Below are 56,173 nucleotides of genomic sequence, written 5' to 3' on the forward strand. Positions count from 1 at the left end.
GCCAAACCACTGAAATGGATGAAGTCCCTGAACAGCAGAAACCATCAGAAACCAAAGCTGCCTTGAACTGCTCACCCTGCCGTGGCCAGCAGGCAGCTCTCCGTGAATGCAAAGAAATCCTCAGTTTCAATTCATTCTCATAATTGTACTCCACATACACTGTTAATCCACATTTTAACTAACTGGCATATAAAAGAAATTCCTGCTTTATGTGGAAGAATTACTGGGTGGTGATAAGATGTGCTAGTGCTAAAATCCTGCAGGATTAGAACCTACCACAAATAATCAGGAATACTTTATTTCATTAACAGGCCTAATCAAAACATGTTAGTCAACAATTTTTCCAGCATGTTAAATATATTGCTAACTAATTAAGAAAATTCAAAATAATTGCTTGGATTCAATTTTTCCATCCAAATGAAACTTACTGCAAGTTATGAACCAATGAGCAGGCATCTAGTAGGAACAGACAGACAACAGTTAGTGTCTCTTAATACATAAAAAACCATAAAATTTCAAGGGCCTTTATCAAAATTCCAGGCTGGCAATGGCTTTAAAACACACAGGTGTATTCAGAAAAAAGTCAACATGTTGCTGCTGGTGGTAGAAGTTGCCTATGCATGGTTCACCTCCACAAAACACATTCCAAGGACCTGAGAACTGTGGGAAGGGTGGAGATGCCAGAGAGCTCCTCAGGCAGGAGATGCCAGGAGCAGCTTGGGACAATGGCAGGGAGGGAGGGGCTGCTCACACACTCATAGGACTGGCTGGCTCACACCCTCCAGCAGGCTGTGGTCACTCACCTCCCTGTGGAAAAGGGCACATGAACAGCTCATGAACAACAGGCCACCCTTGATATGTTGCATCTGAGGGGGATGCAAAGCATGGCCAAACTGAGTTTCAAAGTGTTGCAGTTGTGTAAAAATATCTTAATTTGGTTACCAACAAACAGAGAGAGGGAAAAAAAAATCTGTCAGGGAGGGGTGAGCAGGAAAACATGGCCTGAAGCACAAAAACAAGGCAGAAATTGATTATTTGAATGAAGCTTTCCCAACTGCTGATCTAATCAGCAATTAAAGCAGCAATTCAAATCAATGTAGCCTGGTGTTATCTCACCCTCTAAAGTTTCATATCTTTTATTTACACATAATTAATAAACTTCCTATGACATGTCCTGGATTTTAGAGTACAGGAGAAGGTAGTGGATCGAAAGGAATGAAAATGCTGCACTCTGCTGCTTTTCCATTTGAGTGCAAATAATATCAACAGAACTCAGGCATTCACTCCAGTAATGGGGAAATGGCATCAGAAAAATGCCTCTCTGCTTATTCAAATCTTTAGCTGGGGGAGAGTCAGGAGCAGCATTAACATTTATTAGACTGCAAACCATACTATGCAGATCTCTGGCACCAAAGTGTGAAATCCTGAATTGGTACAAGCTTGTAAGACAGACCATTTTTACTGTTAGAGGGAGAACAGAGAAAAAGAACAAAAAAAAAAAAAAGAAGAGCAATTGTGGCTTTTCATCAAGTATATTTCATAATTGTCCATTAAAATACATACCTACATCACAAAACACTTTAAAAAAACCAAGTAGTTTTAATGTATGTACAATAATGCAAAAATATGCCTAAATATGTATCTAATGCAAAAAAATAAACCATTTAATAAAATCTCCCTTCAAATGTCCCCTTGCTCTTCAACATGTTAAAAAAAAGGACAGAGCTCAGTAAACAAACAGGAGTTAAAACACAAACTGACAGATGAGAGCAGTGCAAAGCAGAGACCTGAGAATGGGGAGGCATTTGATTCAGCTTCCCATTCCTCAGGATTACACCACAACTAAGGTGCAACTTGTCCTATGTCAGCAGAATTTTGATTTTAAAAAGTCAGGCTGCCTATGGCACTCATTTTCCATGTGAGCAAAAAAGTTAATAATAATCCAACTAAGCACCCTTTAAACACCCTTTAAACAGGGGTGAATTTCACCCTTGGCAAATATTTCATGTTCTGTGTACTCCTGCCAAGCACAAAGAGGTTCATCCAATGAACAGTTTGGACTAAAGTCTACCTTTACAACTGTGGTGGGACAGAGACTTCTGCTGTTTCATGGCTGCTTGTTTTGTCACCTCTTCTTTTTGCACTCTCTAGGAAACTGCAAAGAGGGCTCCAGTCTTAGAATTTCAGTAAGTCAAATATTTTGCATTTGTGGCATTGCAATGTCACTAGTAGTTGGGATTTTAAGTATTTCTGAAGACTAGGTCCGAAAGTCTGAGTTAAATGAGACCCTTCAGTTTCTAAAGCGAATGATTATCTGATTCCTACTTGGATGAGTTTAGGTGATTGATGTGTATCCTTTATCTTGCTAGAGTCACTGCCCTTAGAGCACAGCAGGCAGTATGTGACACACAGCTCTTGTCTGCAGAAGCAATCTGAGGAGGTTTCAGTATTGCTCCATACAGGGAAGGTGGCAGGAATTGAAGCACTATTTAAAAAACCTGCTCATAAGGCACTGATGCAGCAAGGTTTGTGACGAACATGGTTTAATCATTCCTATTGTCCAACTGTTTAAAAGTCAGTCTATTAAATCAACCATAAATAGCAATAAAAAGGCATTAAAAAAGTCCCAAACCAAAGAAATCAATTTAGTATTGAAACTTAATTTATGGCAGTCCCACTTCAGTGCACACACTAGCTCCTGCATGTTTTTTTAAACTCATTGTAGGCACATGCTCACTCTATATACAAAAGTCCCCCAACAAAGTCATGATGCTCTGCACATACCCTACAAACAAGAGATTTTCAGATGACCTCACATAATTACATGTTAAACTTACAGATGGTGGACAGGAACATACATTGGCTCACTCACTGTACATATGTACTCAAACCTTTAGCAGAATAAGAATATACACAATATATACATGTAATTCACACAGTAAAACAGTCCTCAACATCTGCTATTTTGTAGGGCTATGCATTTCTTCTATTAAAATTCCACACATGGAACCATCTCTGTGCCAGCTCCTCTTCATAAGCAATAGGATCACTTCAAGGTAAATTAGTTCTTCATGTATATGTAACAGAAACAGCAAAAGCTCAGCCTCTAGTCATCACTGTCACTCCCAGACTCACTCAACTGCAAGTCATTTCCTATGGAAAACAAAAACCAACAAAACACAACAAGTGAGTAGGCGTCAATTCACATTTCATGGCAATCAAACCAAAGAACAGTCACATTTACACTGCAAGATTTAAGTAAGAATAACACATGAAACGAATGCAAACATCATCTGTGATTTAATTAAACTGCCCAAGAACATCAAGAGCTGCATGGGGCTAATGGCTGGATTCAGGCCAAACCAAGCATCCTTGTCTCCAGAGCCACCAAAGGTGCTCCCTGGTGGGACAACAGCCCTCTCCATGCTAACAGCTGCAGAAAACATTCCACAGCCTCCACCCACCAAAGCTCCCATATGTGGCTCTGGGACAAGGCATTGGGGAATTCCTTGGCTTTCTTTACCCTTTAAAAACAGATTTTTTTTTGGTGTAAGGCCATTTGGGTAGCCAAGGCAAGGCCTCCACATGTCAATAAACCAAAAGGGCTGTTAAAGCCATCACAACTCAAGGCTGAACGAAGCCGACACGTGCTGTGAAGGTAAAGGCTGCCTTCCAAAGTGCAGAGATTGGATAAATGGCCAGGATATGGATCAAACCTACTGGCTCTGATCCTGTTTTGCAGAGCAGTCATGATTTGGTGAGATGGAGGGGATAAAAAGGGGCAAGAATCATGCTTGTGTTCTGATAATTGAACCTTACTCTTCCAGCATTTTCCCACTACCCTCCCCTCAAAACAGCTGCAGGGCATCTATTCAATAGACAGAGACAAGACACGGGAGACAAGGACTTGGGTTAGGGGTGATTCTCCTACAGCAAAAGTATTTCAAATCCAAAGGCAAAAGCACTGCATGAAGAGAGGAGCTACCCTGGTAGTTCACAGAGTCTCCTGCAGTCAGAGGCTTCAGATCATTAAACCCATGCAGTACTGTGGTCGAGGAGAAGCAGGGAGGAGGCTGCTCACAACCAGAAACAGGGAAATGGGCACAGTCCTAATGACTTTGTTGAACTTTCAATTTCACTTAGTCCTTCATTACTGGCAGCAAGACTGACAGGTCTCTAAGCTTTCCAGCAGGGCTTTTTGGTGGGGTCTCTACAATATACGTATCTTCTCAAAGCTGGAAACCTTACACATATCTATATTCAGACTCCACCAGTTCCCTATGAATGGGTGCCAAGAGATGTGTGCAAATATGCCTCAGGAGGAATTAAGAACAATTTATGGCAATTGCAAATTCAATATTCTAACTCCACCGAGTTGGAATGTACCTGATGTAGTGCAAGGAAAGAGCAACACAGAGGCACATCAGGTCTCCAGAGAGAGTCTCATGGGACAGAACTATGCTTTAAAAATGTTCCTGACACTTCTTAAAGGGTGAAGTGAGCTTGTACTGATTCAATGCTTGCAACACCATAGCTGCAATATTTTAACAAAATTTTCATTTAAATTTCCCTTCAAAACGTGGTATTTGTGAAAATGCAGCCGAGACCAACACAATAAATCTGCTGACAAAGCAATACTGAAGACCACAGAGACTGCACTTAGGAACCCAGGACAGCCTTGAGCCATTTACAGTTTTTTACAGACCTTTAACTAACAATGTGTCAACCCCACTATTTCCATTTAATCTGTGTATTCACATGAAAATAAATCCCATCCTCCAGTGCACCAGATCCTCCCACACCAGTGGCTACTTGGAGGCCTGAATCAAGACCCAACAGGGACAACAGGGACCACTGCACCGATGCCCACAGGCTCTCCAGACCTTCAGACAAGTCCCAGCCCCCTGTTCATACAATCTGCCCATGTATTTGAGCCAGTGCAGCTCCCTGGAACTACTATTTGGCAAAGGCATTTCATGAAGTTAGCCTATCATGCTAAGAAAATGAGTGGCCATAATCAGCTTTCACGGTGGTAAGACACCAGCATTTACTTACGGAGCGTGTTCATGAGCTGATTGCTTCCCTGTGGCCTGCTGGTGCCATTAGCAACAGCATTCCTGTTGTTGTACTGCTGGTGTGGTGGCTGGGAAGGGGAAACGTGTGCTGGCTCTTCCCCCTCGCTGCTGGAGCTTTCATCTTCACTCCCAGATGAGCTCTCTGAATCCGATGAGCTGCTTCCACTGCTGCTGCTCATCTGCTCAATAATTTCAACCTCTGCTCTCAGTTCTGAAATAAAAAGGAATTCATCTGGTTGATACCACAAATACAGGGCCCCATGGAATTTTGGAAAGAATGTGCAAATGCGATGGTTTTGTCAAGTATAGTTTATCACACCAAAATATCTCGCATGAAAGGAAAGGGAAACAAAAAAATCCTGAAAATGTTTTTACTTATTGCTATAGCTAAATTTTAAAAACCAACAGCATAGGTTACTATCATAAAACCTTCACTCCCACAATTATTCTTCATATACTTCACACTCCTGAAAGCACTTTCAGCTTCATTATTTCTGACAGGCCATGGTCTCCATACAAAGTAAGCACATCAGCTGATCACGGAAATCTAAATCTGAACTGTTAGATGCTGGTGATATTTAGGCTTTTGGAAAACACAAAAAATGGTGTGTTGGGGGGTGGGTACATGGACATGGGCAAATGATTACAACAGAAACTGCCCTGACTTCAGATAACGTATGAAACTGCTTCAGCACAGCCACACAGCCCATGTAAACAAACTTCAGAAGCAGATGGATGACATCAAATAACTTAGGACAGATGAGAATAGCTGAGAATTTTCACATATTGGGGAGTGGCAAAAATACCATAACCTGCTACAGAGCTTACAAGTAGCCAGGAAATAACGAAACTACTCTGAAACTAGGAAGGAATACAACTCAAGACACTGCCCACTTTAGGATTTCCAGTGCAAAGAAACACTGGAACACCAGGACAGCACCACAACAGCCTCATCAGCAACGGCTAGTGCTGGCTGAATGGCTGGTTACTAAAGAGATATTAAGGTATGTCACCCCAAATGATACAATATTGTTAAATGTGTCATAATTATAAGTGGCTTAAACACTAGTAGAGGACAACTCCTTTGTATCCACCCACAAGGCTGAGTATCTAATGACTCAGTTCATCTTGGCAGGTTTCCAGGAAAGAACAACATCCACAGATATAATAAGCATGGGATGTGAAACCCTCAAAATTCAGGCTTTTGTTGTGCTAGCAGCAGTACTATACCCACAGGGTTAGAACTCAGTGCTTGCCCTGGAAACTCACAGACCAAAGGGACAAGAATGAAAGAAGGGAGAGATGAGGTATTATCAACCCTACCTAACAAGTGGAGAACTGATGCCAGGAGTAATTCATGTTAGGTCAGATGTGTGTCACGAGTTCCTTTTTAATAAGACTCATTTTCCTTGGGCTAAAAAATAGCCCAATAAAAATAAAAGAGTAACAGTTAAAGTTTACTAAACTTTAAAGAACTTATGAAGTCTAAAATAAAGAGTAACAGCTAAGTTTTCGGCCTCCGCAATATTTGCTGGAGAGAATTCCTCTAGCTTAGCATGTATCAGTTTGAGAAACTGTGTTTTCTCTTGCCAGATTTAAAATCACTATTTTTCACTTTCAAGGTTTAGAGCTCAATTTCAAGTGCTTTGGTTACACTCCAGCTGGGTATTTCAGGATAGCAGCGCTGTTTCTCCAATTTATTTCCTACATCTAGATCCCTGCCTATACCATCTGTGCTCTCTGTAGTTTACCAGTATGCCAGGTAAACCCTACTCTTTCAGCTTGAAGACTTAGCATAAGAGACCATTCAAAGAGAAAGAAAATATGATTCAACAGAATCATATATTGATTCAACTGGCCAACAGCAGATAGCACTTTGTACTGTAATATCTTTCTACCTTATTGCCTCTCAACACAGTCTTGCAGGCTTTAAAAATACATTTCAGGCCTGGAGTCTGATACACAAACAAATGAGCACTTGTGAATCACTGTTCTCAGCCTACTCATGTTGAGGCTTTCAAATTATAAATGTTCCTTGTATTTAAGGCTAGGAAATTAATAGGGAAAATCTAAAGGAAAGGTAACCAGGAATAAGGGTACTTTCTCTTTAAAATGCCCAGGTTTAAACTTTTTCCCCCCCAGCTTAATGATGTAAAATTTCTACATTCTTCTAGTGATGGAGTAGTTAGTTGCAAATTACAGTGATTAGAATACATTGTTAGAATATCCTGGATTGCAGCAAGCACAATCACCTATCACAATCCATAGTGCAAAAAGATCCAACAGACAAGTCTAACACAGGACAAGTGCCTGAGAATTACACATATATCACTACAGAGCTGGAGTCTGTGGCTGGATGGAAGAATGTTGGCACAGTGACTGAGAATATAGAGCCCATATGTAAAATAGAGTGAAGAAGGTGAGGTGATCTTAGGCATTGGTAGTGAGAGGGAAAAGTTAAAACAAAAACACACTGCAGAGAACTAGGAAAAAAACCCCAAAACTAAGCAAGAAGTGTGGACTCGATACAGTAGGTGAGGAGATCACTGAAGGAAGTGATGCTGCCTGGCCAATTTTAAACAGAATTGGACATCAGTGTGAGAATGAAGAATGGGAGGTTTTCGCAGGGGAAGCAGAAAACTAAGAGACCATAAAAGACATTTGGTTATGCCTTTTATGAGAAAGGAATGAGAGAATGCCTTGGAAGTAGTGCTAAAGCCTGCTATGCTGAACAGAGGCAAGAAAAGGCAAAACAGAACCAGGACCACAAGCTTCAAGGACTGGGATGTTAAGGCTGTTATCAGTGACACTGGTCACAGGTAGAAACTTGGCCAGAGCTCATCTTCTAATCAACTTCTGCCTCACAGGCTGACAGCTTCCCCTCAGATCTCTGTTGTCTCTCATTCCTTGAGCCCAGAATTTTAAACATCTTGTCTGAGCAGATGAAAGAAAAGCAATTGTTTCCACTGATGTTCTGGTGGCTGCTGCAACACGAGAAGTCTGTCAAGAGAAATTCAGCAGGACCACTAAGGAATTCTGTTGAAAACATTCTTGTCTCACACTGTCAGTGACTAAGCCAATGACATCAAAGCCTTATAGGAAAATCACAGCTGCTTTACAATGGTTCAATTTTGTATTTTCCCATTTGACTGCTATGCTTAGTACAGCTATAGGTACTGAAGATGTGGGTTAAATATTTCCTCATGATGCTTCCATTAAAGTAGCTGTGTGTCTATGTGCACATATATTCTAAGCTGAACAAGGAAAGATTTGACCTTTCCTAGACATTTCTGCACCATAATATCAAACACCTCATGTCGATGAGCCTTTGCAGTCTGAAAGATGACAAGAGTCAGGATGTGCAGCAGTTACTTTTAAAAAGCTCTCCATACAGTACAGTTTTGAGCACTTGCCTTAATTGAGTCTACATCATCTGAAAAGGCTGACACTGCTTTGGGAACCTTAACTTCTCTACATTTCACGTTACAGCTGTAAGATTTCTTTCAAGAAGACAAAATGACCGTTTTACACTGGCGGGCAATGCAGGTTTTAGAGTAAAAAAAAATAAATTCAAGGTCAGAAATCATTATCCAAACAGAACAGCCTTTCTCAACAGGGCTGTCTTCTGTATATATTCAGTATCAAACACCATAAGAGTGTTTTACTGTTCCTACTTCTCTCAATTCCAATAGGTTGTGCAGGTTTTTTAACTAAAGCCTTCACCTCAGACTGCAAGAATACAAAGAATTGCCAGAGAAAAGTCATTTAACTTTAGGGAGGGTTAAGTTTGAATGCCTATAGCAGAACACTTACTGGTAATAATAGAATGCAAGGTGGAGAAGTCAACTTGATACTGGCACCCTGAGCATGTGGAGATGGCAGCTAGAAGAGGCAGTATTTTATACTGATGTGCAGAAAACTTGACTGAGGTGTTCTTGAGAGACAAACAGTGCTATGGCATAATCTTCACATTCCACAGCTACAGTCCAGGTAAATAAAATCTGCTCAGATTTTTAAGCACTGAGTCTTCAAACCTGAAATATGATTCTGTGGGTTTTTTTCTCAAATGTTGTAACCGTGTCAATATTATTGCATGCTGTAATTTTTCAATATTTTTGACATATATCAATATGTTGCATGCTGTAATTATGTCAATGCTGTTGAAAACATTTCTGCTATGATCAAATTGGTCTGATAAATGTCAATTATTTTGTGCAAATAAATGACTGTATTGTGGTATATGTGTGCAAATATTCACAGCTTAATGAGACATCATCAGATGTAGCTGAGTGTTCAAAAGAACAAGCTCCTACCCTCTCCTATGCTCCCTTCAGGCACGAGGACAACATAGAAGCTTGAAGAGGAAAGGATTCCACTTGTGCAAAACCCTCAACACAGCCTCCCAAAAGCCTCTGTCCATGAAGGAAGGCAGTGGTTCAATTCCAGATGCTCTGACTCTGTCCTCAGACACTGCTGTTTGGACAGCTGTGTACTGGGACAGAACTGACCTAACTGAAAGTTCATTTCCAGCTCATCTGTAAGGGAGGGGTGAAAATGCACAGCTGAGGGTACCAGGGAAAGCAGAAACCTGCACTGAGGTTACCTTAAAACTACTGTGAAACATCATGAAGGCTGTGTCTCACCACATCCTCTTGCATACTGGAAGCAAGAGGGTGTCAAAGTGCCAGAGATCCTTTCAAGAAGCTCCTTTGGGAATTTTAAGTCCTGTGATGTGTTCATGAAACAAAATCCACAGAATTTCAGCTTTCTGTTTATCTTTCTTTCCTACAGAGGAAGTACTTCAACCAAAACTAAAACTACTACTTGAATGGAAAGAACACATGCTCTTCTGACTTACAAGTCTGTGTTAATAAAAACATGCATTAAGGGGAGATAACAGGATTGCAGACTACCTTACAGCTTTTACAGCTTGTCCTTGCCTATATTTCATTGTGGAATGGTGCCATTTTAATTCTACATTTTTTAAGTAGGTTCTTATGATATAAATGGTTTATCAATGCTGACTCCCCCTATAATACCAAATTAAAGTCCTATTTTTAGTAGAACTCAGGTGCTCTAACTCTTGATTTTGGGAACAAAACCGCACAGGTTATTTATTTGGAGGTACTTTCATATAAAAGATTATCAGGTGGCAAAAATATATTAGGATAGCTCTAAACAATGTGACTTATACTTTAGACCACTAGAAAATAATCTTTTAGAATAGATGTCACCCCAGACAAATGTAATTATTTTACTGTAATACAACCTTTACAAATTGCTGTATGTATACAAAAGAGTGCTCCAAAGGTTAAGTATCTTATTATACCCTACAGGAAAAGACATTTAAAATCCACAACTGATTTAAATTAAAAAAAATTGATATATCACCTATTATCATTTTCCTTATCTATTATACAGAAAATAAAAATAACAATGCAGCTAACAGAATCTCTCAGAGGTTGATTCTGGCTGCTGACCAGCATCCAAGTATTGAAAACACTACTGCTGCAGAAAAGTGAGACCAGTCAGCACCTATGCAAACACACAGCTTAGCAGCAAAAGTGTCACCTAGTGATTACCATGAACTGAAAAAAAACCCTGCTGAGTAATTAACTTCATCTGGGCAATTAACATAGGCGAAGTCTCCAGACAAAAATAGCTATATGGGACAGAGAAAAAAGAGAAAGAAACCCAGAAAAAAAAAAAAAGCAGACAGAAAGAACAAGCTTAAAATAAAATAATTGTGTCTGGTGTCAGTGCCAGAGAACCACCAAACAAAAATTTAAAGTCTTCTTTATCATGACTGTATTATCCACAGCAAAAACAGGTATCACATCAGTAGGAAAAGAAGGCATGGGCAAAGAAAGTGCATCCTACCCACAGGAAACACTAAGAAAAAGCTCTGCCTAAGCAGAAGAGTGAGTTGAGCTTAAGTTTAAGGTACTTTTTAAATAGAAGTTTAGCAGCCATAAGGCATGTGTGCCAAAGCTGCAAAGGAGTGGTTGTGAAAGAGGGTAAGCTGCAGGTTTGTTCACTCTCTCATTCCTCCCCTACTAGCAGTGCTTGGCATGGTGCAAGCTTGTCTTGTACTGGGAGCACAGCTGCCTGGCCCCTCCATCCCCCCAACCTCACTCAGGGCAGTGACTTGACTGTAACGAGACCTTGGACCATTACACTTTGCTATTGCTGCTGTGGCGGCCTAAGACACCCCAGCACTGAGCTACAGGTTTCTGAACTCACATTAATTGTTTTTCTTCTTTCCCAAACAGAGAAATAGTTTGGAAGAGAGAAAACTACCCAGAATGAGGAAGTTTTCTCATGCCAGTAATATAGCAATATAAAGATCTATTCTAGTAGAAGAGAATAAACCTGTAGCTCCAGCACTGAGCGACAGGTTTCTGAACTCACATTAATTGTTTTTCTTCTTTCCCAAACAGAGAAATAGTTTGGAAGAGAGAAAATTACCCAGAAAGAGGAAGTTTTCTCACTCCAGAGAAGATGGCAATATAAAGATCTATTCTAGTAGAAGAGAATAAATAATCAGTATACTAAGATGAATAAAGAAACAAGCTATAAAGAAGTCAACACAGCTATCAAGTACCATCTTTTAATCCCTGAATGTTTTTAGAAATTGCACAGTCATAGTTTTTATTATAAAGAAGAAAGACAAAGAAACTACAAACCCTTCTTTACCTCTCTTAATATCGTCCAGCTGGGGCTCTGGTGAAGGATTATCCTTCAAAGGAGAAGTTTTAGGTCCAACTGCTGGCTTGGTTGGGGCTCTGAACTGTGAAGGAGGCTGAGATGCTCGGGCAGACTGTTGCTCTATTCGGGCTTGGATCTTACTGCTGCCCTCTGCTCTGAAGAAACAACCAGACACATTTAGTGGTACTGTGCAACTATGTCCAGCTTTTTCAATATCCTTGTGCTAAGGCTTCATCTCTGACTTCCTTTTGTACAGATCTCTAATTTGTTTTACAAAGATGAAGACTGAATTACAGCTTTCTGTATCCAACACTTACTTTCAATAACAAAGAAACATATACAACTACACTGCAACACTTACAAAATGTATTTTCAAATCCAGATGTGGTTCAGTGATGCCAAATTCTCTACTTGAACAACAATGAAGGCTTTAATTTAGCAATTAGCAGTTGTATTTTTAAAAAAAGAATGATCAATCATAGTAATTTAAAGTAACTACAAATTCATTCACAACAAAATCCTGCTTAGAACAGTCGCAGCAAAAGAAACAATTTTCTCAGTTGCAATTAAATAATCTCAAACTGAACTCTCTTAGAGGTCAACTTGGCTAGAGTAATCACTCTTACTGCTAAATACAGCATACAAGTATTTAATTCCTGGGTTGTATCCATTTGCTGTTAGCTCTTCAAAACAGTTTAAGCCATTTCCTTAGTGGAAAATAGTCTTCAGAATAACACTATGCCAATCTGTTCAGTTCAAACCAGGTATTTCTGCCTTTTACTGAACTTCTGATGTGATTGAGACTACAGTCTTGGCAGAAAAAGAAACCCAAAAAAACCAACCACAAACCCAAAGTAGGTTCCTTTACAGTACACCATAATAAGGTTAAAGGGTGTGGTGTATTTATTGCATAACAGCAAAGCCTTTGGGGTTATGGCTTTGTGCAGCACAGAAGCAGCCTGTGGATATGAGAGCTCAGTTTCTGTTCTAGGAGGGTCCCAGCTCAGCAGTGTTACACTTTGTGTCTGGAAACTGATCCCACAATGTGAGATAAGTTAAAGTAGCCCATGTTGAACGTCCTGGGGATTCACCTAAACGACCTGTGGTACCAGAGCTGGTACATGAGCATTTACTGGAATATCTCTGTGCCTCAGTGAACTCTAGATTCAGTCTCACACAGAACCCCCTCTTCATTCATCAGTGACATGCAGCTGTTGGATACCACATTAATGCAGCTTAAAGTTTATCTACAGCAGAAGTAAGGAGTTGGCAAGGTACTCACTGTATCAAGTAGATGGTAAAAGTCAAAGATTTCCAGCACTAATTATGCTCATGGAACTACAGATGGTTTTATGTGGATTAAGTTCACTTACTCCCCTGTGAATGCTATCAAGGTATTAACACTAAAACCCCTGTTCCCACAGAGTGCCAACAGGTCGTTAAAGATCAGAGTAGTCATGGAAAATAAAAGGCACTTCTGATCTAGAAAATCAATGACTTTGCAAAGCACTGCTCATCAAAACAGGGACCCTCAAACTTTTTACTACCTGAGAAAATTTTAAGTCTTTTTGCCCACATGAGACTCAGAACTCAGTGTAACCAAACATCTCACAGAACTCAGGCCCTCCTGCACTTATTTGCTCCCTTCTGACTTAAGCTTCACCCAGACAAAGTCCAGCAGAACTGAAATTGGGAATTCAAATCTCATCTGTGATGTGCTCATATCCACTGGACAAGATGAATACTACATGGATGAGTTTCCACATCACTGACTCAGAGGCGTGTTACAGTCCATTTATTTTGCACTCAAGGTGTTCCTGGCAAACACCCAGCCAACTACCAATGAGCTACCAAACCACATTTCTAGTAGTTTTAGCAGCTAAGGGTTCTATAGTGCAACAAAGTGTTTTTTAATGTAACACTTCTAAACTTATTTAAGAGTCTTTTCTTCACAAGACATTCAAATGACTGCTTTCTCTTTCTGTGTCAACCTGTGGTTCAGTGATGCTGAAAGATCCAGACACTTCAGGTACTTGCAGAGCAGTAGGACTGGTAAAAACTTTCCAGCTGCATACTTTGTAGCAATTGTGCAGCAGTATTGGGTCAGAAAGGATTTCTGGCTTCATCAATTCTTCTAGGCAAAACACCATAACCATTATTTCTACAGCTCTGCCCACCTTCACCAGCTGCAGGCTTTGTACTTGTGTTCCACTTAATATATTGCTTATCCAATATGGGAATGAGTGTTCCTTGTTCCCTAAGATTATGTTATTGAAACATCGTGACTCCCACAGGAAGCTACAGGGAACAAACCTAGAAAGTCCAATAATCTTTTTGGCAGTCTAATATTTTCATGGGTGTTTTTGGCTAACTAGAGATTATTGAAACACATCCCATCCTTCAGCCAGCGTCTAAAGCCTGAAACCATCACAGGTGTTTCACTGCAAACTATAATTATGTCATTTCAGCTGTGGAGAATTTGCAAATTCTTTACTCTTGGATTCACACTCCTATTTGCATTTTTAGGCATGATAATTGGCCATGTAAAGCTAAGGTTTAGTAATTAAACATCACTACAAAATAAGAGAGTTCTGTTTCAAAACCCAGTCTTAATATGAAACTTCAGCAATAATTAATCCCATCAATTAACCCCGTCCCCAGCTTTACCTTGTTTTCTTGACTTGAATGCTGCTACTAAGTTTTTCCAGCACATATTCCCCAGTGTCATGATTGATAATAAGCACACAGTCCTTCTGATATGGCCTTTTATTTCCTTTAAAGACAGTCATTGGTGGAGTTGAACCCTGGTACAAAGAAAGAGCACATATTTGGTTATATTACTCTGTCCAAAAATTTATGAATACTAAGAGGAAAGAATGTATGTTTTGTTCTGAAAACAGAGGCTAAGAACCTAATGTTTAGTACCTACAGAAAATATTCATTCATGAAGAGAGAAATACAGAGAAAATGTGCAGTAGATCAGACATTTCCTCATAGCAATATTATGCCTTTCATCATTTTAAGTGTCCCTGTTGTGACAAAACATCTTCGCCATGGCTGCTTTTATTTACAGTTCTCATTCCCAAAATGGCAGCGTAACTAAATTTGCATAGCTGTCCCTGACAAGTATCAGAAATCTTCTTGATGTTTCTGCCCTGGAAATCATGGTTTTGGATAAGAAGTAAAGTTCTAATTATTTGAGCAGCAGAACTATTGCCCAAGGAAATACGTGGTCAATTGAAAAATAATTTAAACTGCACTGTATATTTTACATAAATATATATGGCAGTATTTTCACAGTGCATTACAAGCAATTGTCACTGACAAACTATGTAAGAGCAGCTGCCTTCTCCAAAGTCAGATTAGTATGCATATGTCCATGCAATTATACTGAAATGTCTTCTCAAAGGGAAATGGGGTATTTTGATGCCTTCCAGAAAGTCCCCAAGTCCACACAATGCTACATAGAACCTTAAAACTCTAAAGGCTTAGACTGAGAAGCAAAAAAGACAAGAAACTCGTGTGGTGGTGCACGCTGGCTAACTGGTAATGCTGAGATCATGCTCAGCTGTACTACATCCTTGTACAGCCTGGCCCATACACTGGTTTTGACATTACAGCCAGCTGAACCCATGGTTTATCTGCACATAACAGCATGGATACACACCTGGCCATGACAAAAAGCTGTTACTCAAGGGGTTATGTTCTCAACTATGCAACATTCTCAGGCTTCTCTGTAATGTGTAGATGCTGTATAAAAGAATGTAGATTTTAAAAATAAATGTTTATTTACATGCACCTTTGCACGTACTGTAGGAAAGCAACCGAAATCGGGAGGCAAACAAAAAAACCCTGCACTCTCCTATATATTATTCTGAGCAGCAAAAATGAACAATCACATTTTAGTTACTCTGAAAGCAATTCCTATTCTCCATGTTGTTCACAGATAGAATATATTTGAATTTAAAATAAGTTCTGAACAGTAAGTGTGAAAAATCTGAGTTCTTAACAAAGACACAGTAAGAGAGATTCAGAAATACAATTCAGAAAGGAGGTCTCAAGAAAGTCTAGTCTTCAAAGGCATGTTACATTTTTATCATTCCTACATTTAAGAGAGGAAAGCAACATTTAAGAGAGTAAAAAGAAAGCTTAAAGTCAAATCCTGCATGCTGTTGACATCTAAGCCAGGAAAGGTATATTGCACAAAGGTAATGAAAATTGATCAAAGTTTGTTGGCTATCATTCCGCTACCCAGAAGCCTCCTATAGCAGCAAAGACTGTGATTTTGGCTAAATAATAAGTAGAAGAATTAAGTCCCATTCTTCTACTTAAAACTAAATGTTTAGGGTTTATGTTGGTGCCCAAGTAACAGTGGCTTACAGATTTTGCTATTACAATTGTTTTCACCTGTGAGGGTTTTTTTGCCTGACAGAGTTCAAGAAGTGCTTGGACAACGCTCTCAGGCACATGATGTAATTCTTGGGATTGTTCTGTGCAGGGTTAGGAGCTGGATTTTGATGATCCTTGTGGGGACCCTTCCAATTCATGATAGTCTATGATCTTCTGTAGTACTCTAACAAGCAGAAATTTTCCCTTCCCCAATCCATATTGTTTTTCAGTTATTAAAGTCACTAAATGCACATGCAGAAATAGTACTTCAATTTATCCAAGCTGCAAGAGACACCAAAATATTTCCACCAAACAAATTATCAGAGATATTCTCAGGCACTAGGCAGTTTCAAAAAGAAAACCTCAACTCAGAATTTGAATGCTATCCAGTCGTTGGACAACTGGGAAGCAAAGCAGCATCCAAGAAATTCAGTGAAACTTGTCAGGATGAAACGATCTCAAAACCTCTCATTCTTTTCCAGTATGCCAAGTATTTTCCAGCTTTCTGTCCAGAACACAGGCAGCACTGCTTTGGAACAACATACACAGAGTGCCTTGGCTGCCTCAGCCTTTGCAGCATACCATAAACTCAAGGCTGCTCATACTGAGGGGAAGATAATCAAATTAAGCTCCTCAGTACAGATTTGAAAAGGAGCATTACAAGTGATGCTGCTCAACCCAAAAAAATCAATGAGCAACTCTGTTTCCAACTAATCTAAGATGAATGCTGCTGTTAGTTGTGCTGTTACCTGCTCTCCAATAGCACTACCATGCTCACCATTTCTACAGACAAAAACTCACACAAAGGAGTGTGTGACCTCCTGCAGCACTGAAGGTGACCAAAGCCATATAATGAACAGGAGCAGGGTGAAGGGCTACAGTTTCACTCAGTGAGAATTATCACAGTACCTTCACCTACCAATTAAACCACAGATGTGCTGGGAACAGCAATACCAAAAGGATCTGACACACGGCTTCCAAACTGACCGGTGCCCCCCTGCAGCTACCAGACCCATTGATGTCTGTGAATTCCGGTTTATTGGCTTGACACATGGCATCAACTTCAGCTAATAAACAAATCTAGTTCCAGCACATGAGCACTTTCTTTTGTTTTGGTAAGGAAACCACTGAACCTTCAATTACAAACCAGCTGCACCTATAAAGAGATTGATCACTTGTTTTATTGCTGTTTGACCATCATCCTCACACAGTAGATCTTTATGGCATCATTAGGGAAGGAAGTGGATGGGAAACTACTTCATGGCCACTCACCAGGACTGTCCCCTTGCTTCCACTGATGAAGCTAAAGGCAGGGAACCCTCTATGCCCTACCTGTACATGACTGAGAAAGGCAGGAGCATGCTTACAGGTCTGCCTGTGGGTTCTGAACATCCAACCTTGACTGAAGCCCGAGTGACATTGCCTTTACACAGCACTAAAAATGGATGGGAACCAGGTGTACAGCTTCAGCTAATAGTAAAAGTCTCCTTGCCTTTTAAGGAAGAGTAAGAAGGAAGGAATCAAAAGTAAAGAACAATTTGGGAACCTTACAAATATAGCCCTTTATAAAGAGCCAACTGTACAGTCCTTTCCTAATGTGGTAAACTATAAGTCTGGCTGCTTAAATATTGAACCCCCAGTGTTAATAAAGAAAGTGAAAATAACATTTACATTAGAATGTAACAACAATGCAAATTTGTTGGAGAGCAAACAGGAGCACATATATAAGAGACTTACTGGAATATGTGGCAAAGTGATGGTAACATCATCTCCTTTACCCACTTGGAGATCCCCCTCACAAGACGTATCAATCGATGCTGGCTTAAAATCATCTAAAGAGGAAAACAATTGTGATTACATTTGTTAGAGTCTCCAGAAGCATCAATGTGACCTGCAAAGAGCCACCATACATTTACTGTGATTATAGGGAATGGTTAAACACACACTAGTGCCTACAGCAGGGCAAAATAACACACCAGTACATTGTGACTACATGTAGCAACTCTGTCATGTGGTGGTACCATATTCTGAGCTTCCTTTTTAAAATAGAAATAAGGTAGTAGATCTTGTGTTTGAACACCAAAGCAGACCTCTCCAAACCCCAGGGTTTGAGTGGCACTTGGTTTTACAGACAAGTGTAAAACTGTACCAATCAAACTCAAAAGAGTAACAACTTCCAAAACCCTGGGCTCTGCTTAGCTCTTGCCAATTGCAAGCCTGAGGACTCCTCTGTGACAAACAAACACCAATTTAATGACACTTGTGGAGGCTGGTAAACTGGCTGAGAAGATGACTACAGTCCCCTTGAAGGACAGTCCTTAAGCAACAACCTCTTGGCCATGATGAGGAAAAAGCTTCCCCCAGAATGCATTATTGCCATATTGATATTGCCATATGTTGATTCTATGTATCCCATTGGCCTTTCCCCTTTGTTCCACACCTGTGCCCTCCTCTCATCTGTTCTGATGTTCTGCCCCACCCCTTGCTATCCCTATATAAACCCCTGCTCCCTGGACCCTTTTCTGGCAGGAGCTCAATAAAGCCCCTCTGTGGAAGCCCATATGAAGACTCTGTCCCTTCCACCAGGATGTGTTTTTAAAGACACTTCTCTGGGAAGGTCACAGCACTCTCACCACCTCCGCCTGCCATGACAACTGTAGCTTTGAGTGGCACTTGGTTTTACAGGCAAGTGTAAAACTGTACCAATCAAACTCAGGAGAGTAACAACTTCCAAAACCCTGGGCTCTGCTTAGCTCTTGCCAATTGCAACGCTGAGGACTCCTCTGTGACAAGCACCAATTTAATGACACACACTTATTTAGTCTTACTGATATTTCAGTAATTTCTTTAATGGCCATCTTGCCTCCACAGTAGTGCTAAAAGCTCCACATGGGTGGAGGAGATCTCAGCTCTCACTTCTGAGGAAAGAGAGAGGTGCTGATCTTACTTCAGCAGCTTCATGCTGCTCCAGAGTCACTGTGGACAGAAAGGATCAGTAATGGGAGGCACTGTACTTGCTTTAAACTTACACTTGTTTTACGTATTTATGCTCTGTTGTACAATGCTTTGTCTCCCAACCAAGGCACTTCTGTTTAATGTATTCATTTGAACTGAGAACATTTTAAATTAAAAGTATTTCCCCCTCATTATTCTGTTGTGTTGGTAAGCCATAAAATAACAGGAAAAAAAAAAACAACCCTATCAGAACCTCTAATATCTTCAGAGAGGATTTAGACAAACTGAAATAAAATCACACAGCTATAGGCTAGTTTGCCTTGTGTTTGTTTTTATAAGAAGCCTGCATTCAATTCTAGCATCCCTGCATCTGAAGAGGTGCAATTATATTAACGATTGAGGCTTTTAATTACTGTATTAGTTATGAAATTAATACCTCAGAACAAATTTAAAATGTAATTCCACTATGAAAAACACATTTGCAGGAGAAAAACTCCAAACCCTGGCTTGTAATAAATTCTCATTAAGAGGATGTTAATATTTAATTGAGTTTTACTTTGACAGCACAACAAGCAGAATCAGACACACTTGACTTAATCCTCATGCCTTAACTGCCAGATCAAATCATAGCCTTCAATTTCAATTGCTCATCTGAGCAATCTGTTTCTAGCTATTGTTTCCCACCTACTTTATGTGCAAGCTTGCTAAATAAACCAGCTGTACAAGAGATAGTGTCTTTGCCAAAACGGGATCAAGAATTCCAACAGCACAGTCACCAACTTAAAAGGAATATCACTACCAGACTTCTTTCTTAGGCGCAGCAATATAGAGTTACTTTAAACAAACACTCAACTAATTGTTTTCATTTTGTTAGCACGTGCCTGGATAATGCTCATGTAGATGGAGAGCACATATTTCCCTCCAAATATACCCATAGCTCTTTTCCCAAAAATCAGATGTTTCAAGATGTGTTTTTCAAGGATAATCCAGTTTATCAGTACAGGAATGAAGTATCTTAAGAAGGCTGAAACAAATGCAGCCTACAAAATCCTCTCTTCGTAGTTTGTGTGAAGAGGATTATGGCAATAATATAATGTTTGGAACCCAGATAAATCATTCCAGAACAACAGTTAGGGGAAAAATATACCAAGACAATGAAGAAATCTCATTTAAAAGTCACAAATAGAAAATAGAGCATTCAGAAAGATCTTCTGAAATAAAACTGCATTCTTCCAGTTGTAGCCTGAAGACCTTTGGCATTGCAATCCCGTGGGAAATTGGTTATTGAAGCACTTTCCATTCTAGAAATCCAGTATATTTCCACCTGGATATAGTTTGGGTTTAATTCACACAGGATGAGGCACCTGGGTGACCAGTATCATTGAAACTACTATTTGTGGTGTATGAATATGGGCAATGAGACCAGTCCTGTATTTGTGCATCATAAGCCAAAATATCCTACTGTTTTTTGTATAAATTCTCCACTTTCACAGAAAACTACTAAATTATAAGTTTAGTATTCTTTACATTTACTCTTGATGGTTTACCAGTCATTTTAGTCCAATAAAAATTGGACTAGTTTTGCTCAGATTTCTTGCCCCACAAAATTAATGTGTGGTAATACAAGGAGTTCCTCTTCAAAACAATCTACCTCAGGGTTTATCTTGCATTTATTAGGAATTACTGTAAGTGTCTGAGTCCCTTCTGCTTGCTTTCCTGGCATACTGATTTATTTCAGCTGGCTGGAGCCGGGACAGCCAGGGAGAGCTCTTCTGTGATACACATTGCTTCATCAGGAAAACACCCAGCTACAGACCCAACTCTGGATGCTCGGGCTGCCTCTCCAGGCCGGGCCTGCCGTGGCACCTGTCCTGCAGTTAATTGCCACAAAGAGAAAAAAACAAGACAGCAAAGCCCTCCCTTATGGAGGAACTCTTCATGCTTCCGAGCGATTAATGGCAAACTTTCTAAAGCTGTTCCTTCGCCCTGGCCTGCCTCGTTCAAACCCCCTCCCCGCCAGCATCCACCTTCCCCTTCCTCCCGGCGGGATCCCCCTGTGGCGAAACACTCGTGGGGAGGAAAGACGGGCGCTGAGGGAGCGGGAACGGGGGAGACGGGTGTGGAGGGACAGCGGGGAACGGCAGGGAGCAGGGCGCTGAAAGGGACAGCAGGGAAGGGGGAGACGGGCGATGAGGGGGCAGGAGGGGAGCGGGTAAGAAAGTGGGGACGGAGCGGGGACGGAGCCCCGCGATGGCGGAGCGAAGGGGGCGAGGGGAGCAGCAGGGTGGGCGCGGCAGAAGGAGCAGCGCAGCCGGGGGACGGGACGCGAGCGGCGAGGAAGAGGCGGCCGCGGGGGAGGCGCTCACAGCGGATGGTGTGGAAGGAGGCCTTGGGCCGCCGCTCGAAGCTCTCGCCCAGCTGCAGCGGGTGCTCCTCCTTGTCCAGCAACGAGTTCGCCGAGCCGTTCATGGCCCCGCTCCCGGCCCGGCCGGTCCCTTCCCTCTCCTCCGTGCGCTGCCGCCCGGCGTCCTCCCGGAAATTCTTGGCTTTCCCTTCCGGGAACCCTCTCCGGGGCTGGCGGCGGGTACGGCGGGACGAGGCGGGCGCCCGGGGCCGGGCTGGGGCTGCTGCCCCGGGGAGGGTCCCGGGGGAGGTGGGAGCCCGGCGCTCCCCGCCCTCGGTAGGGCAGGAGGGGCTTTCCTTCCCTTCCCTGCCGGGGTGTCCGAGCCCCGGCTACGCTGGGGCAGGAGCTGCTGGAGGGAAGCCGGTTCCGCGTGGGGGGACCGGAGGATCACACGGAGGTGTTACATGTTTGTGGGCTTAGCTCTGGATTAAACACCTTTAAAAGGCTCTTTAGCCTAAGCATGGGCTGTTGCGACTGAGTTTATCATCGCGCTGCCTTCCCACCGCAGCAGAGGCGTCACTGAAAGGACCGGCTCGCGTTTGTTTGTTTGCGTGTGCGCTCCTTCTGTGATGAAATAATGCAGCGTGCCTGGGGTATAGGCGGGTGTAGAAATACGGCAGAAATGTAGCTGATTAAGTTTTTGGTTTTTTGTTTTGATGATATGCTCTTCTTGAAGAGACATCCTTTCGGAGGAGCCTCCTCTTCATAACCTCTTGCGCTGTTCTTGGAGGAAAAGAGGGTGTGTCTGTGGCAATGGACGAAATTCTGACAGTTCTTCATTTGCACGCTTCCGTATTTTGTGTTTGTGCTTCTGTCATGACGTATATATCATGATAGCATCATATATAACATGTACATACAATCCATGATATGTGGCATAGAATGTATTTTATCGTAAGATAAAATACATAAGTGAAGTAGTACTCTTGTTTGTTTGTTTGTTTGTTTTAGGGTGTGTGTTATTGTGGTTTTCTCATTTCCTCTTTGGTAAATTGACCCCAATGCCTGGCTCCGGGCACTGATGTACATGAGCGGTGTGTGTTTGCTGCCTGGGCTTCCCTGCGATTTACTGGGCCATGCAGGATTTGATTGCCATGTTCCATCATCCAGGATCTGCATGTTTATGACAAGGCAGGTATCAGTACCAGTTTAACATCAGAGAAAATGTTTGACTCCCTTCCCAGCCTGTGTGAAGCTCTTTTTGTGAACTTCTGAAAGTAAAACCACCTGTGATTGCTAAAACCAGTGTGAATCCTCAGAGGAGGCAGTGGGATGAATGCTGGCATAGGGCAGCTCTGGGCATTTTGGACACAGTACTGGTTTTGTTCCTTCCTTAGGTGACATGTTATAAATGCTGTTGTTTTCACCAGTGTTTTCTCACAGACCTGAGAGCAGGAAGGAGAAATGCTAATGTGAATACACTGTTTCATTAATTTGAATGTGACTCTCGAATGTCATCTGTTCTTAAGTTACCCTTTTTTTTCCTGAAATGTTAGAAGTGAGGTTAATGAGAATCAAAGCCCTTGCTTTCCTTCTCAAATCTCTTTTAGTGGAAATAATGTTAGAGCTGAACCAGCTTTTTCTTGTTGGGTTTCTAGAATGCAGAGGGAAGACCAGGAGACTCTGAAGTATCCTCTTTAACTTTGACATCAGTATGATGTTGTATAGAGTTCTTAGCTTAGATGAAGGTTTTCTGAAATTAAGAGAAATCTGGTGACATATAAGTCCATCAAGTAGGACAGATCATTAAAGTTGTGGTAAGTGCATACTGTAATTATTTCTCATTTTTAATTCTGCTTCTAGATCCTCGCTTATTTGACCTAAATTAAGTGATGGAATCATACACTAAAGAAAAAAAATCATCCTTGGGTCTTTGGTGTTCATGTTTGTGTGAAAGAATCTAGGATGTTTCAAGAAAAGGTGTCAGCAAATTGCTTAAATATAGTACCAACATCTACTGAAGATGGTGCTTTCCAAAAGAAAGGCCATAGTGCTCGAGTCCTTAGCCCAGAAGAAGCAGAAAAACTGGAAAAAGATCAGGTTTTGGTGTCTGAGTTCAAACAGCTAAAACTGGAGAAAGAGGCACAGAAGAACTGGGATCTGTTTTACAAAAGAAACAGCACCAACTTCTTCAAGGACAGACATTGGACAACCAGGGAGTTTCAAGAATTAAAGGCATGTCGTGAGGTGAGATCTGTACAATTCTGCTGTAAAAGATGGGATTGATTGTTCCCAGGGGAGTTAATAATATTTAGAAGAAAGCCATTTGGGTAAGAGCTGACACCTGTAAAGTTTGCAGTGCCCTGTGTGTTTTCTCTTAATACCAAAGACAACTTCTCAGAATCATATGCATCAGTTTAGTTCCAGTTTATATTTGGCCCTTACTGGATGGGGGTGCTGTTCATAGCATCCTGGATGCTGAGAGTGCAGTCTGGAATATTTGGTTTTCGAGTCCTAAAGTAGACAGCTTGTCTCTGTGTGTGCAGGCTGGTGCACTTCAGTACACTGCTTTAGAGAAAAGCATCCAGAACTGCAGGCTGAACACAGTTAAGGGGAATAGCCAGATGCATCTGTTGTTCCTTACAGCTGTGTGAAAGACAAGACAGAAATAGCACAAGTCTGTTGATTACTTAGGAGATAGATGACTGAAGAAATATTAATATGTTCTAAAATGATTTTTAATTTTGTGGAAATTCAGGATGTCTGGGTTTTAATGTCATATTATGCAGTGGCTGTCTACTTTAGTTTTTTTGAAGAATCATAATTAAAATTGATTATAGCTTTTAAAATACTGGTTGAACAGTGCCTCTGCTCATGTGATGAGAAAACAAAAATTATGTTTTGTCTTGTATTGCTTCCTCCCCAGTTTGCAGATCAAAAGCTGACCATTCTGGAAGCAGGCTGCGGGGTTGGGAACTGCTTGTTTCCACTCTTAGAAGAAGATAAGAATATTTTTGCATATGCCTGTGATTTCTCTCCTAGAGCTGTTGAGTATGTGAAGGTTGGTGTGATATTTGGAACTTCTTTTAGTGTTTTTTAGAAGCTTCTAAAATTACAAATGACTGTAACAACAGACTTCTCTTGGCTTCCTTTTTGTAGGAAGGGTGGGATATGCTTTGCCAAAAAAATTGAGATTGATGCATTTCAGTGGAGATCCTATGTAAGAAGCCAAATCATTGCTCCAGACTTGGCTTTTCAGTGTCAAATTAGAGCATTATGGTATATTATTTGAATGATTTATGAAGATAGTTTTTTTTTTTTTTTGGGTGCACTACTATGTCTCTGCTGACTGTGCAGTAAAAGCAAAATTTCATTTGTCATGGAAGCTTGCCCTTAATAGAGGGAGTCACAAGGAGAACCTTAAAAACAAGGCTGGGAATTATTGTTAAAGGGATTTGTAACCTGATTAGGAGTAGGTATGTTTACACTTAGTTATGGGTACTGCAGTCCAAAGTGGAGCCCTGCAGCAGAGTTGGTGGGGGCTTTGGGCATTCAAAGCCATTATTAAGTTTGTAATCACAGGTAAATTTCTATATGTCTGTTAACTGAAAGCATTGTGACCAAGAACCACAAGGCACAGACAGCATTTATCATGCAAAAGATGGGAAGAAAAATGCCTGTGGCAAACAGAAGAGGACAGCAGCTCCCTGGGATGCTGTGGCTGCACCCCAAGATGAGGTTGGGCTGAGCCTGTGCCCTGGGTTTTGGATGATTTAAGGGCATCTGCCTCCACAGCTCTTGCTGAATTTATTTTTTTTTTTTTGCCAAGACTGGGGTTTTTATTTTCCACAGCAAACCTGTGGGCTAGGGCAGCCCAGCTGCAGATTATGTGACAGGAACCCCAACTGTTTGCACTCTACCTGTAGCTCAAGAGCTTTACTTTCATCACCCTGTAATATATAATTTCTTTCAATAGAGTTTATGTATTCTTTAAAGAGTAGAAGCAGGGGTAAAACAGAAATAGTATGTTTTCTGAATTGTCTTAATGCACATTCCTTTTCAGATTTGTGGGAACAGGCTATTCTTCTAATTGTAGTTTCACTACTGTAGTTAGCAGCAAAGCATTTCTGATAGCAGTAGCCACCCGTTGGAGGTTAATATTAATCTTGCCACTCTGTTTTGTGTCTCTCTACTGATTAATTTCACAAGATTTTTACTTTATTGTAGCAAGAAATGCTGCTAATTTTCAGTGAAAGCTTGCTCTTTTAATTTCCCTAGAAAAATGCCTTGTATAGTACTGAAAGATGTAAAGTGTTCCAGTGTGATCTTACCAAAGATGATCTTCTAGACAATATACCAGCAGATTCTGTGGATGTTGTCACACTTATATTTGTGCTTTCTGCCATTCATCCTGACAAAATGCATCTTGTCCTGAGGAACATTTACAAGGTAAAACCAGCTGATTTTACAGCCTTTAAAGCCCTTTCCTTCTTTTTAGCTCAAAAGTATATTTTTTTTATCTGAGAAAATTACTCTCTTGCAATGGTGAGTTTTCATATTATATTCCATGGATGTATTTCATTAGTTCACTGAGTAGGCAGGACTAAAATATGTTTTACAATGTCCTTTTTTTTTCTTCTGGTATTGTGAGATTGTTTGTATTAAGGCCTAATTCATGCCATCAGTGTAACAAAAATATACATAATATATGGCCTTAACGTACTTGAAAGGGGCCTACAGGAGAGATGGAGAGAGATTTCTACAAGAAAGAGCATGTAGTTACAAGGAAGGGGGAGTGAATTCAAAGTAAAGATTAGATTTAGATTAGGTGGTAGGAAGAAATTCTTTAGGGAGGTGCTGGAACAGGTTGCCCAGAGAGGCTGTGGATGCCCTCCTTCTGGAAGGGTTCAAGGCCAGGAGAGATGGGGCTCTGAGCAACCTGATCTGGTGGAATTTGTCCCTGCCCATGGCAGGGGGGTTGGAACCAGGTGATCTTTCAGGCCCCTTCAGTCCCAGGCCACTCTGACTCTGTGATTTTAAAGCTGTGACTCGGGCTGTATGCTGTGAATAATGTTTATATATTGCAGAGCTGTCTGTGTTCATAAGGTGTGAGTGATAGTGAGCCAAAATTAACTTCCAGAGATCCAGTGACCTGCAGTTAGGATGTTGCTGTTATTATGAAACATGTTTGACCTGTGGTGATTTAACAGTGGCGTGTTCAGAAGTCAGCATTAATCTAGAGAGACTCACGCCTCTAAGCTGTCTTTGTTAGTTGGCAGACCAGGACAGGCCCACCCAAAGGGTGATTTAAACAACCTGAACTGTGACTGTTCTGAATTTTCCTGAGATATCGACATATTTTTTTCCTATTGCATATGTGTGTATAATAAGTCTTGTATTTCCTGATAATTATTTGGTTTATTATCAGCAGTTTGAAAAAGGAGTATTAGGAGGTTTTTTTTTATAGCTCCAGCTGTTTTCCAAAATCAGGATTGGTTCTTAGCTCTTATAAATATTTAGATATCTAAAATCAGTGTGGGCAATGACCATGTATTTATAATTTCTAAACTCCTTATGGCTTCCTTTCTTTACCAAAAAGCAATGTTAAAAATTCATTTTGCACTTTGCTAAAATGGTTTCTTATTTATTTCGCAACATATTGCAACATGTTTCTTTCACCCACGAGAAAAGAAATGTCACAATATTCCAAATTTTATTGTTAACCATTAAACAAAATCAGGTGCTAGCAAACAGGATACTAGCTAACAGAAAAAATGCCCTGATGGAAATTTTTGTTAAACTGTGTATTTTCTTCTTTTCTCTCTGTTTGAAGAGTGTTGCTAACTGCTAAGTTGCTAATTTAGCTGATCAGCACCCAAATAGGTATTCTAAAACTAGTTATAGTCTTTTATTCATAGGGAAATATTTTTAAGAGTCAATCCAGTTTTTGCACCACCTTTTTGTGGCACAGGGAATAAATTGTATATCTGTCTATAGATATAGATATCTATCTCACTGTTGTATTGACCATGCTAGTCTACCTTGTCTTAGTTACCCGTGTCTGTATGTGTACAAAAATAAATATACCTATATATGACTAAATCTGTTTAGCTTATTAAAGCCTGTGTGTATTATGTGACAGGTATTAAAACCAGGCAAGTGTGTCCTGTTCCGAGACTACGGCCTGTATGATCATGCAATGCTCAGGTTTAAATCAGGCAGCAAACTTGGGGAAAATTTCTATGTCAGACAAGATGGGACAAGGTCATATTTTTTTACTGAAGGTAAGACATGTTGTAGAGTGCTTTCTTTTCTGTGCATCTTCTGTTCAGACTTTCTCCAGCAAACTGCCAACATGCCCATGGAAGTTTTATTTTGTGGGGATGAACTATTAAATTGTGGTTTATTTAATTTACCATTCTTTTTGGGAAGAAGCAGTTATTTAGACTGGCAGAACTTTGTGGAGCGCCTTCTTGTTTATAAGCTTGTTGTATGTGCTATAATTCTCCAAGAGCAGGAGTTTCTGAATTAGCTGAATTTCATTCAGAATTGTTACCTAAGGGGAAAAGAGCAGTGTACAGTAAGAGAATTAATCACCTTCATGAAGCAAGTAAGCAGTTCTTTTGGCATCATTCTTTGTGCAGGTGAGCAGGATGAGATCTACTGACTTCTAAAAGCAGAGCCATGACTGCGGCACTGAGAAGCTCGTGCACAAATCCTGCTGGGATGGCACTGACTACCTGTGGTCACTCTGTCTTCTAGGGCTCGTTTTTTAGTGAAGACAATGCAAAAAACCATTTCCATGTGATACTCTATTCAGTTTTTGTTCAGTGCTCATAATGGTTTAGGAGGAAGGGTAGTTACTGCAGTTTACTGGTGGAGAATTTGAAGCACAGAGACATGAAGGAATTTGCTTAAAATCTCACAATAAATTGGGTTTACAGCTTGGCTATAGCTTCTAACTCCCAATTCCTCATGCTAAACTCACTACTCTCCCCATCACTTGTAAGCATTGTGTAACAAGAGCTGTGAATTTATTTATGTGGGGTACTTTGTTCTTAAGCCTAAAGCAAGATACAGCTGCTGAAGAGACCGATTTGGAGCCAAGTAAATGTTATTCATATTTTATGCCATAACATATCGACTAATTGCTTCTGATACATAACAACCATTAATCTTGTCTGAGCTCCCCCTATTCTTCATAGGACAATGATGAAATCTAAGATAATGCAGTGCTACAAGTTCATTGAAGCATTTCTAGAACTGTTATTTATTGAGTGATTTTTAGTTCTGTTTAAACAATTAGCTCTTACAAAGAGAATAGATGCTAAAGGGAGCAAACAAGAGACTGACCTATCTGTGGAATTTTAAATCTCATTTTTATTGTGTTTCAGAATAGTTTCTAAATGAGAAGTTCCTTGTTAGTATGCATGTTTCCCTTGCAAGAAGAATTGAGGTAGGGATGAGGAAGAGGAAGGAAGGAGAAAAGAAAGAATTTATTTTATATGGCTTGTGTCAGCAATTGTTTTTCCTTGGGCTGGTCTGTGACTGTCTCACACATCACCTCTGTTCCCATTTTTAATCATTATGATCTCATTCATTTCACAGATTTTCATATAAACATTGCTTAATACTTGAGAATTCTTTTGTTACTGGAAACATGACTCCCATCATTTCCACAGAGGTTGCAACTCTTGCTATTTTTAATTTCTTTAGCACTACTTTGGTACACCAAGTTATTGCTGCATGGGGTGATTTGAATGATACTTGTTTATAATATGGCAGATGGCAACACCAAACTTCTTCCATGGGGGGAAAAAAAAAATCCATTCTTCTACTGTTTGAAATAATATTAAATTTGTGGAGGAATGCATGGTTGTAGTTTTGTATTATGAAATATGTGCAACTTCCTTACAATAAGAATTCAATAGGTTCACGATGGAGTGCTGTTTATTTATATTTCATTGGTGTGGGTGCCCATTTTACATGAACCCACAATGTTTACAGCCATGGTGGGCCCGGGTTGATATAATCCTGCAGTGCCGCCACAGTGGGTGGTCTCATCTTCCTCAACACACCATCTCTGGTGGTGCTTCCTGCACCCACATGATCACTGTTTCATCGAGCTAATCCCCCTGAGCAGTGAAAAATTGAATGTCTTTGTTTTCTGTCAAGTAACACAAGTTTAGAACAACTTAAATTTACTGTGGAATTCCTGCCTGAGTAAGTGAACTGAGGTGCATGAAAGGAAAGATTATGATTTTTAATTAACATGACAAGTGAATAGCATGAGCAGACCTTCCTGCTGCACAGGTCACTCTGTTTGTGAGGTGCTTCTGCCTTTCTTAAGGGAAATAAGCTCTGAGTGAAATTTTTTTGTTTATGGAAAATACTTTCAGTTCAACTTAGTGGAGTCTTGGTACCACCCTATCCTCTTGGCCCTTTTGTCAGCTTTTCTGTTGAGCAATTGCATGTAATATAGGATGTTATTCTTCCCTGAGCAGAGGTGCATCTGCACAGCTGGAATACCTTTGAAATATTTGTGGTAAGTGATGTATTCAGCTAGTGAAGGTCAGCTGCACAGAGGGAAAATGCACTGGTGTCAGCCACAATGAGAATGACAAGGCTTAATAAAAATAAGAGATGTGGCAATTTTTGGAAATTCAACTGAGTAACTAGCTTAAGCCCTAGTTTTACAAGCTGTTTTGCTTAGGTTGATGTTTCCAAAGGAGATCTTTATTGATTTTTATTCAGCAGTCTGCCCACATAGAACAGCTTGAAATCTGAAGGCCTGTGTGATTTTCATGCTGTAACACACAAGAACATATGCTTATATAAATGCTGTCTCGTGTTTTAAAAATAGCTTAAACATAATATTTCATCTTCTTTTTTTTTTTTTTTTTTTTTTTTAATTCTCTTTCAGAGTTCTTATCTCAGCTTTTCAAGGCGGAGGGATATGAGCAAGTGGTCAACGAATATGTGCAGCGAGAAACTGTGAATAGGAAAGAGGACTTGCGTGTTCCAAGAGTTTTTCTTCAAAGCAAGTTTCAAAAGCCTTTCAGGGAGACATAAGTTCTTGCTGATCAGCAGCAGCATTGCTTGTTTGAAGTGGAAACTAGCACATAAGCTGTGTGCTCATCTTTCTGGTGAACCAAAAATGTTGGCATCCAGTACCTCTTGTTGGTTTCCATCCTAGGATACAAAACATGAATTCTCTTTCTAATTCAATTTTAAGACTGTTAAGTGATGCAGGCAACCTGTTGAGCATCTGTATTCCTGCTTCTAAAATAAAACCTGTGCCACATTGTTGGAGAATCATGTAAAGCATATAAATAACTTCCATTTTTATTAAAAATTATTTTTAAATAAGTAACCTGTGTTTCCTGTCACTTGTGATTTTTGAGGCTTGTTATAGTATTTCATTTACTTTCAGTACTTGTAGGACTTCTGAGTATACTTTCTCAGATACAGGAGTAAAACAGTCTCAGTGTAAGCTGCCTCAATGTTTTAATAATGGTATCTTTTTAATATGTTCAGCATTTAGATGTGTAAACAAATGTTTATATTTTAAGGCAGATCCTAATTGATCTGATTAGGTCCTAATTTTTCTGATTTCGTGCTCAAAGAAGCATGTTAGTGGATAAGGTTGTATTTATCCCTAATTAATTTAAGATGTTCTTCATTTAATGTGCAGAAATATTTGAAGTTTTGCAAGTCAGTTTCTTGTTTGAAACTGAAATCAGCAAGTCAGGAGTATTTCTTGGATATGCAGTCTAGTCAGCTGCTTCTTTCCTGGGCAGAGGTCCTAATTCTTTTCCATCACTCCCAGGAAAGTTGTGTTGGTCTTTGCTCTTCCTGCCACGAAAAGCCACTGTACTGTTGCTGCTGCAGATGTAACTGCTCCAAGGAACTTCATCCTTTCCTTACAGCTCTTTGCGCTGTGGCACTTTGCACTGCAGGACCTTTTCTGTGCTCTTGGATGATGTAGTTTCAAAATCATGCCTGTGTCTTTAACCTGCATTTTGAGCAGCTGCTCTGCAGCAGAGGAAGGCCAGGAGCATCCCGTGCCTTGTGCCATGGCCTGTGCTGATCCTGTGTAATGTACACAGTTTGCAACTGGGGAAATTCCAGTGAAATGCTCAGGGGAGATCAAATGCTGGGGCAGGCCCCAGTGAAGTTTTGGAGCCTTCATTCTTGGGAATACTTGGAAAAAGACTGAAGAAAAAGACTTGGAAAGTCTTGGGAAAGACTTGGAAAAAGGCCCTGGGCATCCTGTGAGTGTGAGGGTGGCCCTGTTCTGAGTAGGGATTCAATCTCTGGCTGTATATATGAGTATGTGATTGCTTGACTCAAGCTGTCATTCCACTGGACTTGTGTGTTGTTAGATGACCCAGTCATACACTGATGTGGACCACACGTGGCTTTTCCCCTCTGTTTATGACATAGGATATAATAATGATTTTTTTTTCCAGGCTCTTAGCACTGGGTGTATTGTGCATGAAATGAAAGAAATAATAATTTTCCAGCCTGAAGCTTAATGTTACAAAGTTAACCAGTCAAATTTTCTTTAACAAATTGGAGCTGCCAAAGGTCTTATTCAGTTGATATGGTTAGAAATAAATTTGCAACAGATCACAAATCTTTGGCCTCTGAGAAAAAAAAAGCTTAAATCATTCACAATTCTCCTAATGACCCTTTGAGGAGGGTTATTACATGTCATCTCCTTTCTTTTATGGAGAGTATTATCCCAGAGATTTATGCATTCCTGGCCCCTGCTGTGCAACCCATTAGCTCTTTCTGCCATGCTAGTAATAAATATCTAGTAACACTTAGAGTAAATGAAAAGCTATTGCTAAAAAGGGATATAATAATGACAGCACTATCCTAATCTGAGTTATCATTATTTGGTGGCTTTCATCAGCACATGTTCATCTTAGCATGGCAGTTTTGCAATGTCTATATGTAGTCTGAGCTCTGTTGATATTTAGTGGTGCTTGCAGCCTGTAACTCCAAGTGCCTTTCAGGACTGCAGGCTTGGTGCTTTTGGAGTATACAGCACATAAATGAGACTGGAGGAATGCCTTGCATGGTGCCTTATCATGGGGCTGTGTGCTTGTCATCACATGCAAATCCAAGTGCAATGAACTGCTCATCCCCAAAAGGAAATGAGATGTAGGCAAGAAACAAAAATATTAATCAGAAGACCTGAGTCAGCCCAACAGACTTAGCTAATAGACTCAGACAGCCACTGAGCTCCTTTTTACACTGAACTATTGCCAGAACAATAATTCATGTTTTTGTGTGTGGCTATAGCTTCAGTATTTCTGTGTACACTTTTTTGTGTAGCAGCATGTTACATGGAGTGCAATATTTCTAACTTTCTTTATTATATCTCATTCAGTCTCATTTCCAGTCAGACCTGCAAAATGAAGTAGCATGCATTAATGCCCCTGCCAGAAAGATCATTCTGCTGTATTTCTCATAAAGCAGATGTTATTTTGAGATGAATGGTCAGAAAGGTTAATTTCGTTTCTATGACTCTGCTTCTGTGGCCTTTAAATCATGGCAAATTTTTGTAACTGTGGTAAAGTTTGAGGAAGTTGAGTCAGCTTTAAGAAATCCTTGCCTCATCATGTGAGACATAGTAACATAGAGACGTAGCTGGGATGCATGTGGTTGCTGCAGTGCTGACTAAAGGGGATCTACTCCCCCAACTCTTCAGCTTTCCCCAGCTCAAGCAAGCTCACCAGCAGCACATGTCAACAATACCTGTACCTTGTATCCTTACTTGAACAAACTGCAGTGATAGGACAAGGAGTTAGTGGTTCAGACTGAAGGAGGGAAAATTAAGGTTAGATGTATGGAAAAAACTCTTTACTGTGAGGGTGGTGAAGCACCAGAAGAGGCTGCCCAGAGAAGTTGGGGGTGCTCCTTCTCTGACAGTGTTCAAGGCCAGGCTGGATGGGGCTTTGAACAACCATGGCAGGGGGGTTGGATTAGATGCTCTTTAAGGTCCTTTCCAACCCAAGTCATTCTGTGTAGAGCTGTCCTTGGGGAGATGTAGTAATCAGGGATAATGTTGTTAAAATGACTTGAAAAAAGCATATATGCACTGAATCATGCTCACCTTGCACAAGCAAGCCACTGTGCTGTGATTGTAATAGATGTCCTGATTGTTCTTTGATTTGTCTGCAGTCAGTGGAGGCAGCTGAGGTGACTCAATTGTCTGAAGAAGACTGGCTTTTTGTTCCCCTTAAGATGAACTAGCTGCTACATTTGGCAGGCATAAGCACTAAGTTCCTTTATGCCAACACCCTGCTCTGAGCAATACTTAGAATAGAAGGAAAAAATTGTTGAAGTAGTGGGACTGAGAAAACCCTTTTTTTTTAATGATTTGGTGCCCTGGGCTTACATTCTCTGATGTTTAATAAAGTTTGAACTTGGATTAAGGTTTTTCCTGAAGTCAGGAAATCCTAAACGCCACTTTTCAGTGTGGGATTCTTTGATGTCTTCTCCTGGAACTGGACATCATGTATTAAGGAATGATGTTAATGAGGGCATGGGTAAGGTCTGACTGTCATCTATTTTCATCAAATTTACAGAAGTATGAAGTCTTTGAGTTCTCTGACATTGTGTGTCCTTTCTGTCAAAGGACAGCTTCTGTCAAATTTGATTGATGTAGTCTGATGTGTGACAACAAGCTAGGACTAGACAGAAACCCACACAGGTATTGTGTCTGTACTGTATGGATGGGTGAGCTTTCCTTAGAAATACGCACTACTGAGAAAAAAACATTTCAACTTTAAGGTGATAGTGTCACAGCAGGTTTTATGTGGTTCATTTGGTAGCTAAAAAGCTATTTCAGGTGCATCTTCCAGGTATCTGAAAGCTCCTTGGGTTCCAAAGGCAGAATATTTAAGTAATTAATATAATACTAGAGCCATGGTTGATTGTGCATCACTTCTATGAAACCAAGTGCTATGAAAGTGAGACTTGAAACTCCAGCAGCTGTAAGCAGCAGCAGTCACTGTAAAACATACAGCCTTGGTCTCCTAGGAGAAAACTGGTATATGAAACTGGAAATGTCATTAATATGCTCACCTGTTATAATTTTTTTTTGCTTGATCTGTTGAACCGTTCATACATCTGAATATCCTGAGAGCCACAGATTACATATTAAGAAGTGCTTTATGGATGAGTTAGCTTATATATTTTTTTATATTTATATATTATATATATATATCTGTATGTGTGTGTATTTGGAGAGGATATCAATGTTGAACATCAGTGTGTGAAGGAAAAATTGTAAGATTATGTTTAAATTTCTAAGGAAAAAAAAAATCTCGAGTTTCACAGATCAGGGATGACATATAATTAAATAAGCTGTTCATCTAAAAAGTGAAATTTTGGAAATGGAAGCCTGCACGTTCCAAAATTAGGCTGATGTTCCAGGGAGGCAGGAAGGTGGCATCTGATTGTGTGTGGTATTAGTAATACATGCAAAGCTCTGTGGGAAGCAGAATTTTATATTGCAAAGGTATTGCTGAGATACACTTGGTGAAAATAGATAAGTATTTTTTAAGGAGTTTTACCTTACCATAATATAGCTGTGATGAATTTTTCACTGGTTATGATTGTTATTAGGAAAGATTGTGAGCCATTTCAAACATTTGGAAGCAAACATCTGCTAGTTAAACATGCAGCAAAAACATCTGACCCTTGGGTGCAGTAGGCCCAGGATATGAATATGTTTGTGCTCTGTGTTTGCAATGTGAGTTCATTTATTAGAGCACAGGCAGATGGTGAGCCTGCACTGTGGGGAGGCACACAGAGGCACTGCTTGCAAAGATAGAAGCCATTAGCCAGGTAAGATGTTCCATTAGGGAACCTTTTTCATTCCCACTTCCTAGGCTGATGTGCACTGTTCACTGTTTACAGCAAGGTGCTGTGAAATCAGGGAAGACAAGGGCACAAGAAAAAGACTACGTGATTCTTCCAAATTAATAGTGATTTTGTGTATTTCTACTTAAATGATTCTGTTTGTGACCATTTACCCTCTTTCCCAGCAAATTTTAGGTCTCATCCTTGAAAAATTAGATTGCTTTTGAAAATCCTTGCCAAAGACATAGGCTTAACTTATATGCTTGAAAAATATATGATGTGAAATATTTAGAAAGGCAGCTGTGTGACTGAAAATACAAATCCAGCTCTGTTTTCCTCCTTTGACTTGAAAGAGACTTTATACTTCACTGTCACTTCAGTGCTTTTTTCACAGTTCCCACTTTGAGGTGCTTTGCTGTCTTAAGTCAGGTGGCACCAATCAACTGCAGCTCTGCTTTCTGATGCCTGTAACATCCAGAGAACTTGGAATGGGAATAAATGAGGGCAGCTACAGGGAAAAGTCAGAAAGTAGGCAAATTACAGGTAGACAAGCCTACTTAGTGTCTAGGCTCCACTCAGTATTTTTCCACATCCCATTTTTCTCTGGACACTTGAATTGCTGTTGTAAACTTGGTAGAGCAGAGAAGCTGCTGTTCAAAGGGATAATGATATCTTCATACATATGGGATTGTTGTGCATCTGAAATTTAAGGATATTCATGGGCTTTTTCCCCAACTTAGTCTTCAAATTTCTGTTTGAAATAGGACACTTAATTGGAATTTTTTATCATCAAATAAAAGCCTTTTCAATTAAAATGTAACAGACCTGTTGCCATTTTGCTAAAACCAGAGTGCTCAAAAGCAGGATGGAAGAAGTTAAGGGGAGAGGAAAGGAGGCTTGTTTTCATTACATAACAAAGAAATGTTCTGTTCTATTTGTTTTATTTGCAATCCACATTTCACAGGAACATGAAAATAGTTTGAAGATGCCTCAAAACCATTGCCACCATTTTTCAGAACTACCTTCAGGAAGATAAGTTCTGAAATCGTGTACAACTTCATAAACTTGGCTGTGACCATCTGGGTGAAGTCTCTAATCAAAGATCTCACATTAAGAATTTGAGGGTGGTTGGTTGAGCCCTTTAGGACCTGGCCTCAGGGAACATGACATTTGTGACCTCTTGACCATATGAATCTGAAAGTTGAATGTGCAGATGTTTGGATTTGCCACCTGATGCAGCAGCATGCTCTCTTGGCGCCATCCAGTGTATGCCACTAAAGACTTTTGCTAGCTTTGGATCAGCTTCCAGTAACAGTTTCAGGTTTTGGTTTTGTTTTTGAAAGCAGCTAATAAATTAAGAATCAGTTATCTGTGTATTCTTGACCTGTACTTGGCTGGGAAACAGTGTCCAAGAAAAAACCTGTTAGAAGTAAAACTCAGAAGAGACAAGAACCCTCAAAGTAAACTGAAACAATCAAGCTAATACAGAGCCAAGAATGTATTTTAGAAATAGTGTAAAGTCTTCCTCTTACAGATTTTCCTCTATGCAAAATACTAACCTGCCCTTAGGCTTAACGGTTCCTTTCCAAGCTACTTTCCAAGTTCCAAAACCCATAAACCTTAAAGGAAAAGAAAATACCACAAAAGGACGCTACAGCATCTCCTAAAATAGAGCAGTAGTGTTCTCAAAAGCCCACTGAAGAGGGGGTAAGCTTAGCAACTGAGAGCTTTAACCTCAGTTCCATAATGTGCAGTTTGTACTTCATATTCACAGACTGCTTTATAGGAGATCTTTGCCTGATTCAATCACCAATAGTAGATCAGTGAAATAAATTGATTTTGCAGTTAGAACAGATCTCAAGATATATTAGGACTTCTGTATAAAAAGGTTACCTGTGAATGAGGGATGAAAGGGCAAGACTGCTTTGTTAATGCTAGCAGCAACATTGTTTGTTCATGTGCCAGCCCAGCCTATTGTTTGGCAGGAAATTCAGTGTCAGACAGCATTATGTTGTACTGTAAAAAAAAAATTACAAAAATTAATATCCTTGACTTTAAAAATTAATAATAATAAAAAGGCATATTTCAAAAATATCAAGAGAGGAGTTTGAATGGGCCTGCAACATCCTAGCATGCTACTAAAACTGTAGCTGCAGCAGTGGCATCATTCATATTTAAATACCAGACAAAGCTGAAGGTGTGCAATGCCAGACTTTGCTCCTGCTTTGCAGCATAGGTAGCAGTAGTGTAACTCTCTGTTACTGTGATGATATGGTTTCTGTTTCATGTAGCCTTGTAGAGAGTTGTGAATATGTTACTGCTGATTACTTTCATAAATATGAGTACAGTATGAGACGTAAATATAAGCAAAGTATGAGAAATTTTCTTTTGTGGCTTGATTTGATAATTCCTGGAGCTTTTCATATAATACATCCTTACTTTAGCTGATTTTATGTTGCCATTGATTTTTATCGTGGATGTCCTAAATATTACAGGACGTGGAAAGAAATATAAATTACTGGAATTATAGATTGTACAGTACAACAAGACTCTAAGAAACCAGGGTGAATGGAGTCTGAATGACAAGTTTAACACATATCATCTTCCAACAAGGAATCTATTGAACAAACCCCTCTAAAAATATTCATTACATGCTTGTTGTGGTGAAGTCTGGGAACCCTTGAATGGGACAGCATTTTCCTAGGTGCTGTGGACTCAGAGAGTAAGAGACAATCCCTGTCCTAAAAACTGTAACCATTCAACGATGCAAGATGGGTAAGAAGAGGAAGAAAGGACATCCCCCTTGTGGTAAGACACAGAGATTGATAATTTCCCTACTTCAAACTTAAGTTAGTGTGAAAATGGGACTGAAGAAATTATCTCCTATATCTTGGTTCAGTGTATAACTAGCAAAACATCTTGATGCAGAACAGATCCTTTATTAATGAGAGATACTGGCTCTGATGGCAGATAACCTGGTTCCTGAATGACTTCTCACTGCAATTTGAATGGCAAGTACCATTCCCAGTCCTGCTGTTGGTTTCCTGGGTGACTCCAAGCCTTTACTCTTTTCTGCCTTGTGGGGAAAAGGAAAAGATCTTGGAGTGAAAAACTGAGGAACCATAAAATTGTTTAGGTTGAAAAAAAATCTCTTTAGATCATTCAGTCCAAGCATTAACCCAGCACTGCCAATTCCACCACTAAACCATGTCCTTGAGTGCCATATCTCCAAAATACTACTAGGCATGGTGAATCCACTGCTTTCCTGAGCAGCCTGCTCTAGTGCTTGACAACCCTTTTGCTGAAGACATTTTTCCCTCATATCCAAACATCCCCTGGTGCAGCTTGATACCAATTCCTCCTATACTGTCACTTTTTACTTGGGAGAAGGGACTGATCCCCACCTGGCTACACCCTCCTTTCAGGCAGTGGTAGAGAGTGATAATGTGTCCCCTGAACCTCCTTTTCTCCAGGCTAAATACCCCCCAGCTCCCCCAGCTGCTCCTCATAAAACTTGTGCTCCAGCCCCTTCACCAGCTTTGCTGCCCTTCTTTGGACAAGCTCCAGCACCTCAGTGCCTTTTTCAGGGGCCCAAAACTGAACACAGGTTTTAAGATGTGGCCTCACCAGTGCTGAATACAGGAGGATGATCATTTGCCTGGCTCCACAGGTGTAGTGGGTCACAGAAAATTTGCCCATGGATTATGGGATCTTTATTCTGCTCCTTGTCCCTGTTTTCCACTTCAGTGAGTACCTGGAGACCAACTTAATGTTAGTCTTAAAGACTGAAGCAAAGGCAGCATTAAGTATGTCAGCCTTATCCTTTGTCACTAGGTTTCCTCCTGCATCCAGTACAGAATGGAGATTCTCTTTAGCTCTCCTTTTGTTGCTAATGTATTTACAGGAATATTTTGATTCTCTTTTACAGTAGTGTCCAGAGTAAGTTCTCCTTGGGCTTTGACTCTTCTGATTTTCTCCCTCTATAACTTCAAGATATCCTTGTAGTCTGCCTGAGAAGCTTGCCCTTTCTTCCAAAGCTCATAAACTCTCCTTTTATTTTTTCCTTGAGATCCAAAGCTCTCTGTTCAGCCAGGCTTCTCTTCTTCCACTCCAGCTTTTCTTTGGGCATGTGGGGACAACCTGCACCTGCAACTTTATGATTTCCTTCTTGAAGCATGTCCAGCCTTCCTGGGCTTATTTGCCCTTCAGGACTGCTTCCCAAGTGACTCTATCAACAGTCTCCTAAGCAGGCCACAGTTTGCCCTCTGGAAATCCAAGGTAGTCATTCTGCTGATCCCCATCCTTCTTTGAGAACAGAAAACTCTATCCTTTTTTTTTGTGATCACCATACCTAAGATGGACTCCAACCATCATGTCACCCATCCCTCCTTCTCTGTTCACAAACAACAGGCCCAGTGCCTTGCCCAGGTGGCTCTCTCACCAGGGGAGAGAGAAGTTCCCTTCCACACACTCCAAGAGCCTCCTACACTGCTTCCTATCTGCTGTGTTGTCTTTCCAGCAGACACCTGGTGAGTTGAAGTCCCCCCCTAAAGAAATGGTTCATAAGAAACCAGGAGCTACATTTGGTGTGAGTTCTAATTCTTATTTTCCTACTGCTATAAACATCAAGTCTTTAAAGTGAAGGAGATGGAGAGTTAACCACAATGCAAGCTGGAAAAGGAAAGGATTGGGTAAAAGGACAAAACTGGAAGTACTTTCCCAAATTAGAAATGGGCATGGTGAAAGGATCCTTCTGACAAGGCTGAGGGGAAAATTCATCTGACTTCCTTAAGAGCTGCTTGCTCCTCTAGGATGGCAAAGGGCCTTGCACTTCAGGATGGGGGGATCTAATGCATCCCCCTCCTTGCTGACCCTTGATGTTGGGAAAAGAGGAAACACTGACATAGACAAACCTGATTAAAAAAAAAAGCTGATGAAGTAGGTACTCAAAACCATGGGATGGAGTGGGGGGGTAGGCGAGGTGAGTGAGGAGGAGAAAAATGTATCAAAGTGCCTTAAGTAATAAAAAATAATTTTCGTTTTGGTGGCACAGTTTAAATTACAATCGTATGCTGTCAGGCACAGATCTTGTGATAGGATGTTGCAAAAAGTGTCTGTGCTGCTCTTCCTCTGATCTCTCCGGTCCTTCCTATCTGTTCCTGGTCAGAACACTGCAAATCCCACTCTTGTGGAGTCCATAGGGAAGTTGGAGGGTTGGTTATCCCTGTGTTTGTGTTGTTTGAAATGCAGTGAAAAAGGAATAGATTCTTTTACCATCTGCTGTACTGTAAAATATTTCTCTTCTTTCTAGATTTTCTCTATTTTGTAAAGCTCTTGTCTGGCCTGTTTGGAGTCATAGTCTCATGTTTTATCCCTAAATAAGGGATAAACTTCTTATCATGAAGTTACTTACTTGTGCAAAGTAGGATTTTATTTTTTTACCCTACTTTGCTGCATAAGTAGTTTGGTAAAAATGGTGCAGGAAGGGTGTTTGGGATTTTGTTCACAAGGTGGCACTAGCCACTAACCAGTGCTACCTTCCGTAAAGTCCCAGCACTGAATTATCTAAATTTTTGACAGGGTGGTAGGAAGAGCTGGGAATGATTAACTGTAGACCAGATAACTAAGAGTGTTTTCTTACGTTCAGTCAAGTCCTCTTTTTTGTGTACTTAAATAGCACTTGGATATCAGAGAAATAGAAACTTTTTTTTAAAGAAAATATAGTTGCATCTCAGAGATACTTGCTATTTAGAGGGAATGTTCTTAGCATAATGTGAGGGAGGCTACAGTGAAATACTATTATTGTTAATGGCAGCCTGGATTCTAATTGTCTCTACCCATGAGGCAATAATTTGTTGCATTGACAGCTTGCTGTTTGTTTCTGTTTCATTTGTGTCCCACTGTATTGATACCTTAGAAACTGCAGTGCTTTATACAAATTTCAAAATTCAGTGCCCTTATGCAAGATTTCTTTAATTCTACAAAAATATTAGACAAATCTATGTTTATATTAACTGCTCCCATTTTTCCCCACTTCTTTTGTTTTACAGACGAGCTGCTCTCCAGTTGAGCAGCTGTTCAAGCAGAGATGCATAGGATGCACATGACCAGAGAGGCAGTGTCTCTCTCATTAATTACTGTGTGAAGTCAGCTGCCGTTTAGTTTGCCATTTTACAGTTTCTCCTACTTTAGTAATCCCCATTTTGTCTCTGGCAAGCCCTTCTCATTTCAAGGGAAAGAGGAAGAATAGAATAAAATTACATTTACATATTGCTGGCTTTATATCTCAGTTTAAACATAGTGTGTTCAGTATAATCCATTACTGCTAATAAGCTACATGTAAAATTGCCTCAACTGCATTTTATGAATAGCAATTCTTCTTCAAGTCTTCATTTTAAGAACAGTAATTTTTTTGGATATTAAATATTTGAAGTAGTGTAAATGCTAATTAGCTGCCAGTGCAGAAACTGATTTGTAACAACATAGCTCCTTTCCTTGCCTTTCTTACACCTTCCCTTCTCTTTATTTAGAGCTGGCTTCTCCTTGCCTTTTGCACAAGCGAGTGGGATCTGCCAACCCCAAAATAAGTGACTTCATGGAAAGGCTTCTATGAATGAAACCTATCACCAAGCACAGTGCAGAGGCTGCATCCAAATGGCTCCTTCCCAGCAACTGGATGATAGGCAGAAAAAGACTGAGAGCTGCTTTTTCATGCTTCCCAAGGCAGCAGTGAGTGGCACTGGCAGGTATGTTCAGCCCAGTGTCACAAAGGAGCTGCTTCCCACAGGCAGCCTCTTCAGGCTCTTTCTGTTCCTTCCTGGCCCCTCTCCAGGACTGAGAGAGGACAGGCACTATTCCTATCTACAAATGCATCTGGTGGGCTCTCTTGCTCAGGGCCCTCTGACTTGTTATCAAGGGCCTGATCTTACAAAATGCTGCACTGTGCCATCAGTTTCTACTGACTTTGGTGGAGGGACCACACCATACCACAGCTTTGGGCCTTGAGACATTCCAAGGAAAGGTTACTTTGATTGGGAACTACAGTGGGAGTTAACAGGTGATTATTAATACTGTGGACTCCTGGTACATTATGTTATTCTTCCTTATATGCTATTCTTCCTTCCCTCTCCACCAAACTTGTTCTGATTTCCACCATATAGATGTAGCATCTGACCTACCACTTCCTCTCTAAATACCCAGTGATCAAAAATAAAATGTGTCATAGTAATATCAAACATTCCTTTGTCTGTACACGCTGAGAGAGCAGCAGACCCAGAGAGAGCAGCAGCTCAGAGTGCTCTGGTGTATTTGGGCAGTGCAAGAAGACTTCCCTCCCTGGTTAGCACAGGCTGATGGGCGTCACAGCTGTGGGACTGTGAGGTTTCCCTGGTTGTGTCAGGACTGTGTTCAGCCTTGGCATCTTTTTTCCCTACACACTGAAGCAGAGGTGGAGCAAGGGTGCTGAGTGTTACCCTGTGGCGTTCCTCTTGGCAGGTTGGTCTGTGTCACTGCCTGTGGATTTTCCAGGAGCTGTGGCCAGCTCACAGGGGAGAAGGATGAGACTGGATGTTTGCACTCTGCAGTGCTGGCACCAAGGTGTTCAGAGCCAACAACTGTACAGCCTGCAAGGGAGATACTAAAGCTGGCATCTGCCCTTTGTTCAACAGGGTAGGTGATCCTGGCTCACATTACTCCGATACAAAGCAAGAGACAACACTACAACCCCAGCCTTCCTGTTCCCACCCCCCAGCACTCTTTAGCACCAGGCAGGGCAGCAGAATCACTGAGACAATTTGCTTCCAGGATGTGCAGTGCCTTTCTGGCCTCTCAGTCTCACAGCCTTGTCACCATTGTATTTTCTGAAAAATCCCCTAGCCCAGGATTCTTCTCCTGGGAAGCTGAGAAGCCCCAGAGAAAAAGGAAAGCAATATTATCTCATTTGCTTCTCCTGTGTTTTGCTGCTTTGGAATGTGGTTTGGAGATTGTTTATCCAACAGGTGCTTGCTTAATTGGTTTCATGGAATTGTTTCAACTTAATGACCAATCACAGTCAGGCTGTGTTGAACTCTGGAGAGAGTCACGAGATTTCATTATCATTCATTGTAGCCTTCTGTCTGCATCCTTTCTCTATTCTTTAGTATAGTTTTAGTATAGCCTTCTTTCATATAATATAATAAAATAATAAATTAGCCTTTCAAGAACATGGAGTCAGATTCATCATTCCTTCCTGCCACAGGGGACCCCAAAAATACCACACAGCCTCCTCCTGTCTGCTGTGTTCTCAGTGTGACACTGGGAACAAAGGGCATCTGAGGGCCTGCAGCATGGCTGCTCCCTCCTGTGCTCACAGCAGAGGCATGGAAGCACTGGAAGCACTGGAAGCATGGAAGCACGACCCTCTGTGTCTCTGTGTGGGAATGAATTGGTGTCACAGCTGTCTGCCAGGCTGGGCTGGGTTGCTGTACCCTGGAGAAGCCGTGGCATGAGCACATGGCACTTGGAATGGGAGGCTGTGCTGTGGGCAGGCTCGTGTTGTGCCAGGCTGAGCAATTAGGGCTCATCCACTGAATAAAGCAGACTGTGACCAGGCTTCTTGGCACCGTGTGGCTATTGTGTGGCAGATGGCACACGGGGTACAATGGGCTGAGAAAATATTCTGAGTGGGGAAAATGTCACAGCTAAAAATGGCACCACAGCTGACGTGGCTCTGGAGATGCAGAGGCCAACTGAAAAAGCCTTTCCTGCAGACAGTGGGCAGCAGCAAAAGATGAAGACAGTCATGAGACTTTTTCTTTTCTCCCATTCTGAATCAGTTGATATATCTCAGACTTTTGAATTGTGACCAAGTAAAGAGAAGAGGTGAAGAGTGCATTTTCTTGTTCTGTTTTTAGTATGTGAACAAATTGAAAATGCAAACTGAGACACCAGCTTTTTCCATCAAGGGAGTTAACGTGGTCCCTGCTGAATTGCTGTGCACTGAGGGGGGTCAAAGAACATTATTAACTAGACAACACAAAACTGACCAGTTATATCGATTGATTATAATTTGCAAGGCAGAGGGAAACCCCCGGGCTGGTTTAGGAAATTTAAGAAGGTTGAGCAACTGTCCAGTACTGTGGAGGCACTGAAAAATGAAATCTAAAAACTAGAAGAAATGCAGAAAGACATGCCAGAACTCAAAATGTGCTGATGTAGAGACTTTGGCAAACATTGTTAGCCAAGACAATGCAGCATTTGAAAGAAGGATGCAAAAACACCCACGGGTTGTATTACTTGCTGGTGGAATGCAAAGAGTATAGGTTGGACTGGAGGATGGTGAGCTTCAGGAAGAGAGAAAAAGTGGATACTGCTTCAGCTGAAGCAAATCTCTCCTAAACCACACAGTTGTGTTAGCAAAGAGTTAGCCAGTGAGTCACAAGCTGACATGATCCACAAATACAGGAATATCAACATAGACACAGTGCTGATATGACTGAAGAGAAACAGATAATGCCTAAGCGATGGTGGTAAGGGATGCAAATTGACAATCTTGGTGAGTTGTGAGGGGGCTCTATTAGTTTGCTCAGTGCAGACATGGGGAGGATACTGATTGTTATGGGAATCTGGGATTTACCTACTTGCTGACCTCCTAAGGTGAATGTGCCATTAGAGAGGAAGGAGGCCAAAGAAAAAAACAAAATAAAATTGAGAGTGTATGTTCACAGATCAGCAGTATTGCCAACACCAGCAAACAGAGACAGCCCCACTGTCCCATACCATTAGTATAGCTCTCCTTGCCCTGAGGCAGAAGTCTGGGGAGAGACAGGCAAATTGATTACACTGTGAATCACAAAATCAATAGGGGAGTTAACAGCATAGATACCCATTTGCTCATTGTTCTAAGAGAAGGCAGAAATCCAGAATTATCCACTTCATATATGAACCCAAAGAAATTTAATAAGCATTTAGAAAGGGAGCATTTTTCCATGACCTGGAAGAAAAATGCTTTAAGAATTCAAACATTTTTTTTAAGCTTGGTGCACCAGCAAAGTTATGAAAGCCTAAAAAGAGTGCATACATGCATTTAAACCTTGTGCATTGCTGGGACACTGCTTTCTCAGCTAAACTGTGGGACTTGGATGCAGCATGGCCCCCAAATGACTGAATGTTGGGATAATCTTGTCTGTGCACCATTTCCCCTTCTCTCTCTTGAAGCCCTTGTTTTCATTAAGAAAGAGAATATCTGTGCAGGCAGCGAGAAAGCCAGAAGGGTCTCCATGGGTTCTGCCTTGTATCATGCAGTATACTCATCCTCATAGCCTTAAGATGCCTCTTGGGATTTCTTGGCTCCTGAGAAATTTCACCAGAAATGCCAAGAACAGTAAATGGTAAGGAGAGCAAATGTTTCTACAGAGCATTGCTTTGTCAGCCTGGGTCACTGCCTGGCTCTCCTTCTCTCAGAGACAGTGGTGAGACAGACGTTCCACTGAGCGATGCAGGCTCAGGGTGATCGGGCCTGTGGAGAGTGTGGGTGCTGAGGAGCACTGGCTCTGCTCCTTGGGAATGAGCAGTGCTGCACTTTTGGGAGGCTCCTGTGCAGAGCCCCACGTTGCACAGGGGCTCACGGCTGCAGCCAGCAGACTGCACAGGGCAGACCTCTGTGCCTGCTTGGCTCAGGGTGAGTTCTGAACCAGGAAGCCAAGCCCATCAACAAGTCGTCCCCTATCCAGCCCTTTTCCCCATTTTCCATAATGTCCTTCTTTATTATCCTCCTGCCCTTAAGTAAATTGACTTGCCTGGCTCTCTCCCTTCAGTGATGCAAGCTACCATGCAACTAACCCTCGTTATCTGCATATGATAAACATTTCCTTCCTTCTTTAGCTTACTGTCTTTAGACTGCAGATATTTGAGGGCAGGTTTGATTTCCTGTATGTTTACATGGTACTAACAACAGCAGAATCCAAATTTGGGCTGAAACTATCAGGATTTAGTAATCCTTATTCTTATTTATCATTTATAAAATATAAGTTCCACAGGTAAATGCTCTGTAAAAAGCACTGCTTCCTCGAGTGACCTTGGTTCCTGCTGTGCCTCATTTGCATTGAGGATGTGTTGGGGGAAATTGCTCCACACACAACATGGAGTTAATTGCACTTTATTATACCCTTATTCAACACCTCTCTTTTATTTTTTTTTCTTTTAATTTCTCCTTTTTCTGTTAAGCCCTCAGAAAAATGTAGACAATTCACATTATTTTTCTTATATGAGCAGCAAGAGCCTTCTCTGTCATTTTGTTCTGCTGACTAGTGAGTTCAAACAGTTTCACATCACTCTTCACATACAGCTCAGCAGAGTATGTCATCCAGCCTCCTCCCTTCAGCAATTTGCTCCCATCTCAGCAAGTTCTTAGTCTAAAAAAGGTCCTAAATTTCATTAATTGGTCTGTAAGCCGACATATAATGCACCCCCGTTTGTGAGGTTGCACAGAAAGAGGGGAAACCTCATTCACTGTAAGCTATTGTTCTAATTTCTTTTAGCCAAGTGGTTATTACAGATATTTGTGCAAAGGAAGCACCTGTGCTCTGTAGATCCACTCCCAGTGCTTATTTTCCAATTCTGGGTCATGTTCCCTTCAGAAAGTAGGCATGAGAGGAAGAGCAGCCCAGCTGAAGAGAAGAAGTGAGAGATTTGAGGAGAGGAGAATTGTGTTTGAATTACAAATCCATTTCCCACATGTGACATGTGTGAGAAAAAACACAGAGGCTGGTGGGCTTCTGCTTTGGTTCCAAAAACCAAAAACCATGGAATCTTTAACCAGCAGAGAAGCACAGGTAGAGTAAATCATTGCCTAGAGAGTTGATTTATTTGAAGATCCTTACTATGACATGAACACAAAGGTCAAGTGGTGCAAGACAACATTAGTGCTCCTGCTATCTGCTCTCCAAACAGTTTGTTTTGTTCCTGGGAGTTGTCTGGGCAGTACAGGAGTTTCATAAAGCTGGCTAGGAAATGCATGGTAGTGTCTGACACACAGAAAATCTGTTTGGAGAAACTTAAACTGCAGGTGCCATCCTCAGTCTCTTGAGGCAGAGGAGGGTTAAGCAGTAGAGAGTGATGGACAGGCTCACAGGGGATTTGTATCACTGAGCTTAGACGCTGAGACTAGCTAGGCCTAAATAGCTGCAAGGGCATAGACAAAGAAGAAAATGCTGAGTTAAGCAGCTCTGGATGTATTTTGACCACTCTTGCAGTCTGTTTAGAGTATGAAAAGAGGACCAGAGAGAGGTAGGCTCTGGTTTTCCTTGAAGCTTCATATGAGACCTGGCTGAGAGCTTCAGGGGTGACTCCCTTTTTCTTGTTTTTCCCAAGCATCTCTATCTGACTCAAGGCTCTTGATATAACATACCATACAGCAGTGAGAGGCTCAAACTCCTAATCAGTATAAATAGTAAAGTTTGCTCACTTGACATGAGTTCGCTTTGGCGCTCAAGAAAGATTTCATTGTCTTGCTTTGAGTTCCTCAAGTCCCTGCAAAAAAAAGGTGCTCAGTTTGCCTTAAATTAGGAAGCACACGCAGTAGAAGAAAGACAAAAACTCAATTTGGACACCAGTAGAAGAGAAAGTAAGCAAGGACTGTGGAAATAAGGCTTGGTGCACAGTGTCAAATCTCTATGCTGTCTTTCCAATATGCAGCCCACTTTCATTATTTTGTTTTTCTTCCTGGAGTCCCAGTTCAGGCTGTTGTATTACAGATTCAGTTCTCATTAGCAGAAATACAACCTCAGTTCCCAATCCTCTGAGTTTCAGAGCTTGAAACAGTGGCATGATAATAAGAGCCCCCAAATGGAGAGTCTACTGTGAATGTATTTTAAGCCATTTTGGGAGGAGGAGGAGGAGGAGGAGAATATTTGGTTATACTATGCAGAAGCTGCAGAATTCTCTTCCTTCTCTTCCCCCACTTACAGTTCTTGTAGGTGAAGAGGTAGGAAATGTACCAGATTATCTGGAGTTGATGGTGGAAACCTATCTAGGATTTCTTGATTTAAAAACTGCTGGACTTTTTGTATTGTGACAGAAATACTTTACAAAAATCTGTTGTGTTTCATGTGCTTGTAATTTTTAAAGATATCCTAGATATAATATATAGTAGATAGATAAAATAGATATAAAACACATTTTGGAAACTGCAGACAAGAATGCATGCATGTAATGACTGTTAGGATTTGCAGGATAGGAATCTAAGTCAATAGATGTGTTAGAAATACTTAGAAGAGAAGTCTGCTCATCTGAGAAACCCCACAGAAGTGCAGGCTCAAAAGGAAAATGTGTGGCAGATAAAAGCATCTGGTGGCTTTTGAACTTCATAATGATTTTTTTATTGCTGATACATCTGTGTGTAAGGTAGCTGTGAGACCATTTTAATGCCTCTTTTGGAAGGCAGGTCAGTTTTAAACCTGAAGTTTTCTTTTTTGCTTGCATTTATTTTTCCCCTTTCAGGGCATACAGGTGTTCCTTTGCTGTCCCTGTACCTGGTCATATTGCAATTTTCCATGGCAGTGCTCGGGGCAGGGGTGGCAGCAGCAGCCTGGCTGTGGGTCAGGCTGTGGCAAGCCCACAGGGAGGTACCTGGTAGATCCTACATTTGTTCTCCACCTCTGCTTTGTGGCCTGGCTCTAGCCAGCATCCCTTCAGTTGGACCACGTGGATTTGTGAAAATAGCAATTTTAAGTGCCTGGCTGAAAACCATAATTTAGTAGAGAAATATTTCAGTAATCCTACTGCATTATGCCAATGTAAAGAATTCTGGCAGTTCTAATAATAACCTTCCTTTACATAGCTTAAAAAAGCCCTCTAGTCTTTCTTTTCTACTTTTTTTTTTTCCAGGCAGTTCTTAGTTGTAAACTATGTAATGCAGTTTTCAAGAGAAACTGTTTCTATTTTTCTACTGACTAGAAGAATAAATGTTCTTTATTGTGAGACCAGACTCTAAATATTTAACTCCTGAAAGCTTAAAGTTTATTTCTTACATGAAAACATGTATTCAGATCAAGAGTCCAAATTTCAGAGCTTTTTTTATCCTAAGTTTTAAAGATCAGGATTGTGGAGAAGTAGGAGGATATGAACTAACGACATTTCAGAGGAGACTTTTGAACTCTGAATTAGGCATTCGTTGCTGCTGTCCACATTCCTAAAGTTTTTCTCATTTTAAACCATTTATTTATTTATTTAGTAGTTGAATTATCATAACATTAGGAAACACATTAGTCACACAACTGTTATCAGAGTGGTTCTATCAAAGTCTGATTAGAGCAATTTTTAAAATCAGAGCCTGTAAGTGAAGTCTGTAGTGTCTGTTTTCATCTGGATAAAAAGCAGCACTCTTTTTTGAAGAAAAATTGATCTGACTGCACACTTGGATACCAATTAGGAAGAAATTCTTGCTGCAAAAGCACAAGAAAGAGTGGGTGGAAGGTTGTACATCTCTTTAAAAAGAAACTGTAATGATACCCTTTTTACAGTCATTTGAATTGGGGAATATTTGAGGAGAGATGTCTGAGCACAGGCTTTTGGGTGTGGGGAAGGTGCACCAGAAAACAAGCCATGATTGATGAAAGGGTGCTCTGCTCTGCTCTAGCAGTGAGATACTGTTAAATGTTAATGTAATGCATTTGTTACAGGTGAGGGTGTGGCATGCAGAGGTTTTTTATGTATTTAATGTATTTTTGGTAGAGAGCCTGTTTCCTTCTAAAACAGCTGCAGTGACTGTAACCCTCTGTAAAAGGTATCATTAGCTTAAAAGGAGCTTAGAATGATGCTGCTGCTTCCTCTGTGTGTGTAAAGTCAGATCCATCTTGCACATCCTGCATGAGACTAAGATATTTGAGTCTCAGGTGTGCTCTGCTGTGCTGCCTTCATCTCCAGCCTCGTGTGTGACTGCAGTGGAGGAGAGGTCACAGTGCAGCTGTGTTAGGTTTTGGAGCCAAGGCATCTCTTGCTGGAAGGTGATTTTCTCTCAGTAACTTCATACCATGGCCTTTCCTCCATCCTGCGCTGAAGAGTCAACTCTGTGCCTTGCCATGTGATGCAGCTGGTGAAGCCTCGTGTGCTGGACTGAAAGAAGATAGAAAAGGTGCTCATGGGCTCAGACAGACCAGCTTTAATGTGTAGGTGGCTTGGAAGCAGTAGTCTGTGGGAATACTCCTGTTCTTGGGGAAATACAGGAGTATTCGAGCTAACTTTATACTTTTTCTATGTTTTGTTGTTTTGTTGTTTTGTTTTTTTTTTTTCTCTTTGTCTGTATAAAGAAAGAGAGTTGTACAATATCACATCAAGGTTTTTTTCATGTATGCAAGTCATGACTAAACCCCTTGCTTCCATATCATAAAATTGTCCCTTGCTGCTGACAAGGCAATGGGCAAGTCTTCTTTGCCAGAAGTGACCTGAAAGAGGCTGCTCTGCACTCTTTGAGGCTCTTTGAGGCTCTTCCAGCTTCTGTTTCCAAAAGTTCTGCCATGTTGGACCTGCCTTTCAGCTAGGAAAGAGGCACAGCTCCCTTGGACTCAGGGGAGCTCTACCAACCTGTGCCAATGGCAGAAATCATCCATTATTGTTAGTGCTCCCAGCTGGTGAAATGTCCAGATGCTGTTACTGTAGGCAGGGAAGGAGGACCCACGGTTTTGTCCTTAATCTGTATCTTTGTAATGCTATGGAGGGGGAAAAGGTGAAGAAGCATCTTTCCTCCTCTCACTTCTCCTAGTATTTACTCATGGATGTGACAAGCTGTCATTTTCTAGTTTGTGTGAAAAGTGGCACTTATTTCCCTTCCCCCCTTTGCAACCTTGCCAATGTATTTGCTGCATGCAGATATAGATTTGTGTTCATTTCCCTAGCAGATGTCACAGTGATTCAGTGCAAAATCTGCTTGGGGACATGATGATAATTGAACTGTCCTCCAGGAAGGGGAGATGAATGTGTGGGCATTTTCTGCTTCTGTTACAACAGCAGAGCTTTGTATTTCAGATCCTCGATTCAGAGCTTTAATTTTCCATTTTTTCCCAAGCAGGCAGGGTGAGATGTACTGACATCTAAAATGATGTTTGAATTGTGCACTACCTAAACTGTTTAAGAACTGACTTTATATGCAATTCCATTGTGAAGTGACAGTTTGATATTTAGATGCAAGAAAGCATCTATTAGTGGAATGTAAATATTACTGTTATTTAAAGTAAAGTTTAATTAAGTGCTGGCTCCTGATACTCAAAATTTACTGAGAAAGCTTATCCTTTCTTTCACTTCTGCATCCAATTTGCATGTAAAAATCATTCACTGCCAAGGAAGTGGCTCAAGAAGGTTTGGTATTCTTGTTATGACAACCCAGGGGCATCACTTCCCTCTTCAGAGTACAAGTTGATTATATAGCTGCAACAAAATAATACAGGAGCCAAATTAAAGAAGAGCAAAAAGCAGTAACTACCTGCTCACATTGCTGCTGCTATGCTATTGTTTGATAGCTGTATAATTGATGTGTGTGGCTGTGATATGCAATCTCCAGTCTGTGTCCATGCTTGGTGCCTGTAAATTCTTCCGGGAATTCCTGACTGCCTGCTATTTTCTGTTGTTAGGAGTAGATGTTTACATGCAGTGCATCTCCAGCTGACTCTTGACCAAGCCTTCTCAGAGCTCGTGGAAATACTCCTCCTTTAATAAAGTTAATGTCAGTGGAGATTGCCATCTTCAACCATTTTGATATCCTTGGCACAAAGGAAATGCTGTTTCCTCCCTCTGGAGGATTAGACAGCATTAAAGCTGCTCCATCTGTGCAGATTAACACACTGCTGGGTGGCTGGTTTTTCTCCCCTTCCCCCTTGAAAGAGTTACTGCTGCAAAGGGGTGCCTGCAAGAGGAGAGCTGTGCTGCAGGCTGCCTGACATCTGCTTTGTTCCTTTTGCTCTGTCTGCAGAATGCCTGGCCTGAAAATCAGTTTCACCTCCTGCTGTTTGTAGAGGGTGCTCCTGTGCTGGCATCCCGCTGCTCATCCCAGCGCTGTGCCGTGGGAACACTGAGTCTGTCCCTGCTGCTGTACTGGGGTGCCCTCCCACTCCTGCTTGCTGGGGCTGGGGAGCAGTGTGGATGCCAGACTGCATTTAAGCAGCTTTTATTTGCGTTATTGACAGTTTTCCCAATTTGTCTGGGAACTCTGACAGACTCTTCTGGGTCCCCAGGGTGTTGAGCACACCAAACCTTCATGTGACCAAGGGGGCAGATCCCTCTCCTTTCTGGTAGTTGGCTGTTGAGATATTGATATGCCAAACATCTTCTCAGCTTATTTTGCAATGTGTATATCCTTCTCCAAACAAGGGTTGGATGATCCTCACAGAACCATCAAACACAAATCCCTTCAACTACTTGCCTCCACATTGATTTTCTAAGTCCATTTGCTGAAATTGTCCTGACAGCAAATCACCTAGGCAGCTTTTTCTTTTTAAGACCTGAACTCCTTTTTCACAGAAAGTAATGTGAAAAACAAAGAGAAATGAAGGTAGCCTTTTTTTGCATATATGAAATTATATTTTGGACATATAAAATCCCGCTGTCCTACGCAGAATCCCCCCCAGGTATTCAGCATACCTTCCACTTGCAGGGAATTCAGATGCTTTGCTTCACAGGGGATTTGTTTGTGCCTTGGTGCCTCGACAGAAGTGTGGGTGCAGGGGTCTATGTGTGGCTTCTGGTGTGAACAGCTCACTTGAAAGGAGTTCCCCTATGGGAGGGTAGGAAATAGAAGGGTGGGAGGAAATTGGAGGAAAGGCCAAGGAGCTAAAAAAGAGGCTCAGGGGTCACATTTTAGATCAGAGGAACACAGTCCCCAGTGTGGAGTGATTTGTGTTCATCTGCATCTTAATAAAGGACAATCTGTCAGGCTCAACATGATCCTTTTGGGCAGGATTTTCCAAAGGGCTGATGTGTGTTCCCTTATCTCTTCCTGCTGTTGTGGAACTTGCTCCTGAGATACACAATGGCTGTTACATCTAGGAACTACACCTGCAATTTGAGCTGGAAAATTGCTGTTCTGATATAGTCACTAGAAGAGAATAAAGGAATTGTCATCTTACCTTCTTGTGTCAAGAGAAGAAGGAAAACCAAAGAATGAATGCCCTTTTAGACAAAAGGGAGTAGTTTTTAAATCCAGTTATCTGCACAAAATGAATCCCACTCTAGAAGTCTAGAGGGCATTTAAAAAAAGAACAATTTCTAACCACTGGGGGAGTTGCAGGGACTTTCAAAGTAAAATGTTTCATTTCTGTCCCTATGACCTCTTATTCACTGGGATTGCAAAACTGCCTTCATCTTGGAGAGACTTCAGTGGAGAGGAATTTGCAGCTAGGGTTGAGTATGTTTCCTGTGGCAAAAGAGACTGCTCTGCTCTGGGGGAGATCAACATGTTCAAAATGGTACTGCAAAAGTTTTTCAGTCTCTGCAACAGATGAGCAAACCCAACCCCAAAGTGGGAGGGGAAATGATGAAGCTGCATCATTTTGACAAATGGTGGTGCTGAACCATTAGCATAGCTAATGGCAATTGCTGTGTAACAGTTCATACATGAAAGAAAGGGAAAAGAGAAATGAAGGACAAAGACAAATTGAGGAAGGAGGGAAACAATGGGTTAAATGATACTTGCAGTGGTAGAAAGAAGGGGAAGACTGGGGAATAAACAAGGCTGAGCAGAAGGGTGAGGGAGCAGTAGAGATGACAGACTGAGGAGTGAGGAGCAGAGATCTGCATTGTAATCCAAAGTGTTTATTAAGCTCTAGGAGATGTGAGGCGTTTGGTCAGGTACTGCTGCAGCATGGTTGTGCCAGGGAGGCTTCAAAACCTGCCCTGTGTGACTGCCTTTGGTTTCACCGCCTTGCTGCTGCTGCTGCAGGCTGCTCTTGGGCACCAAGATGGAAACGCAGGGCTGTGGCTCTGCAGCAGCATGCTCCTGAGGTTATGGCATGAGAGAAGGCAAAAGAGGGATCACAGTTAATCACTACTTCTCCTGACATATAAAGCTGGATGCTAAAACAGACTCTGCTTCCCTCCTACACACAATGTGCTCAATCATTCCATATTTAATGTAACAGGAAGCACTGAGAAGTCTGATTCTGCCAGAGCAGAAAATCTAGCTATTAATGCTGGGAGAGGGAAAAAGGGGGCTTTGTACACAGGAAGCATTTCACTTGTACAAATCTAAGACAGATATTTTTAATTCAAGTATTTTAAATATATATATATGTATGGAAGGGCACACTTGAAGTGTGGACACTTAGGATCTTGCAGACATCAAATTCAGTTTGGAAAACGGACAAATTTTTCTGTATCTAGATACTTCATAAGCTTCATATTTTTTGGCACAAGGTAAAATAGGCTATAACCAGCCTGGAAACTATAGAGGAGCATATAAAAACATTTCCTATTTCTCCTGTCACTGATTATAAGCAGTCAAATGTGGTTAGGAAGCAAATAGGCAGTGCAAAGACCTTTCTTAATATCCTGCTAATGAAACTTGGCTGTGGAAGGGCCTGTCCCCATCTCTGGGCTTCCCAGCTGTCTCCCTCTTGGCTGCCAGTCTGCCTTCACAACTCACAGGCAGGAGTTACCCTGTGGTTGCCCATCCATGTCTTTTTTTTTCTCTAGATATAGGGCATGATTCTACCTTTTCTCTTTGCACTTGAGCTGTTCATGAGGATAATGAGATCCCAAATCTTCCTGCAGCTACCTGGTTTACTCAGGGTGCTAGTTTTGAACAGGTATTTGTTCCCCTCACCCTCTGGGCCATGCTTTTACTTGAAATGTCTGTGCTGCTTCACTCTATTAATCAATTGGCGTGTAAAATAAACGGGATTTGTGCTGGGGTCCAAAGGGAAAGGTTCTCTGGATAGCTGATGCTTGAAGGAATGCTCTGAGATCTCCGACAGAAGCTCAAGATTTTGATGTTGTGTTTTCAGCAGCTTAAAATAGGGCATGAGTGGATTTCCTGCCTGATAACAAGATTAGTAGGAAGCAAAGTCTGTGGTCAGAGAGCCTTCAGCAGTCACCTGGTTGCCTCTGCACAGAGCTGTGCTCCAGCCTGCCCACGCCAGGAGAGACGGCTCACGGCAGGGAGCAGGTGTCACAAAGCATCTGTCAGGAGCACTGCCTGCTGCAGGAGGCACATGGAGACACGTGGAGACCCTCTGGAGCTGGAATGTGCCAAGCGCATAGATAGCCATGCTGCATGAGGGAAGGGTTGTGGAAATTGCCAGCTTTAAGCAGCCCTTCCTGGCTCTCTCGCAGAAAGTGCACCAGGCACATGAATAGGCTGAAACAGAGCCACAGGAACTTCACTACCTGGAGTTTCTTGTTTGTCCTTACATTACCACAGGAACTCCTGCCTTCTGTCAGTGTTGCATTCGAGCTGATGGCAAGAAACCTGCGAACAGAATTTATCCTTTAATGTACCAGTGAAAAATCTACTGCTCGAGTTAAATAGCCACAAATATGGAACTGGTCTGAACATCAGGCTCACTACTGAAAAAATGAGATGTATTCTTGCACGTGGCTGATGTCATCTGAGAGTCAGAGGTGGTTCTTTAAATAAATGCTTTAGATGTGGCTTGCATAGATGTCTAAGTATAAAGAATAAAGGAGGAGGGTGGGTGTTTTTGTACTGAATAGCAATGATGTATCCACACCGCTGCAAAGCCTCAGTGAATTGACAGGCTGGGTAGAGGAGAATGGCACTTGCATCTCATTTTGGCTCTCACGAGCCAGTACTTCTTGTGTAAGGCCTCATTTTGAGTACAGACTAACACCTTTGCAT

General features: G+C 41.2%; 2 protein-coding genes across 5 annotated transcripts; one reads left to right on the forward strand and one right to left on the reverse strand.

The window, feature by feature from the left end:
- Positions 1–1,513: 1,513 nt before the first annotated feature.
- On the reverse strand, positions 1,514–21,672 carry EAF1 (ELL associated factor 1). The gene is made up of 6 exons (XM_058034383.1): positions 21,494–21,672; positions 17,910–18,004; positions 14,451–14,587; positions 11,772–11,938; positions 5,056–5,286; positions 1,514–3,153 (listed from the first exon to the last, which is right to left on the reverse strand). The coding sequence occupies exons 1-6, from the start codon at positions 21,594–21,596 to the stop codon at positions 3,107–3,109; spliced, it is 780 nt and encodes a 259-aa protein (XP_057890366.1). The 5' UTR covers positions 21,597–21,672; the 3' UTR covers positions 1,514–3,106.
- On the forward strand, positions 21,635–30,802 carry METTL6 (methyltransferase 6, tRNA N3-cytidine). 4 transcript variants are annotated; one of them, XM_058034362.1, is made up of 7 exons: positions 21,635–21,711; positions 22,483–22,666; positions 23,335–23,718; positions 24,398–24,532; positions 25,750–25,920; positions 27,614–27,755; positions 30,395–30,802. In XM_058034362.1, the coding sequence occupies exons 3-7, from the start codon at positions 23,437–23,439 to the stop codon at positions 30,541–30,543; spliced, it is 879 nt and encodes a 292-aa protein (XP_057890345.1). In that variant the 5' UTR covers positions 21,635–21,711; positions 22,483–22,666; positions 23,335–23,436; the 3' UTR covers positions 30,544–30,802. The 4 variants fall into 4 exon arrangements, with proteins under 4 accessions (XP_057890345.1, XP_057890354.1, XP_057890327.1 ...); XM_058034344.1 differs by lacking the exon at positions 21,635–21,711 and adding an exon at positions 21,829–22,383; XM_058034353.1 differs by lacking the exon at positions 21,635–21,711 and adding an exon at positions 21,829–22,270.
- Positions 30,803–56,173: the final 25,371 nt, after the last annotated feature.

This window comes from Melospiza georgiana, chromosome 1 (assembly GCF_028018845.1).
Source record: "Melospiza georgiana isolate bMelGeo1 chromosome 1, bMelGeo1.pri, whole genome shotgun sequence".
NCBI classification, from domain to species: Eukaryota; Metazoa; Chordata; class Aves; order Passeriformes; family Passerellidae; genus Melospiza; species Melospiza georgiana.

Coding starts and splice junctions, on each gene's coding strand:
- EAF1 (XM_058034383.1), bottom strand. CDS start 21,596: ATGAACGGCTCGGCGAACTCGTTGCTGGACAAGGAGGAGCACCCGCTG. Junction 18,005..21,493: donor CTCCTTCCACACCATCCGCT/GTGAGCGCCTCC, acceptor TTTCCTCTTTAG/ATGATTTTAAGCCAGCATCG. Junction 11,939..14,450: donor ATTCAAGTCAAGAAAACAAG/GTAAAGCTGGGG, acceptor TTGTTTCTTCAG/AGCAGAGGGCAGCAGTAAGA.
- METTL6 (XM_058034362.1), top strand. CDS start 23,437: ATGTTTCAAGAAAAGGTGTCAGCAAATTGCTTAAATATAGTACCAACA. Junction 23,719..24,397: donor AATTAAAGGCATGTCGTGAG/GTGAGATCTGTA, acceptor CTTCCTCCCCAG/TTTGCAGATCAAAAGCTGAC. Junction 24,533..25,749: donor GAGCTGTTGAGTATGTGAAG/GTTGGTGTGATA, acceptor TAATTTCCCTAG/AAAAATGCCTTGTATAGTAC.